We start from the raw sequence: 72,089 nt of genomic DNA on the forward strand, positions 1-72,089 counted from the left end.
TAACTTATACCTTGTTCCCTAAAAACACAAATTCATGAGTTAGATATAACCTCCCACCGTTATCCACGAATTACACTAGCAAACAGACTAGAGCTCTAACTGAATATATCGTAACCTGTCACCTCAGCTGAGGTTCAACCTTACGATATACTGCCAAAAGTCAACTTGTGAATTAAATCCTCAGGCCGCGCAGACCCTCGGAATAAAACATTAAAGGAGTCGCACTAGACCCAAAATGTTACACAAATCTCAATACTTTTCAAAACAATAGAAATCATCATTTCACACCCATTTGTTTTCCGAAAAGCCACAACCCAAAATAATAAAAAGCATCATTCATGCATATTGTTTCCATGTACTTTGTATTGATGGCTGAACGATCACGCATGTATAATCCTGACGACCATCGTAGTCATTTTCGCGAGACCATTTGGGTGTGTACATGGAAATATGATGTCCAACATCAGTCCTAATGCAATAACCATTAAAAGTCTTCAATGTGAACTCTCTAGCATTGGCAAGTCCAATTGACGGAATAGGATGATCCGGGAAGTGAGATCATTGTCATATAATATTTGCTAGGAGTGTAATATAAGCAGCATTTACAAGTGGACAACGGCATAACACGTGACCAACGTGTTTGCGTGTCAACCAACATTATAAAATATTTAAGCGTCCGCACGTTGGTTGAATCAGTCCATAGAATCCCCATGAATTCTATGTAAAAACAGAATGAGTATTTTCATATCTTTTGCATAGGACGGTCTTAGTCCTAATTTCCCTAAGGAACAGGCTTTGTAAAACGAGCGAGAGGCTTTAGAAGTAATTAATGAGGATTTTGATAAGGCCTGAGCGACTGGAACACTATTTGAAGCAAAGTTGGGGATTATAGCATCACGCAAAGCGCCATCACTATGATGGACGCCATCCATGGTGTCATGGATAGGGACTGTACCATCCCTAGGCTGGTGGTGGACTGCGGCAGCGGTCACACTTAGTGTAGGAATCAACTTTAGATTCATGCTTCGTTTCGCTCGAAAGAATGAATGTCCGTGTGAAGTCTTTAGTAGACGGATCATCATATCATGACTAAGATGACCTATCCTGTCATGACAAAGCAAATATGTGTCTAAACCCAAGAGATCATCTCTCATAACTTTATTGGATTTAATAACTCGAATAGCGACATAAGGTCTATTAGAGAGACACATAAACTTCTCTAAGATGTGCCTTTGTTTGTAATCATTAGAGATATTGCAAAGGAACTCATTTCAGTTTTCTACATGCTTTTTTGCATGGAATCTATTGGCTATTCATAGGTGTGATTGGCCCTAGGAGCGTAGAGAGTTTCTGTGACAGTAATTAAGGTGTCATTTGATAAGTGGAACTTGGGCTATTCCATGTCTTTGAATTAATTTTGATGGCCCAGCCATCGTAGTCACAAAGTAATATGCTCAGAATTAAAATGGAGTCATAATGAAAAGAACTCGAAATTTTATTCATAAGCTAACGGAGTTACATCACTGTCTCTTTGACGACAGAAAATCTAATCCAAAATGCTAGCTAATGCAAAACAATGGTAGTCGTCTAACTTCATTCGGTAACTTCAAAATAAATGTGACCAGGAGAGTAGAGGGATGTCGGTGGAGCAAGGCTCGCTTAAGTACCACTAATCTCAGAACCTTCCCAGACATCACACTTACTTTGGGTGAGCCTACTTTGAAGAAAGACTAAACCTTGGCATCCACTACAAAAATATATGGCAATTGCCTATTACATCTCTTGGAAAATAAAAAGACTTAATCAAAATCGCTAGTCTCTGATCTTGGCCTTTGAAGTCTTTAATCTATAGAGCGAGATCCTCATCTTGATCTTCTTGCTCCATGTAATTTGCTTCCCTTGCTTCACGATACGTCTTGTACGCTTTAGCAACAATCTAGGGTGCATTACATGTTTTAGCCCAATGTTCGGACGCTCCACACCGAAGACAAGCATCATCATGGTTAGGCTCCCTTGATTGAGGCTCGCCTAGAGCGCGTTGGGGACGGCTATGATCCTTGGTAGCGCCACCACCATAGCCGGAGGCTCTGCCTCTCTCTTTCTCTTCACACGTTAACCTCTACGATTCCTAGCACGCTTATCTTGGCGGTTTCCTTCCTCTTTAAGGAGAGAATATGGACCAGAACGTCCAAAACAATCCCTTTCTTTAGGGTTTCTCTCCTAGCGCTCTCCCTTAGGGGCACGACTATAATTAGACTCCAGAATTGGCTTTTCTCTCACGGGTCTAGAATTATAGTTCTTCACAAGTATGTTGTTGTGCTTTTCAGCTACTTTCATGGCTCCAATAAGCTTATGAAATCTTGTGATGCGTCTAGCATTGACATCAATCCGATAGTTCTTGGCTATCATCAATGCAAAGACGGGGAAGGTAGAGAGAGTCTTCTCAATCAACATCGTATCAGTGATTTTCTGCCCACAGAACTCCATCAAAGACTTGATACGAAGTGCTTTCGAATTATAGTCAAGTACAGACTTGAAATCACATAAGCAAACGCTATGCTATCTCACTTCTAAATCGAGAAGCAGGGAGTCACGAACGTTGCCAAAACACTGCTCGAGTTCTACCCATAGTTTTCTTGGGTCTTCCTCATTGAGGTACTCATTTTGGAGTGCATCATTCATGTGCCTTATCATGAGAATTATGGCTTTAGCTTCATTGGCCTCTCTCGTAGCTCTATTCACTTCAAAAGCAGCAACTTGTTGAGAAGTAAGTACGTTCTGACTTGGCTCTTGGATCGTACTTAGGATCCTATCAGCCTTAAGATGCTGGCGCACATCACGAACCCACTTGTGGTATCATGCGCCTGTTGTCTCTAGTGGAGCGAAGCTCAACTTGTTCAGGTTACTCATCCTGAAAAACAACAAAAGATTAAGGTTAGTTTTGGAGCGAAAAAGGCTACCACGAAAACAATAAAAATTTCTAAGCATAGTCGCTTCCAAGAAATTAGGAATTTCTGAGCGTAGTCGCTTCCAAAAAATTCAATTCCAAGAGAGGTTGGATTAGATCGAAACAATGATGTTTGTGGTCGATCGTTTTTTTTTCAACAAACTTTAAGTTTGGAGGACTCTACAAGCTCCAAGCTTGGAGTGAGCACGAACCCCCACAGTTCGGCTTAATTAGGTCTCCCCCATGATGAAGAAAGGGAGGTAGAAGAAGGGAGTTTGCAAGTCCCCGAAAAAAAGAAGAGAAAATAAATAAAAACTTCAAAAACGGGAACTTTTAGTAAAAATTATTTCGAAATAGGTCTCCGGAAAATTTGGTAGGAAAAAGTCGCCAGAAAAGTGGCTGGAAAAGTCACCGCAAAATTGCTTGAGGTGACCTGTCAACGGCGGTGCTGACTTGGCAATCGGTCGCTGACTTGGCGGAGCTATTGCTGACGCGGCGACACTGACTGGACGCTGAGCTTCTGGGCTTGGTGGGCTTCTCTTCTGCTTCTGGGCCTAGGCTTCTTTTCTGCTTCTGGGCCGTCTTCTGGGCCTTGGGTTGCCTTCTCCTTCCCATTTTTTTTTTCGCTTTTCTTTTCTGCCGGTTTTCCTTCAGGAAGTTGTGGCGGCCGGTTCTGCAAGTTTTAGGCTGGTTTTTGGAATTTTTCTTCAGGTTCCTTGATTTTGGTATCAAAGGGCTTCTATTGGAAAAATTTCGTAGAAGTCGGAGGTCCGAAACATGGTGAACCAGTGGAGAAATTGATGAGGGTGGTTTGGAGCTTCCGATGGCTGGTTATGTGTGTTTCCGGCCGGTTCTGGTGGTTCTACCGCCGGTTATGGATTCCTGGGGTCGAGGGCTTTAAGGTGTGAGGTGGTGGAAGAAAAGGCTTCAAGGTTTTGTATTCGAATTTGGGGTTTTAGCTTCTTGAATCAAGGTTTGGCTATTTGTTTCAGGGTTAGGGCTTCGTGCTGATACCGTGTTTAAGGAAAACTGAATTGGGAGAGAATTGAATCGTGCTTTCATTGATAATAGGGACCTCTTTATATAGAGGATTACAAGACATAGAATCAGAGTTGTACAAGAAAAGTTAATCGGATATCTATGAATATCTCCGAGAATATCTCTAATTCCTAACCCTATTACAAGTAGGTCAAGTAACTTAGAGTTTGGGCCAAACACATATTCTGGATTTACTTGAACAAGATTCATATTTTCTTATTACTTACAGAATTTCAAATTCAATAAAAATTTTCTAAAAATATTATAATACAAATCTGTGACATATGGTTCAGACCAAAAAAGATGTGACACATATCCACCGATGTACTTATTTTTTACGTTAGCATTGATTGTACCAGTTGCGACTGCAAGTGTAGAAATAGTATTTTTTGCTATAAACATTGTAAAGACTCGTTTACACAGTCAAATGGGTGACATGTTTATGAATGATTGCTTGATTTCATAAATTGAGAAAGACATTTTTACTAGTATAGATAATGAGACTATCATGCAACGATTTCAAAATATGAAATCTCGTCGAGAACAACCATTGTAATAGATAGAAATTGCATTTAAGGATTTTTTATGTTTCTATATTTTTATTTTCTTGTGTGCCGCAGTAAACTTAAATTTCTGGCTCCACCACTGACCGTAGGCCTTTAGCATCTCCCAGATTCTGTTATGCATAGCGTCGTATGCATGTAAATTAGTTAATTTCACAACTAATCTATTCTGTATAACGAACTTTGATAATACACATTTGAGAAATAATGGTTTTATAAGAGCAATTAATAATTTGTTTTGAGAGGGACCGTAACTAACGAGAAAGATGTTTGTGTAATTAACGAACTCTCTGTAGGGAGTCACAAATATAGACATCAAGAGCAAGTAATAAATTGGTTTTGAGAGTAGGTGGACACCGCAAAATAGCACAGTTTTTTCTTGTTGTGCCAAGTTATATAGTTTTTGCCAGTTGTCTAATTTCTCAAATGAGAGAATGGGTTCCTCTTATATATTAGATCAGATCTCTTCAGTTCAAAATAATTTCTATTGTTTCTAATCATGAATAGGATCCAACTATAATTAAACAAGTCTCTTAGATAGCTTAGTCGCTTCATTTATGTTTCGTCTTTTGTTTCCTCTTTGATGCGCTTCATATTCGCCTGGCGTTCGCTTCCAGAAATATAGCCATTCCCTACCCTAACCCTTCAGGTCAATCCCACCAGTTTCTTATCCAATCATCGTACGTACGTACATAACAGCTCGATCGATCGCTAGCACTGGTTTATAGGGGGAGTTCTTAGATTGGTTAATCATTTGTCGAAGTGATCGATTGGTTAAAAAATGAGAGGTAGAGGGCACGACGCAGAACAACAATTAAAAGAACAGGCAGTGGCAGTGGCCATAGACAAGGACAAAGGAAGTGAATATGCAATCAAATGGGCTATTGATAGTCTCTTAACCAAGGGCCAACCTCTCACATTGCTCCATGTTAGACATCCATATCCTGGCCGGAGTACGTAAATGTCTCTCTCCATTTCAACTCTCGAGTTTTAAGCATCAACTTGTCATAATGTTCTTGTCATAATAATGCAGCTGCGTCAACGGAGAATCAAAAAGATCCCCAATCACATGAGTTATTTCTTTCGTTTCGTTCCTTTTGCGCGAAAAAAAATGTGAGTGATTCTGCTTCTGGTAATATTTAAGGTAATAATCGTAGAGGTAATTTTGAGTTTTTTTTTTTGTTTGATCGAAAGATTGAAAAACATTTTGTTTAATAATGAATGAGAAATAGATTTAAGGCTTATAACCTAACCATAACTTGAACCCACAACCACTTACATACAAGTCCACCCAACAAACCATCGCACTAACATTACAATATTATAAATTTTGCTTAGTCTTTATAATTATACAATATTCCTTACAAAATCAAATAAAAATATATATTTATGATATTTGGTTAACCTTAGTTTTTATATTAATACTATATCCCTTTAATAGACTTAAGTACTTCAAAAACTTCATCATTAGGTTTTTTTATTTTGTTTTGTTTCTAAATACTTTTGATGAAGATGAATGAATATTGAGCTGAAAACAAACCCAAGGTAATGAATATTTTATCTATTGCTAAAAAATTAAGTATTTTCCTTTCAAAAAAAATATTTTATTTCTCTATTTGATCTGAAAATATATTATTTCTCATAAAATAAAAAATGGTTAATGAATTTTTGTTTGAAATTTTAAGAGATATAGTTTGACAAAGAGAAAATTCAAGGGATATGGCATAAATATAAAACCGAGGATACTTTATAACAATTCAAGGTTAGCATGGTGCTTTGTTGTGTGAGTTGTACTCTAGAGGTCATGGGTTCAAGCAATGGTTGGGTCATTTTTTAAAAAACTTTATTTTTAATAGATTTCTAATAGTGAGACTCAATGATTCAATCATAAGGTGATATATCATCAAGGAGGAGCCCACCAAGTCTTTGTAAACTCCGATCCTAAGTTGACTAGGCATATCACCTCATTGTCATGTCATAAAATATAGGCCCTACATGAGCCACATCAGCAAGTTAACGGACTCATTTAACGGAAGACTAACATATTAGACCTATTATATCAAAATTGAAAGTATAGGGGTGTTTTTGATGAAATTAGAATTTCAGGTAGTCCATTGATTTTAGATCCAAACCACAAAATAATAACCAATATTTAGCCTAAAAATAAATACCTAGGCCCAAGACCCACAGACAATATAAGAGTTCTCTTTTGGCAATTTATATATTTTTTTGGCAAAGAATAAATATTTATCAAATTAAAAATAAAAAGAGAACAATTAGGGGGGATAATTGTCTGTGGGTCTTGGGCCTAGGTATTTGCTTTTAGGCTTGCATTATGTTAATAGCTTAATTTACTTTCAATAATTCCCTAAGTTTTTTAGGGAGCTACGCATTTTTTGTGCTTCTAGCGAATTTTTTGGAGTAGTATCGAATATTGAGGATTCAAGCAATTTTAGGATTCGATCAAATACAAAAATAAAAATAAAAAACCCTCTTACATGTTGAACTTTTTCCAAATGCTGGTTAGTGTTAGTTATCTGTCTCTTTATGACTTGACCTACTCCACAGATAAAATGCACTGAAGTCATACTCGAGGACAATGACATACCAAACGCACTGATCAAGTATGTTAATGCAAATTCAATTGAGATTTTGGTACTTGGTGTTCCAACAAGAGGTGGCATTTTCAGGTACTACATTAATCTCTAATTTTCTTGTCTCACATTTGTGTTAAAGCATCTTGCTTTTCCAACAAAAGTATGATCAATTTCATTACGTTTATCCTTCATTTAAGGGTGATTATGCATTAGTCTGAGCTTTTCTTATCTCAACTTTGTATTAATCTATGTGAAGTGATTAATTACACCAAATTCGATCCGCAAAAGATTCAAATTTACAGATGTACCGAGCAGTGTGATAAAAATGACGCCAGAATTTTGCTCTGTTTATGTCATCGCTAAAGGAAAAATCTCATCTATGCGATGCTCCACCGTAGCACCGCCACAGCCTCCTCCACGTAGTAATCATCAAATGCAACACCATCCCAGCAATGTTTCTGAAGCAAGTGATTCGCATTTCATCTGCACCCAGAAGCCTAACAGCAGAGGTGTGGTAGCTAGCTAGTTATCTTTGTAAATCGATCTATTAGCTGCTCACTCAAGTTTTTTTATTAATGTTACAGCATCAGAGAGGTTGCATTATCAATCGGGTAGCCAGCAGTTTGATGAAATCAAGTAAGTTTTTAGATAATGTTTAATTTACTCTAGAGGGAGACTAGATGTAAAGAACATGAGTATTACTACACTCGCCAAATATTTTTTATTGAACTTCATTCACTAATGTTTACATGCGCTTTCGTCTATTGGAATCTAATGATAAACGACATCTTTTGTAAGCAAGTTAATTTGGTGAACAAATTTAGTGGAACTCTAGCAACACTAGGGCTAAATTATAGACTAGCATGGAAAGCGTGGGTGGTAAGGCGGCGATACTCTTTTCATACTGTGGGCTACAACAGTGTGTTTTTGTACCCCTTAAAAGTCATTTAGGGCTCATTTCACATGGCCTAAATGACCTGTTTCCTATAGTATAAATATAAGTATGAGTGAATACAATTACTTGGCGGACTTACCTAATAAAAATGATCTTATAGGTCACCATTCACTAGAGGAAGACCTTCGATGGACAGATCATTTGAGCTCCCACCAGATAGTGACATATCATTTGTGAGTACTGGAAGACCAAGTGTGGATCGCATGTATCCTTCTTTCTATGATAGTATGGATTCAGGGAGGAACTCTCGACGTTTGATTGGCTCAGAAACGGAAAACAGAAGCTCTGTGTCATCCAACCCGAGAAGCAAGCATTTTATGGAAATCAACTCTCCACAACTTGAATTTTCACCATCCTCAGTTGATAGTGGAAACTCTTGGTTGTCACAAAATAATAATAATAATTTGGTAAGAGGTTCAGTGTCATATATAGAAAGCCTAGAAACATCAGTTTAAATATAAACTTGTCATCAAAAGTAGTGATTAATACTTAATTTGCCATGTCAATAATAGGAAGAGGTGGAGCTTGAGATGAGGAGGCTCAGGCTAGAGCTCAAGCAAACAATGGAGATGTACAATACAGCGTGCAAAGAAGCACTGACAGCAAAACATAAGGTATATCTAATGTGAAACCTTATATGAGCATAAACTTTTTCTTAAATTTGGTATCATCTTTTGGAAAGTGGGTCAATTGACTTATGAGCAATAATTGTCATAGGAAAATGAATTTAACCGGTGTAAAATGGAAGAAGGACAAAGATTAGAACAGGCGCGACTAGCTGAGGAAGCTGAATTGGCACTTGTAGAGAGGGAGAAAGCAAAATGCAAGGCAGCGATTGAAGCAGCTGCAGCAGCTCAAAGGCTTGCTGAACTGGAAGCGCAAAAGAGGAGGAACGCAGAAATGAAAGCCCTTAAAGAATCTGAAGAGAGGAAGAAGACACTTGAAGCAAAGTCATATGATGTTAGGTACAGGAAGTACACAATTGAGGAGATTGAAGTGGCAACAGATAAATTTTCACTAGCTCGCAAGGTTGGGGAAGGAGGCTATGGGCCAGTATACAGAGGTGAACTGCATCATACACCAGTTGCTATAAAAGTTCTACGTCCGGATGCAGCTCAAGGGCGATCGCAGTTCCAGCTAGAGGTTTGTGACTTTTCGATCACATGAACAAAACTTTAACTACTATTTTCATCTTTAAAACACTTCATATATGTAGCACATAAACATAGAGAAAATCCTAATAGATCAGTTGCTATCTCGAACGTGATCATGAATATGCCACATTGCACTAGGAAGATTGGCAATGTCAACCTTAATAATTCACATTGATCCTGACCACCAAATGTCAATTTTTAAGTTTTAATTGTTCAAGTAAAAGTAATTTCATGGATCATGTATTATTATATGTGACAAGTACTCTTGGTTATGTAGGTTGAAGTATTGAGCTGCATACGACATCCAAACATGGTTCTCCTTCTTGGAGCTTGTCCAGAGTACGGTTGTTTAGTCTATGAGTACATGGCTAATGGGAGCTTGGAAAATCGTCTATTTCACCGAGGTAACACCCCGGCTATTCCTTGGCAACTAAGGTTTCGAATTGCTGCAGAAATTGCAACGGGGCTGTTATTCCTTCATCAGGCTAAGCCAGAACCCCTTGTGCACCGTGACTTAAAACCTGGCAACATATTGCTAGATAATAACTATGTGAGCAAGATTAGTGATGTAGGTTTGGCTAGACTTGTGCCTCCATCAATAGCTGATGCGGTCACACAGTATCATATGACATCAACAGCTGGAACATTTTGCTACATTGATCCAGAGTATCAGCAAACAGGCATGCTTGGAACAAAATCTGATATCTACTCACTAGGTGTGATGCTTCTACAAATCATTACAGCCAAACCACCAATGGGTTTGACTCATCATGTAGAGCGGGCTATTGAGACGGGAAGCTTTAGTGAGATGCTTGATCCTGCAGTTCCTGATTGGCCAGTTGAGGAAGCCTTGAAGTTTGCCAAACTTTCTTTACAGTGTGCTGAAATGAGAAAAAAAGACCGACCCGATCTTGGGAAGGTTATACTGCCTGAGCTTAACAGATTGAGAGCCCTCGCCGACGATAGCTTCCAATGTGTTATGTTTGGCGGAAGTGGAGTACTCTCACCAAATCAAGACTCAAATTCTACATCACAAGTGAGTTACATATCATAAACCTCGCCCTGCACTTGAAGTAACCAGATATAGTATTTCTCTTCAGAAGAGACTAAAGATCAAAGCATGCCAAAAATGAATGGAGCTAGACTCGTAATTTGTTTGTCTAACAATGCACCTTATAAACATCTAAATATTTTTTTTCTCTCTTTGTTTTGTCCTTAGGATGTCATAAGTCGACCACAATCTGGATATGATAGCTTGAGGAGTCGTACTTCGAGCACATCATCTCATTCTTAAAGAAGTAGATGATTCTCAAATTCAGACTTTTTTCCTTTGTTGATGGAAACTCAGCTTCTCAACTTTGTTCTTGAGGAGTCGTACTTCGAGCACATCATCTCATTCTGAAAGAAGTAGATGATTCTCAAATTCAGAATTTTTTCCTTTGTTGATGGAAACTCAGCTTCTCAAATCTGAACTTTGTTAATGTATTTCATCTTTTTGTCATTACCCTGGAACAATGTAACAAAAGTCTTATATATCCAAGCCAATTCGACAAGTCAACTGCATAACTAGAGCTACCTTCAGAATTTGTTTGTACAAATTCGACTGTAGCTAGTCAAGTTCTTATCGCATCCTGTAGGAGGCCCACCAGATGTGTCAAATGAAGAGAATTGTACAGTTGGAATTTATTGGCTAATATGATAGGCTCCATTTGGAAATTCTGTTTCTAATTCCATTGTAAGCTTTCAGTTTTAGTTTGCAATTAGAGGGGTTCAAACTTAATTGAGATTTTTTTTATATATATTATTTGGTCAAAAGAAATTTCATTAATCAAATAACGAATTACATGAAGAAGTACATAGTGACCTTGTTTTTTTTTTGAATCAAACCCAAATCGGGTGCAAATATATTCATCACAAGCCAGAATAGGCCGTTACATACCATTCCGCTGTCATCTATAGACAGACAAGAGGCTATTGGTAGTACCCACAAGTGGTACATACATATAGTCCTACTCATTGTACATTTAAATACGTAGAAATAGCGGATATCCTCCTTCGGTACTACTCCAGAGACGCTAAAGAGACATAGGGTGCACAAAAGTAGGTTCCTAAAACAAAGAAAATTATTGTAATTAGACAAACTAATTAACATAGGGATGGGCCTAGGGAAAAACCATAGCCCAACTTATTTAGTTCAAGGCAGATCCAAAAAGGAGCCCTTGCAAAAAGCCCAGCAGGCCTGATCGGGTCCAGGCCCAAACCTTCATCTCCACACGCGCCTAACCATCGAACAGATCCCAGCACCGCGCCTGCTCCTCCGACCATGCCGAAACCTGCTCCGCCATGATCCCGCCGCTACGAACCAATCGCCACAGCCCAAATCACCCGGAACCACGTCGCCACACCCAGCATCACCACGACACACCTCGATCCAACACCTGCAATCCACGCCGCCGCAGAAAGGTAACCCATCCCGAAAGGTCGTCGATCCAGCAACAAATCGAGCCCCGAGTCCGCCCATGAAGCCACCGCATATAGAGATTTCACCACAAGCTGGTTTAATTGAGATCTTTTGATTTAAACTTTTTTTTTCTTTTTTAGTTAAAAATGTCATCTATTATACAATTCAGTAATCAGTACAATAATGACACACTCATACGGCAGTCAAAGAGAGCCGTTACATAGAATATACTACCAAACACACCTCTAAACAAAGTACACTACACAACTTACTCCTTGCACACCCACCTTATAGGATTAAGCTCAAAACAAGGAAAACTAGACCTCCGAAGAGAAATAAAATGAAGCAATGAAACGTCTATTTTTCTTGCTGTTCTCCTCACTCAAAAAGAAAAAGAAAAAGAAAAATGTAATAGGGCCATCATCCTTTCGTAAAAAAGAATGGAGACCCATAGCTAAAATAAAAAATAAAAATGTATTAAAAGTGAGGAGAGCCACCATATATACGATATATGTTAAGCAGCTATGACACGACCACATCATTTATTAAGAGTGTATAATTCATCAGTGACAATTATATCACATATTCAATATTCTTCATGGTGGCATCAAAAAATAATTCACACAACATTTGCATTCCGTAAGGTTAGACACCTCAATCATCGAAAATGATCACCTGGTCAGTTATTGACCAAGAAAATAATGCTCAACCACCCTTGGATGTAAATCCAATGGTAGAGAGAATTATTATTAAGTTGAGATGTTTTGTTTTCCACCCTTAGATATAAATCTAAGGGTTATTGAGCATAAATTATTTGGTCAGCAACTGACCAGGTGAACACTACTGCCTCAATCATAGTGCCAAAGAAATAAATAAATAAAACCATATATAAAAGGGGAAAACTTTGTTTATAATTTTGAATTTTGTTGGGACTGAAGTGACAAAATAGAATTGTCAAATACCCGGCGCTGGTTTAACTTTACCAATGCCTATATATTATTCTTACTCCCCGACACTTGCCACTTCCTCACACATCAAAATCAAACTCACAATCATTCTTCCAATCAGATCTCTCACTCTCGCGCTTCCTACGATCAACCCAATCAGTGAGTGCACCACGAACCCTAGCGCCTTTTCAATTATTATTGTCTCTCGGATCATCATTTCTGCTTTTTCGATCCGTTTGGTAGCGCCAAGAAAACGCAGTAGAATTGTTTGCCTTCCGATTCTAAAAAGGTTTCGTGGCAACCAAACGGAGACTAATGTGAATGATTTGGATTATTAGGCACGGCGGTTTGGATATGGTAGGGTTTAGATCATTTGTGTTTTAAGATTGGTTCTGTGGAGGTGAAATTGATTAATTAATTAATTTTGTCTTTTATGCATTTATTAGTTTTGGGACTGTAGCCTTAATGTCTTTCTAGAATTGAATATGGCAATCTGTTGTGGTTGAGTGGTTGATCAGAGCCATTTCCGTATGGAATTTACTCTTTTGTTTTCAATGATTTTTTTTTTTTTTTTTAGAAATCATGTGTTTGATTCTGTGTACCAGCTGGAGATGGGAATATATCTGAGCGCTCCGAAAACCGATAAGGTGTCAGAAGATGGTGAGAATGAGAGAGTGCGATTTGGGGCTTCCTCCATGCAGGGGTGGCGTTCAACCATGGAAGATGCTGTAAGTCTTTTTATGATCATTCACTTAGATATCACTTTAAGAGTGCGGCTGAGTTGTTTTGTTTTGTTGGGGTGGTCTGTATGTATGTGTAATGGTCTCTAAATGGCAGGTGTTATCTTAGCGTTCCTTCGATACTATCTGTTTAAGTCATGGGTGAAGTAATTAGCAAGTTGGTAAAGCATTTGATTTGTTAGAGAGAGAGAGAGAGAGCCAATTAATTGTATACCACTCCAGGAGAGTGACGAGTAAGAAGAGCGAGAAAAGAAATGAGAGAATCCTTAATATTGACATGGTACAAAATTCTGTCACTGATGCTCCATGGGGATGTAGGACACAGCCTGAACCACACTAATTTGTCGTTTTCTTTCATCTTCTTGGTTTTCGAGTTTGTTTGATTTTCCATTTTAATCGATGTCATATGGATAAGGAAAGACTTGACTCCTTCGGTTATTAGCGTTCATGTGCATGGTGGATAAGGGTTTCCTAAGCCTATTGGGATTATTAAACCCGAAACAGAAAAAAGAGCACAACATACCATTCACATTTCCATATCAAAACATGTATGGTTGAAGAAAGTTTCGTTTGGCCTACTTATAAGAAGGAATTTCATGAAAGGTTATCTTGAGTTTAGTTGTGTTTTCCAGTTCCAATTAGGACTCCATACCCAATTGGGATTCCTGATTGAAGAAGGCTATACAACCATGCTGGGGAGAGAGAGAATTTCACTCCAAATGGAGAGTGAGATTCCAGTACTGCTCCAGAGTGAGTGAGCAAAGTTGTATACCACTCCAGACAGATTGTCAAGTAACCAGAGATTGATATGGGAAAAAGAAAATAAATAAGACAGAGTCTTCTTGTTCTTGTTGTTTTAGTTGTTTCTAAAGTCTTCGCTTTAGATGCTCCTTAAGATCATTCTATTGTTGTGCCACTTATATTTGACACAGTGCAGAATTGTTGCTGCCGCCCAGTGGATGACATCCCTGAACCATGCTAATATTTGTCTTTCTTTATCTCGTTGTTCTTTTTTCTTGGTTTTCTGAGTTTGTTTGATTTATCAGTCTAATGGACTGGGTCATGGATGTTGTTGTATTTGGGTTTGAAATGATATTGACTATTACATACTAAAGGTGCTTATTTTGTTGCAGCATGCTGCTTTTCCAGATCTCGACAATTCAACATCTTTCTTTGGTGTTTATGATGGTCATGGAGGTTAGCTATTTAAGTTCTGTAGTTGAGTAATGATATTATACTATATGATTATTGTTATTAACTTAGATAATCTTCATCACTATTTTGAGAACATGTTCCCATTTATAGTTGGTTTTAACATTCAAGTCGGATGCCCGAGTTCTTCAACCAGGATTAATTCTGAATAAGGGCTTAGTGAAGTTCTGTGAAGTTGAAGTGGCAGTGGCTACAATATTAATATTTTCTTTTACACGTGCTTCTGTTTACTTCAAAAAACCCAGATTAAGAGATTTGGTTTGAAGTTAAGTTAGTTTTAATTCTTGGTAAACAGTTGGCTTTTGTTTTGCTCTTCATGATTTCTAACCTGGCATCAGCATTTATTGTGTTTGAGATAAATCTCCAAAATCTGGTCCTTTTGATATTGGAAATCTTTCTGCATTTAAATCAATTTTGAGAGCTGTGTTACCAGTTAATAGGTTTGCTTATCTTATTTTTTGCTATCTTCATTTGCCTTGTGCAATTGGGTTTGTGAAAATATAAAATTTTGGGGGCGATCAAAATAACACAGTTGAATAATGTTAGGCTGCTGTTGCATCTAGGTAAAGCGGTGGCAAATTTCTGTGCCAAGTATCTCCACTTACAAGTGCTCAACCAGGAAGCATATCTAGCTGGTGATTTAGGCACTTCCCTGCAGAAAGCTTTTCTCAGGTTACTTCATCCCCTGTATTAACTTCAATTTAGCATTTTTCAATGCATGCATCTATCATAATATTGCACAAGCACAAGGCTATTGAGAGGTGTCGTTCTCCTGTGAGTAATATATTTGAGAAAAATAAACTTTGGACCTTGAAACCAGGCCATGGTTCTACTACCATTGCAGCCATTATCATTTCTGCATTGTATTCATTCGCTCAAAGTGGTCTCTTGCATCAAATCCTGTTTGTTGAATAAGTTTTGCTCATGTAATCAATATAATCATGTTCATTCTCAAACTTTTGCTTTTATTACCATTCAGAATTTATAAGATGTTCCTGGTTGTAACAGTCCAGAAAAGAAGAGATCACAGAGATTAGATCGGAGGGTACAAAAATGTATAATGAAACTTGGACAGCATGGTGGTACATCTTGTAGACATTTATTTTGAAGTTGCTTTCAAAATTTTAATATCTATGGTGAAACAAAATAAGCTGCAGATAGTGGAGGGCGAATTTAGACAGGTGTGATTATCTATGGAAGAGTTGCTCGCCATCTTATGTTGATTCTATTTGATGCAGGATGGATGAGATGATGCGTGGACAGAGAGGATGGAGAGAACTAGCTGTATTGGGAGATAAGATAGACAAAGTTTCAGGCCTTATTGAAGGGTTCATCTTTTCTCCTAAGAGTGTTGAAGCTAAGAGAAGTGCATTCAATGATCAAATTGATCAGTGGTCTTCTGAGGAGGTAACCTTTTCTGCACATTGGCTGCATTTGTCAGTAGCATTATATTTTTCTTGTGATTTATTAATTACTTCAACATAAGCATCTTACAAATATGTTTCTTGTGTCTTTCTAACCTAGAATCTTTTACTGAATAGTAGTTTGAGATTTCTTGTCCTGATAATGTTGCATGCAAATTGTATTTATCATTATTGGACATAATTATATCAGGGGGTATTATATATAGTAACATATAAGCTATCAGATATATAAAGAATGATTTCATAATAACATTCAATTTTTACCATATATCCAATAAGTGGGAAGTGCAAGCATCGACTCTTTTACCTGTTTTATAGGTGTTACCCTATTACTTTGTTTTGGAAAATAAAAATCTTATTACCTGTTTACCTTTTGAGCTGTAGGGAGCATCAGTGTGGTTGCTTGATTTGAATCAGGATATGATATGGTGATAATTTATAATTTTAAACCACAGGATAGGATCAGTGGGTGTGTAATGGCAGTGTTATGGTATTTAGAAATAGACTCATAGCACTTCTAAAAAAATAAAATTTCCTAAATGCTACCGTTTCATATCAGTGGGTGTAATTGCTTGTAATTGCATATATGATTAGGCGCTAATTGATCACTTACTAATTTTGCTTTCATGTATACCTAATAAGTATTGAATTGGAGTGATCAATATACTCATATGGGTGGTATATATAAGGTTTATATAGTGTACATTTGGCGGTACACAATTACTGTCATAATGCCTATATTACAAGATAATTTCCATTCCATCAACACTTAATTTGTATTCTGATGTATGCTGTCTAAGAAGTTTATGAAGTTCATTACTAGGTTGCATCACAGCCAAGCTATTCCCAGTAGAATTTGTAGAGCCTTTATTGAGGCATGAGTGTGAGAGGGTTCTGTGTGAAAGTTTACTCCTTTTATTTTTTGGTCCCTTCCATATGAAGGAAGCATGATATTGTTTAATGAGTGCTGCCTTTCCATTTAAAATTTTGAAGGAGCCAATTGAAATCTCTTATAGATCTTAGTAATCATCATGGAAAAGTTTTGGCATGCTTTGCGCATCTGTTTTGGAAATGTTCATCTTCTGCAGTCAGATTAGCATAGATGGCAGTAGTGTTCTATTGAAATACTGTTCTGCGAATTCATCTTTGAGTACCTTGTATTGATATTTTGGGGGGACAGTCAATCCTAATATTCTATTATGAGAATTTGGTTGCTGTACTTTATGTATGACATATCTTTTTATGTAATTCCATTTTTTGTAAAAGAAAGCTTTTCTCTTGAAACCAGGGGCCTCACTCTGATTTTGATGGACCAAACTCTGGAAGCACAGCTTGTGTTGCTATCATCCGAAACAATCAACTTGTTGTTGCCAATGCTGGTGATTCGCGTTGTGTAATATCGAGGAAGGGTCAGGTATTTATCCCTCTTTATGTAGCTCCTCTAAAATTTTTATTCTAACTTAGTGCAAGGGTTCTATTTTGATCTTGTTCACTTTTACATATCGTTATTAATCCAGCTGTACGAACTTTGTATTTTAATTTTTCTGTTGGGTTAATGTCAAAGCTGTAGTGCAATAATGGTGTAGGATATATCCATGTAAATCTGTTTCTCAAACTTATGTATTTGTTTTTACAACGGTAAGATCTTTATTTAGTGGAATATTCAAAATGCATCAGTACTGGTATTACATATATGTTTGACACAGCACACACAGACACACATATGGAGCATAGTTGTAGATAGAAGAAGGTGATACGACAATGGAGAATTAGCTGCTAAGTCTGCTAATGTGCCTGCCAAATTCTTTTGGCTATTAGATTAATTGCATCTGAGCAGGTGTTATAATCTGCAGGAATGGTTCTGGAATTTCACAAATTCCTGTATACGAATTTAGATATTCTTAATTATGTGGAATGAAAGGAATCTAGGTTCTAAAATTTTTGAGCCTGTCATCATTAATTCACCTTGCCTTGAAGTTGTGTTAGATGTACTAATTTTTTTAGATAGTTAATGTTTGTGTTTGTTGTAATGAATTTAATTACTCACCAACACTTTGCCAGGGACATAGCCAGGTTTGTCATCTGTCCATGATTTTGTGTTGATTGTTTCTTGTTTTGTACGTATTTGTCAGAGGTGTTAACAGAGAGGAAGATAACAAAACCGAACAGACAAAATGAACAAATGAACAGTTGAATGGTTATAGTCCCAAATCTGTCAAGATATAGCATCCACGTTCTCTCAGCCCCAAGCTTTATGCTAGTTTCTAGGCATAGATCAATTTATCTTCTTGCCATTGTTGTGTTGTACTGATGAGTGCTAACCTGAATCAGGATGATGTGGTACCTTACTAGAGTTATAAATGCAGGCATATCCTTTGTCTAAAGATCATAAGCCTGACATTGAGAATGAGAAGGATAGAATTCTGAAGGCCGGTGGATTTATCCAAGTTGGACGGGTCAATGGAAGTTTGAACTTGGCAAGAGCGATTGGTACATATATTTCCTAACCTGGTGAATAGAAAAGTGAAAATAACATCCTTTTGTTTATTGTCGTTTAATATTATGTTACCTACAGGAGATGTGGAATTCAAGCAAAACAAACAATTGCCTGTTGAAAAGCAGATTGTAACTGCCAATCCAGATGTAACAAGTGTATGTGATATTTCATTTTGGCTTTCAATACTACAAATTGGCATGAATAATTCAACCATTTGAAAATTACCAAACTTGTGAAGTCTTTATTATGTTTGAGGTAAAACTATTCAGTTGCTACTTTAACTGGATAAATTGATCTTATTTATTTGTTTATATTTCTTCTTGTTTTGACTTAGATACTGAGATAGTATTCCTTTTCAAAATTCTGCTAAAATTAATTAACAATTGGGTTACTATTGTGAATTCTCGTCATCGCTTTTCTTTTTCATTCAACTAATTTTCAAAAACCCTGCTTGATGTAGGTTGAGATTTGTGATGATGATGAGTTTCTTGTCATCGCTTGTGATGGGATATGGTAAGTTAGTTTCTCCTTTTGTTATACTTTCCTGTTAGAAAACAAATAAGGGTTGGTTGTTAATGTGTTTATATCTGTCTGCTTTATCCTCTAAAGGCTGTACAGGTAGTTTTAGATTCGGTAAACGTAATTCAAAGTGTAGAACCTGGAAATATCGTGCGAATCTAGTGAAACCTAGTTCAGCTGCAAGGTGTTACATGTCATTATATGAGCTGCAAGACATGTCATGAGATTTTTGTTACTGTTTTAGATTGCTTTGCTTCTTTTCCTCTTGTTGAATGTGAGCCCTTAAGGCCCCATCTGAAATGATTTGGATTACTTTCAAGGGTCATTTGGAGGAAATCTGTCATACTTTTCTTCTTTTCTTTTTACAAGAAGTTGAAGTCTGAATTGCATCTCTATATGTATCAGTTAACGAAACTTTGGTTTCTAGTTTGTTACATTCTTCAGAAATCTGAAGTGAACAGTTTATGTAAGTTCTATTTTTCATGTGTTCTCAAATTTGAAAGATTTATCTGGTGGGAAGTATGGTAGCAAGATGAAGTCACTGAAACACTAGGCTATATTGCTTGCCGAATAAATAATCACTATTTAAAAGCCTGTAATTGCATCATTCTGAGAATGTAATTAATGCATGGTTGAATGCAGTCTCATATATTGTGTCCTGTGTTACTGCATGTCAATTATTTGGTGCCTCCTTGCTTTTGTTTTTGGAAGTACATTGCTGCGGTGGCATGTATTTTTAACGCTGCACTAAGCTATGTCATGTGTTCCTTTGAACTCTTCTTGTCAACTTCAACAATTTCACATTATTCTACTTTGTTGAAACTCCGATCCATTCTTTATAGGGACTGCATGTCAAACCAACAACTTGTGGATTATGTTGGGGAACAATTGAAACATGTAAGTTGACATGCTTTCCTTGTGTTTCAACTTTCAAGTTATTTGGGCAACATAAATACATGTCTAATGATGCAGGAACGTAAACTCTCGGTGGTTTGTGAGAGAGTGTTTGAAAGGTGCTTGGCACCCTCGACAGGTGGTGAAGGCTGTGACAACATGACAATGATCTTGGTTCAGTTTAAGAAGCCTATTATTTCAACTGCTTCTACTGGGAACAAGCCTCTTTCGTCTAATCCATCACTTGAGAAGGACAAGAGCTCGGGAAAAGCTACATAGGGGTTGACATAGTGATCTAATGGCTATGTAGGCATTATCTGAAAGTTATGGCTTTGGTGATTCAGAAACCATAAATTCATTCGAATTTGGATTGAATCCTCATAACTGTACATGTTCATGGTATTTTGTTTAGTAGCTTAGCTCGAGTTCTGTACATGTGTCCTGAGAGTTTTGTCTCATTGAGTTTTCTCCAGATCTCGTGGAGCTTGCAGCTTGCCTGCGAAGTTATGTGGATGGAACACAAAACACTACTGTCATATGGTCACTTAACGAACAAGGTCAAGATTAAAAGAGTTTTTGTATACAGAAAGGTCGAAAGCGCTCATGTTGGTCCTTTCATTTCGAAATTGTAGTAGTTTTAGGAATAATGTAATAATCAAACGTACCTCTCAAGTCTCAAAGGAGGGAACAACAAGAGCCCAATAAAAAAAAAAAACAGAAGATTCAATAAGAAGCTAGAACACAAAATAAGGATAGAACCCTGTGCTCTAACGTTTCTACAGGTGCTTCAGAAGCACCTCTATGCCTGAGTTTAAAGGTCTCTGTTCCGCGCCAACCGCCAAGTCTAGTGGAATGGCCATCATCGTGGAGTCTCTTCCCATCATCATTTGTGGGCCTTGTGGTTATCATCCTAATAAGCGGCGGCGGTTACTTTCCGTATCAGTGGTGTTTCTCGCATCTAGTTTCGGTTCTACGGTTCTACCCTCCTCAGTGCGTAACGTACTCAAGCCAACGTGATACCAATGGTTACAAATATTACACGCTTGTTGTCCGTGATTATTGTGAGAGTACCTAGAATTTATGAGTCTCTAATAAGAGTGGAGCTAGAAATTCCGACTCATCACATAGATTTTTCTGTTATCATATTAATAATAATAATTACAACACATGCAGTTAAAATTTTTTTTTTTTACAGGATGAAAATTCTATTAATAACCAAACAGATTACAACGCTTTGAATCTATAGTTACGGGACCGTCAACATGAGTGACTTCTATGAGTCAAAAATGCCCAACCCCTAACCAAATCTTACGCCCATACCCGCGAACTACAATGAGTAACAACCAAACATGTACCGATACAACCCAGCCACCAACATTAAGATGAACTGTTTTCACCCATAAGGACACCGCGTCCCAAAACAGTCAGACCACGTGTAAGGGTGATTCACCATCACGTTGATAACCAGAAAGCACCAACAAAAGACCAGACTATGACACAGCAGAACGACCATGACACCATAACCATGTCATCAACACTACACAGAAACACCCAACCCCAAACCCTCGCTCACAAGAGAACGGACTTATTTTCAACAAGACAACAACTAAAAACAAACAAAGAAAAACTAAGCAACCGGAAACAAAAGACCACCAGAGAGACATAAAAACAACAGCCCGGCCCAAACACCACCTCCCCCAGCAAAAAGCAAGCGCAGGAGGCAACCAATCCCGCCTCCAGTGAGCCCCTTCGCCACCATGCTGTCGCCCCGCAACAATACGCCGCCGCATCAAATCCCTCCACAGCTGCACCGCCTTGTCACTCCATAGCCAACCCTTACACTAGGCAGATGACCACAAAACGATCCCAGCCCAAAGCGGAGACAGATCCCTTTCGAGATCTCCACTGCCTTGATCCGATATGAATCGCCACAACCACAACCCACGCAGGATTGATGACGCTAGAAACCACCACCGGAGAGCCGAAATTTGTCGCTGCTGCACCTCTGCCTCCATCCCGGATCTAAGAAGGACAGATTGAGATCTATCCGAACCGCCTGAAACTAGAGAAACATCCACCCTCCCTAGACCATACCGTTGCCCTGAAAGTCCCCTACATCTCTGAATCATCAATCCTCTTCTAGGCCTGAACACAGCTGCGGGAACACACACCGTCAGTTTTTTCTTTTTTCCTAGGCACGTTCTCCTTTAGGGTTTTGTTTTAGAAAAGAATGATTTTTTTTTTAACACGTGGAGTTAAATTTATGACCTCTCGCTTAGATCAAGTTCACCTGTTGGGTCAATATGTTAGGATTACTGGGTCAGTACACCTTTCATTGCCACTGGACATCTATTTCCACATGTTGTGTCTAGTAATTGGGTCAGTTACTGTTCTTCATTTTTTATTTTTTATTTTGAATAAGCCCACGGAGCTAGATAATATATTCATCACAAGTCAGAAAAAATCGTTACATACCCTTCCGCTGTCATTTAAGGGCATAGACATACAAAAAGATAGTGTTAGTACCCACAGTGGTACATAGAAATAGACCTATTCATTACACAGTAAATATGTAGATAGCGGGAATCCTCCTTCGGTACTAATCCAGAGGCGCTAGAGGTACATATGTACGCACAATATTCTATTAACTTATTTAGTGTAAATGTAATTTATGATGTAAATAAATAGTAGTGATAAACATTTTAGAATATGTATTATAAATTATTTTGTGTTTTTTCAATAATTTTTTTCCTTTTTTTTTTCTAATGTTATGCATGATAAGCTATAAAATTTGAAGAAAAAAACAAAACTAATTTGGCTTTATAGATAGTGTTTTGAGAGAACTTTATATTAAGGGTTAATGCTCATACACCCTGATTCTATCAAAATACCTCCCAAAAATCCCAACAAATTATTTTTATTCCTCTTCACCCAGACTCCTGTCCCTTTCTTTCTTACCTACCCAACTTATCCATTTTTCCTACCATCAGTACCCTTCTGTTGATTCTTAGCTTAAGGTTTATAATATGTTTAATATTTTTGTTACATTTGATGAAACGTGGTGGGCTCATTCTTAAAATTATTTGTTTAAACAGAAGTGTGGTAGAATTCATCCTCTATTTCAAAGGTAAACAGTACGTTTTACTATTCATAATTTCGATCGTTGACAGACTTGAATTAGTTGCTATCTGTAAAAGTACTAGCAAAGAATTGCAAAAAGAAAGAGAAAAATTGAGAAAATTGAAAAAATATAGAGAAAGTCTTAACAGAGAAACTCCCAACTATTGGGATATCATCTATAGACTGCAAACTAGAATTTATAGAATAGAACAAGATATTGATAATTTTTTATATGTTCTGGAAGAGGAACAAAAACCTCTTGATTATTTGAGCATTGGTTAGATCCGCAAATCACTGGTATCAGAGCTTGTAAAGAGCTCAGCAGGGAAATCCCCAATGGGGACAATGTCATATTTAATAATAGAAAGCCTGAATTCTCTATTAAAATCTTCTGATGAAAAATATCAGAGCCTGCAGCAAGAATTGACTAGATGTCAAAATCATCTAGCAAAAATACCTACTATAATCCACCAATTAGAAAAATTGGAAAACAAACTGGATTATATCAAGGAACTTCCAAAAACAAAAGAAGAAAAACTAACAAGTGTTAGTAGAAAAATCAATGAACAGCAAAAAACGTTGGATTCTATGAAAAATATACTGAAGGACAAGACAGTGCCTATAGTAAAAAAGAAAGCTAATGGGTTCAAACCATTAGAAAAAACAAACAAGAATCATGTTCCAAATATGATTTTTCTGGATCCATCAACTGATTCTACTAGTATTCGGTATGAAAATCTGAAAGAAACTCGAGATGTTAAAATGATAAGCATCTTCGGGAAAAAGAAAGGAGTACAACTCCTAAATGCTGAAGAATTTGAATATAATGAAATCGAGCATGAGGTAAAAAACGCCTCAATTCCAAAGCTAGATTTCAAACAAATCTACAAGCGGGGAACGTTTGACCTGATGGATAGCCATCACTTCAAACTCCTTGAATTCACAATCCCCTCTACAACAGGAGAAACAGATCTTCTGCTAGTCACTCCTGAAGAAGTTGCCAGAGCAAGAGCCAAAAAATATCAATTTATGCACATTGCAGCAGTCCAAGTTGGCATAAAACTTCTTGCCCGAGAAGGCATAAACTGTTCAGTTCTATGTGTCCTACAAGATAATAGACTAACAGATTTTCAAGCTAGTCTGCTGGGAACACTTGAAGCATCTCTGTGCAATCAAGTAGCTTATTTCAACTGCTTCCCAAATTTCTCAACCAGCTTGAAGGATGCAGCCCACTGTCTCCGACTGAGAATCAAGATAGATGGCATATCAATGAAAAAGGATATGCAAGAATTGACAATAGTATACGGAATATACTACAAACTGATGAGCACCACAGTAGAGCCAAAGACTCGAATATCAAATATTCCCGGTCTAACTACTGGATTCCTCACCAGTCAGAAGAACCATTCACAACAGATTCACAAGGTTGCTTGGAATGAAGTAACTTTCCCAATTGAATGGAAATTATCTGGTCCGAAGCTACCAGCAGAGAGTGCAAAAGCTAAAATTTATGAAAGAAGAAAGACTGGAGAAATCAATCTAAATTTTGACAATCACAGGAAAAGTGATGTCTGTCCTGAAAATATCAGGATAAATAAAAATCTCCTCAGAAGAAGTTACAGCACTAGAGAAGAAGCTAGTGTTAGTGGTACAAAAAACTCTGTAGAACCTTCAGAGTCTATCACTGAAGAAGAACTAGAAGCTGATCTAAATAGACCAGTAAACATGCTTAGAGCACAAAAGCTCTACGATCTTTATGAAGAAGCTGAGAATTGTGAAAGTCCTGAACGATTAGAAAAACTAATCAAAGAAATGAAAAAATTCAATCCAGGAAAGGAAAGAAAACTCCTTCCCTACCAGGATATTGAAATGGAAGAAGGAGAGAGATCCAAAACTTCCATCATTAGAGAAAAAGGAAAAATTAAACTCCCTGTACAGAAGGCCCCTACTGGCAGAAATGGAGAAAGAAATTCTCAAAGATTTGTCTCAGAGGACAAGATACCCAGAGTACCAATTCCCAACTATGGAATTTGGCTAGATCTGGATAAAGCTCTAGATAAGAGAAAAACTCTTGACCAATGGGTAGATAGCCTGATGATGGCCTATGCTCTTACCCTTGGAAAATTGGAAGCTCCTGATCTTCAGATGTACTTTGAAACTACTCTCACCGGAGTAGCAAAAAAGTATTACTTCTCTTGCAAAGAAACAGCCATAGGAAAAGAATGGCTAGAGGAAATCAAAACTTCGAAATCTCTGTATGATTTTGCAGTACCCATGTACGATCAGTTCTGTGGAGATCTCGCAAATTTGAGTGAAAAGGCTAAAGAAACGGCCAAATCAAATATCTATACTCTCAAAATCTGTGACATGAGATATTTTGAAGAATATTTGAATGAATTTCAAGAATATTACTGTACGATTGGTGAACTAGAGAATACTGATCTAGTTAATCTGTTGCACAGAAAACTCCCTAAACCATGGAGAACAGCTGTGAGAGAAAGCATAGCTGAAAAACCAATTAAAAGATTTTCAGTTGGAGGGATTGCTGACAGAATTCGGCAATTACTAAAAGAGCAATGCAAAGCCAATCTTAGAGCTAAGATGGCCAAGAAACAACTCAAAGGAGTTGAAAATTTCTGTTATGGAATACTGGATATGCCAACCAACTGGGGATGTCATGAATCCAAATTCCACAGGAAAAAGAAAGAAAAATATCACTCTAAAAAATTCAAAAAGAGTAATCAGAAAAAGGATTGGAAATTCAAAAGAAGTTCCAATTACAAAAAACAACAGGATGAAGATCCTAAAAAGAAATTCTTCAAGAAAAAGAAGAATACTCATCAGCATAAACAGCCTAGCAAGAAAGCTTGCAAATGTTGGCTATGCAAAGCTGAATGGCACTATGCCAATGAATGCCCGGAAAAGGGTAAAAGATCTACTAAAGCTCTCTTTGAAGAATATGAGCAGATAGTAGAAACAGCAAACATGAAGGGCTACGAAATAGCCTATTCTGATGATGAAGAAGATGACAGGTCAGTTTATTCTGCCTGGTCTGAAGAAGAAGATTCATCAGAATCTGAGTCAGATTCTGAAGAGGAGTACTTCGAATCAAGACAGATGAATATTCTAAGAATAAAAAACTAGGAAGAAAGCAAGACAAAATCTTTAATGTCTTCTTATCAGGTGAACCCTGGTACATTCATTTGTGACTACTGCTTATGTCACGAAAAGAATGGTCTCCCTATGTTTTGTGAAGAGTCGAAAAAGACTTATCACAAAGAATGCTTCATAGCTGAAGCAAGAAGAAAAACCAAGAATGGCCTTGTCAGCCAATTGGTTGAACAAGAATATGAAGAATATTTCTCTGAACAAAAAGAAGTAGAAACTCAGTTCCAAAGGATTGTGAAACCCTCTCCTCCATCTTCCTCAAAAATAATGGAAGAAACCATCGATGAAGAAAAAATCGATGAAAATATTGAATTGGTTTAACCACCAGAAATTTTTCAAGAAGAATGTAAACCTTTCATTCCAAAGGAACAAGCTCAAGAAAATGAGCTTCAACAATCAAAAGTCGTCTCTACTAGTAGATACAGCAACTACATAGAGATTGGGCTAAAATTCCCTGATCACAAAAAATATTATCTGCATGCTTTTGTAGATAATGGATCAGGATTTACAGTTGCAAAGAGATTTGCAATTCCAGAAAAACTCTGGAAAGAAGATAAGAAAAAGACAGCTACTGGTGTTACTTTTGATGGAAGCCATCTCACCATGAATAAAGTAGCAAAAAATGTTCATATCACCATTGGTGGAGGAACATTTATCATCCATAATATTTGGCAATCTGAAGGCCAAGGATCCGATTTCCTGTTGGGAAATGATTTTATTCTCCAACAGATATTCATTCAGGATGAAGAAGCGATAGGCTTCAGAAAAGGATAACGGGTGTTCTGGGCAGACCGACTTACACAAGCAAAAAGTGTAGTAGGTCCTGGTTTTACTACTTAGTATCAGAGATCGCAACAGAATAGTGGTGATCCCTACAAACCCAAATTCGAGCCCATACTCCAAATCAAGCAACAAGAAGAATTACTTGTTGAAGAATCTTCTGAAGAAGAAGAAGAAGAAAGTTTCATCCATGAGGATAACCTCAAGCACTTTCAGAATAAGCTTGAGTCTCAGAAAATTCCCACTCTTGATAAAATCAAGAAACTACTCGAACAGAATATCGATGTAGATCCTCTGAAGTTTTGAGAAAAAGATCCAGTGGTCTGTGAATTAAGACTACATGATATGAAAGCAATCTGTCATGTCAAAGCGATTCCTCAGTACAAAGAAGAAGATCAAAATGAATTCAGAAAAGATATTGAAGATCTCCTGAACAAGAGATTAATCCAACCGTCCACTAGCCCTCATCATGCTCCAGCATTCTACGTGAGAAATCATGCAGAAAATCTAAGAGGAAAAGCTAGAATGGTGATTGACTACAAAGATATCAACAAGAAGACTGTCAAAGACGGTTATCAAATTGCTCAAGTAAGAGTTTTGATCAACCAGCTCAGAGGAACTAAAGTCTTTTCGAAATTCGATGCAAAGTCGGGTTTCTGGCAGGTCAAGATGCATCCTAAGAGTGTACCTCTCACTGCATTCGGAACGCCACAAGGCCATTACGAATGGTTAGTAATGCCTTTTGGTCTAAAGCAAGCGCCTTCAATCTTCCAGAGAAAAATGGACAACATCTTTAAACATGTTGCGGAGTTCTGCGTCGTCTATATAGATGACATTCTGGTCTTCTCCAAAACCAGAAAAGAACACATGAAACACCTCTATGAGGTTGTAAAGCTGATAGTTCAGCATGGAATTATCCTAGGAGAAAAGAAAATCTTCTTTATCCTCGATGAAGTTGATTTCCTAAGAATAAACATCAAGAATGGAGTAATAAAACTCCAACCTCATATTCTTGAGAAGATCTGAAAATTCCCATATAGAATTCCTGATGCTAAGAGTCTAGAGAGATTTCTTGGTGTCATAAACTATGGGAGAGATTTCATTCCCAAAATCTCAGGGTTAACAGCAATGCTATCTCCTAAGACAAGTTCCAACAGAAAATGGAACTTCACAGAAGATGATGAAAAAATTGTGAAGCAGATTAAAAATCTTTGCATAAACCTCCCTCCTCTTCAACAACCAGAAGAGAATGATGAAATTATCCTCCAGACAGATGCGAGTGATAATTATTGGTCCGGTGTAGTCCTGGCAAAAACGCCTGGAACTAACACTGAAAAGATTTGCAAATTTTGTAGTGGCAAGTTCAGCCCTGCAGAACTGAATTATCCCACAGGGGAAAAAGAAATTTTGCCTGTCAAGAAAATAATTTTAAATTCTCCAGCTTTTCTTGGAAAACCCTTTACTGTACGCACCGATTATGCTAGAGTAAAGAATTTCAAAAATTGTAAACTTGATAAAGCTGTTGATAGAGGAAGATTAGCCAACTGGCAATTATTTCTTAACCAATATGATTATAATGTTGAATTAATTGCAGGAAACAAGAATTATCTTCCAGACGCATTGACCAGCGAAATGGCACTGTTCAGCCAAAGAGATGACGATGAAGGTCGTAATCCTAGAAGCAGAAGAACTGGGAAAGAACATGAACCTGAAGAGGATCCCATGGAAACCAAAGAAAAAATCCTCAAAAGGTTTCTGCTAAGTCCTAAAGGACTAGCCACAACTGATTAATCCCAGAGCAAAGGATTGGCTAGCCCTTCTCAAATGGCAGACGGTAAAGGCTCATCAAGACCGTTGAAGGCTGTTGCTTTGCCAAAAAGCAAACAACTTCAACTGGAGTTATAAATGTTTTTAATTATGAATTAAGAACCTTTGATACTCCTGTGTTCAGAACTGGCAGGAGACTAGCTTATCACCAGAAATCAATCTTGGATAATCTCCTTTTTGCTTTTCAAGAAAGAAGCAGTGGTCTGATGTTTCCAACACTCTTTGCACTTGCTGAGGAACTTTATGAAAATGGTAAACCACAGTTTGAAGAACTTCATACACAGCAGAGTGCTGTAAGAAAAGAAAAAATTCACTTCCTTGAAAGCCCAGAAAGTGCCAGGGTCCCGATCATGACACTCAATGAATCAGACTTGCATGAATTCCATAGTATGATAGGAAGTCATAATTCAGAAGACCGAGTTCCTCCAACTCTCTTTATTATTGCAGGACCATATGTTGGAAGATACTTAGTTAATGTTCAGAGTGAACATTCTCAAGAACACAAGCTTTGGCTTGTTGAAAATGGTTTTGTTCATAATCTATGGACTAAAACCAATGATGATCTTAAATGTTTGCCTCCTATCATTGTCAACACAGTTAAAAACATTAGAAAAAATGACTGTATGTTTCGTCTGAAGTTCAGATCACTCCTCCAGAATGGAGCCAGAAGCCAAACGGTGAGGTTGAGTATATTTCTCCATATCACTATGTGAGAATTATTCAAAGGAAATATCTGCAACCCGCCTGTGTAGGGTATAATGGCCAACCAAACTCAAGCATCCCATGGATGAAGGCCATTACTCTAGAATATATCAAGAAGATAATCTCTGAAGATGTCAACAATACCTTCCTGGCAGTGACCTATTCTTATCTCTTACCAGAAAAGAGATAGATTCGACGCTGGCATGCTTACAGTGGGTGGAAAGACTTGAAACTGACAACCACTATAAGATATATGTTGATACAGACGTCGAAGATAATGCTACCACTGTTAGAATGGCCCAGGCAGATAACAACTCCTTTGTCTTTGGCCACAATTCAGAAACAGATGAGAACATGTAGCATCACGGGTGAAGCCACAGGTGAAAGAAGAAAAAAGCACCAAAACAAAAGGCAACTGTTATCTTTTTCAAAAGATACTTTGCTTTTCAGAAAAGAAGAAAGTGGAAAACATTTCACCTAAATACTTTTGCTTTTCGCTGTCCGACCTCCATCATCAGGAGCACTCAGAAAAACAGAAGATCACGGAGTTGTCCTATATATTTTTATGTTTTGAATTCTAGTTTGAGTTCCGCTCCCTATATAAGGAGCTTTAGCTTCCCTTAGAAGGGGGATATCTCCGATATCGAATAATTTCTATATCAGTTCAAAATTAGAAAATTGAGCAGAAGAGTCTTCTCTCAAATAGTATAGCAGTGTGCTTCCCTTCCTGTCTAAGTGTGAAGTAGCGTGCTTTCATTACAAGTAAGTATCTGTTCTCATTCTTATGGATAGCTAAACAGCCTTTTGCTGTTTACCTGAGAATGAGGCTCTGGATTTCTAGCATGTATTTCTATTGAATAAATAAAATAAGAATTACCCACCCATTTTGTCAAAAGTAGCAAAATTAAATATCTTTAGCTATCGTTATTTGTTTCATAGTTTTGCATTCTATCTGTAGCTATCACTATCCGTTTCCTATATGCAGTCTGAAGTTTAAAAGTTTTGCTTACCAGAAAAACCGGTTTTAAAACTAAGATTAAGACAAGCAGCAGTGATTCCTCCTGTTAAAGTAACCGCTAGGCAGGGAGCCGTTAGGTGAAAAACTTAGGCACGTTGAAGGCTAGTCTTGTTTTCATTTTTGTTTTTAAACGAAGTTTCTAAGGTAGACAAAAGCTCTAAAGCTCAGGACAGCATATGATACTACTCCTTTTAAGTCTTTTCCTAAGCAAATTAGTAAGATACGAAAAAGTTGGTGTATTTGGGCACAATACATAGAATTTTTGGGCATACGGGAAATATCCCTTATATTAAGTACCAAAAAAAGTGAAAAATCATAGCATATTAGCATATATATATAAATCATATTGGTGCAGTAGGGAAGGGAGTGTACATTGTTCAAGATGATTGGGGTTCAGTCCCTCACGATAGCATTTTTTTTTAAATATCACTAGATCAAATAATACCAAACTCAAATTGATTCATTTTCAGGGAAAGTTCCAAGATGCCGAACTCTAATTATATAGCCATAAATCGTAAGCACATGATCCAAGCAACTTCAAACTTGACGGAAACATGTTTCTTGAATTTATATGGAATAAACTAATTCTATAATAATGTTGACATATTAAAGGAAACGTACACTGAATGACTAATCATTAATATGGACCCGTCTTATAATGCAGACAATGTGGACCTCTCCCCCCAGGCCATGGGCACCCCTAATTTGAAGGGCATCAATTCTATTCCCACCTACGCGTGCCACGTGTGAGTCACATAGCGCACTCATATCCATTTCCGAGTCGACAATATTATCCAACTACTGCTCTTTTTCGGAAATTTCAAAACCAATATCTTTATCTTAATTTACGAGCCACGAGATAAACGCCACAACGCCTTTAATATCGCCACACACAAATCTCCACGTTTCCTCGTGCAACGTAATAATTTATTTAGAAAATTACATAGTAGCAATTTGCTATAATTTATTTTGGCGTTTTAACTTCTGTACAAAAATAAAAAGAAATTTACGTGGACACGTGGGGATTTTTATGTGGCGATATCGAAGGTGCACTAACGTAAATTTAGACTGTGCTCCTATATCTCTTGGTCAATTCCTTTTGTTCCACATAGGTTTTGCTTTTACCCAACAAGGACCCCCTTGAGGGTAGTTTCGTCTTTCGACGTTTTGTCATGATAATTACAATTTTCCTGATTAAGACGGGAGGATCGGTTTTTCTTCTACGTACCATGGTGTGAGCGAGACGTGTGTGTCAAGTCATGTGAAATTGTTAAAATAATTGTGATGGTGAGTTAAGAGATAGTATTCAGAGCACCGCCGTACACTTGCACCAACATAAATAAATGGTTAGATTGCATCAAATATACTTTTTGTTTATTAAAAATAAAGTTGATAATAAATATCAAGGGTTGAGATTATTTTATAAGGGTTGGGTTACTTACACCGTCGGTGCATAGAATAATTTCCAGGTGAGTTAATTGGGTGGATTAATGTAATAACTAACAGGGCACACCCATTATGTGTGTGGAGAGAAGTTAAAGATTGTGAAAAAACTTTACGTACAAACCACATTTTCTGCTTTTTAAAAAAAATTTCTTTCTAGTTTACAATTTACCATATTATCCTTATTGATTAATTATATTTCATAGTTTGTTAATATATAAATGTTAAATTGGTAAAAAAAAAAAATTTTTGGAGAGTAAGCTCTCTTCTCTTAATAATAGTATAGATAATAGTATAGATAAAATGAGATAAAAAATTGTACTTGAGTGAGTGACAGTGAGTTTTTTGAGAGAATATGGAAAGATAAACATAAGTAGATGAATAATCTAAGACGCAAAACATTAAAATTGAAGGAATGTAATAACCTTATTTAAACAACGCTATCATACGATTTATATATGTATAGGCGATATTTTGTTTCTCAAAAAACTTAAACTTGTTAGAACGAAATTTTAGCAGCAGTTGAATTTGTTATGCCAATGCCAAATCCAAATTGGATAAAATTATTGGATCTAGGTGTATCTTTGATTAGATTAGATTCAGTGCGTGTAATTAGGTATATCTTTCCTAAATGGCACCAATGAAAATAGAAATTGATTAGTATTTGCTTTTGATGAACATCAAATCCATAATGTTGGCCATGATGCCCTTTATGTCAATAACCATCAATACCGATCAACAAGGAAACAAAATAGGAGCTATCATGAAATCAGATAAGGCACTTTTCTCTTCTCTATCCACGTACGTGTGTCCGAATTTACAAAATGAGAAAAAATGAATTTATTGGATCACATAAATAAATAGTTAGACCAAAACACACACTGTGTGTGGGTTTAATTTTCAAAAGAAAAAAAAACAAAAACAAAATATTCATTGGAGAAACATGGGGAGTTTTGGAATTTTTTTTCTTCCTCTTTTGCTGTGGTACTGTGGAAGTGTGAAGTTATAAAGAAAGATTTTAAGGGGAAATAAATTAAATTTTTATTATGTTATTTTATTTATTACGATTATGACCTTTATTTAGTAAAAGATATTTTTAGATAATCTATTATTTAAGGATTAAGTTGTCTTTTCACGTCTATTTTGGCTAACAAAGCCTATTCTCTTAATAATAGTATAAATTACTAAAATCGAAATACAATTCGGAGAAGCCCAATGACAAAAAAAGGGAGTGATTAAAATAGGGTCCTTGACCCAAAGCCCCAAAATGAGCAAAAGTTATCCCACTTACCCCAGCAACAAATTTTAATTCTCACTAACCCAATTTAAAATAAAATGTCTATTTTGCCCTAAGACTAATTACATTATATGCCACTCTTCTCTCTCCCAGATCTGCAGCGCGCGCGCGCGCACACACACACACACTCTCTCTCTCTCTCTCTCTCTCTCTCTTCATTTTCCCGTTTTCCAGCGAGTTCTCAATCAAATCTCGAAATCACAGTCCAGCTCGCTCCACGACGGAGGCTCCGGCTTCGAAGGCTTCGACCTCTTCTTGATGAGCTCGGTATTCACCCAGATCAAATATGGCGAAAGCCAAGGCCATTCTCCACCCTTTCCGGGTCAACTCGGACCTCCACAAGGAGTCAGACATGTCCGGCCCCTTCCTCCTCTACGTTTCCCTCTGCCTTTTCAATTACTCACCGGCAAAATCCAATTCGGCGTAATACTCGACGGGATCATCGTCTCCTTCTTCTTCTTGTACGTCGTCGTCAACATGTTGGCGGGCCGTAACAGCAAGCTAGAGCTACACAGGTGGGGCAGCGTCGTTGGCAACCGAAAAAAGGGAGAAGAGGATGTGGGTGCCCAGATCATTTTCTGGGTGCCCAATTTTTTTTTTTTTTTGTGGGTAAAATGGGGCTTAAGGCCCAAAAAGAAAGAAAAGTGAATTTTTTTTTTGTTCTATTGGGGCAATAGAAGATTTTTAAATGTCTATTGCAGGGCAATAGATGACTTATTGGGGAGCAATAGACATTTTGAATTGATGTAATCTCCTTGTTTTTTTTTTTTTTTCTGTAATCAAAGTTTTATTTATCTAAATTTAGGGAGATTAGTTCATGTTCTAGAGACTGAAAGTCCTATTGGGAGGCAATAGACGTCTATTGGGGGCAATACATGGCTGATAGTCGTCTATTGGGGGCAATACATGACTGATAGTCGTCTATTGGGGGGCAATAGAAGTCTACTAGGGAGCAATAGACTATTGGGGCAATAGACGTCTATTACCCTTCTATTAGGGGGCAATAGACGTCTATTACCCCTCTATTAGGGGGCAATAGATGTCTATTGGGGGCAAAAAAGCTCTTTCCGGTGATATTTTCAGCAAATTCCAGTGGGCGGTAGCCGGTGACCGGATTCCGATGGCCAGTGACCGGAATTTGGCAAAAGTTTGCAGGAATCTGGTGACCGAAATCAGGTGACCGGTGACCGGTTCCGGCGAAGTGTTCTATGGTTTCTCTCTCTTCCATTTTCTCTTCGTCTCTCTCTAAGTAATAAAGGGGTGAGGGGTAAAATGGTATTAAAAAAAATTAAAAACAAAAAAAATATATTAATGGTTAATGGGGTATTAGGGAAGACTCCCTTAGAGTGTATTGGGTAAGAGGGAATTAAAAAAACTTAATGAGGTTAGTGAGAAAAAAATCCCTACAAATGAGGTAAATGAACAAAAACCCATTAAAATATAAGATCCATAAAGTACAAACGGATAACGAAAAAATTCATTTAATACTGTGATCATTTCTTCAAAACAAAAGAAAAGTTCAGTGAAATAACATATTCAGCAACCCGTATTAAATTATTCAATTCATGGAACTACTTAATATATGAAAAATGAATAAATAAATCAAAGTTGAATACAACCTTGATGTTGAGATGTTGAGAACAAGCCATTACTATAACCAAAAATAATATCAAGAGGATGTAGGAATGAGACTTGGCTTCGTCACCCCATTATTAAAAATTCCAAAAACTTGGTCAATGACCTCAGCCAAACGAATTGAGAAAATTGAAGGGGGGCATCAATAATTAGAGCACGGTTTTTATTTTATTTTATTTATTAGTATAATTAGAACAAGGTTGAATCAGTCAATTTCAAGGTTGGACCACAATGCAAAAATATCAGATATTGTAGCCAAAAACGCAAATTTCCAAAAATAAATAAATAACAATAGAATATTCCCAAGATAAACCCAAAGCAAAAGTCACCAAAACTGACTCACACACCAATTGAGCAAACCAGATAAGCACTATTCTGGTTCTCTCTTTCTCTAATTTTCTAATCCAAGGAGGAAGAAGCAATACACGTCACCCCTGAAACGGACCCAATTGGATAAGGACCTCATAAACCCCTCCCCTCCTATAAATACAACCCACTTTCTCTTTGAAAAGGGGTCATGTTTTGTGTGCAATACTATTATTCAAAGAATCATTGAATTTGAACTTTTGAAGGAAAAGAAAAGGCGAGACAACCCATCAGTGCCAGTGTTTTGCATTGCCCATTGTTCTATTGGGAAACTAGGGTCCTGATATATATAGCCATTTGTCTATTTATAACACCTTTGGTTGTGTGGTTTTTATATATAGACCGAGGTGAAACGGGGTTTTGGTGATTTGGGTTGTAAAGGTTTTGATTGATTTGTGAGATTTGAGATGGCTGCTGCTGCTGCTGGTGTCATTGGAGGAAATGGGTCTTCCTGGATTAACCAGTTTAAGGATAAGTCATCGAGGAAGAAGAAGACGGTGAACAAGGCTATGGTTTCCTGTGTTTCTTCTTCTGTGATGGATCCGTATCAGACTTTGAGGATCCGACCCGGTGCCTCTGAATCTGAGGTCAGGAAGGCTTTTAGACAGCTTGCCTTGCAGGTTTGTTCCCATCCTTTTTTTTTTTTTTTAATTTCTGCATTTTTTTGGTTTTTTATTTGATTCTGTAATGTATACTACTGGAGATTTAGAATTTTTTTTCGGGTATCAATTTACAACTAAGCTTAATTTGTTATTTTGAAGGGCTTGTTTTGAGACTTTGTTTGATGATTGTGTTTTTTTGATGAATTGCAGTATCATCCAGACGTATGTAGAGGAAACAATTGTGGAGTTCAGTTTCACGAAATCAATGAAGCTTATGATGTAAGTGATCGTGCCTTCCTCTGTTTTCATATTCTTTTGTATTCTGTTGTTTCTGTTTTGGCCAGCCTTATGATTATGTGGTATGCCTGCAATTTTGTACACATGCATGTGATTCTTGGGTATAATCTCATTACAGAACAAATAGAGATTTTGGGCGGTTGAAGAATTAGCTTAGTAGGTTGTGTTGATTTGTTTTTTTTTCCCTACTAGTGGCTAACGAAAATCAATTGCGGGGTCGCTCATTTGGAGATTCTAAACAATTACCGAGTTTCATTGAAATTAACATCTTTTTTACCTTACTTGATCGAGTAGTGTTCGAAAGTTAAAAATATGTCGAAACAATTGGAATATGTTTGAGAAGGCAACTCTGACCAACTCTCTTGCATGAAGTAGTATTCACCTACTCTATAGTTATGAAGAATATTGAGAGATTGATCTATCCTCTCTGAGAGTAGGTAGAGTTGGAGTAATACTCTGGGACTCATGATGATAAGAGAGTTGGGATGAAAGTGTTTAATCCTATGGACTGTTTGAAGGAAATTGTACACCCATGGAATATGGTACTGTGTTGTACATCAAAATTTTTGTTATCTTAGTAATAAAATTAACAGCATCATCTTTGTGAATTTTGGGGATGAAGATAATGTTGATGTGACGGCACGACATCATTCACAATCATTTAGCATCAACTTTTTAGATGTTGGAAGTAAGTTTTTTTGTGTGGATTAGGTAATTAGGTTCCTGGATAAGTATGTGATTAGGATGTTTAAACAAATGGTAGGGTCTGAAAGGAATATAGTGCTCCCTGATTATGATGTTTATCAATTATCTGATTGATTCCCCTATGATTTGTTTATGCAGATTGTCATGACCAATTTGAGAGAAGAAACGACTCCATTACAGATGTATGAGACATATGATGAAGGAGAGGATGATTCAATGAGAGGAATGAACGATCCAGATTATGATATGTGGGAGGAATGGATGGGATGGGAAGGAGCTGGTATTAGGGACTACACATCTCATATCAATCCTTACATTTAAAGAAGAATAAATTGTAATTAATCAATAGATGGGTGAAGCTTTACCCAAATCCTTTACAACCTGAATGGTTGCTCCTGTATATAATCGAAGCAAGGATATGTATATATATATATCCTTTTTGTACATATATCATGCTAGAGGTGATCCCCGGGCATTTTACAAATGAAAAGCTCTCAAGAGTTGCCTTCTTACAGTTGAGTATTGATATGATGATCATTTTTCTTGCAGTGGACGTTATTGTATTGAATCATTCGGGGCATTGTCTATTTCTTAAAACGTCTTGTGCTTTGGTCCTCTGTCTATTCATTCTGTTCGAAAAGAGAATCTTTACCTGCACATAGAAACAAAAGTAATAAGCAAGCACTAGTCATTTACAAAACGAAAATTACGTTGGGTACTTTTGTTTAAATTTTTTCAAGTTGTTTCCTGTGGGCTGTGGCTGCATGCCTCACGGTGAAACCGGAAAGAGTTCAAACCGTGTCAAACACATTGTTGGGTTTCGGAAAATGTGGGTAAGAATTTTTATTTAGTTGTTGCAAAGTGTAGACTTGTGAACAAAGCAAAGGGAGCATCATAGCAGTCTCTGACTAAACTACCAAGTGTTTTTAATAGTGTGTATGTTAAAGGAGGAACAAGGGCGGCGTTCGAATTATTGTGTTTTGAGAAAAAGTCACAAACAGTTTGTGGTTTGTGGCTTAAAGCCTTAAATTAATAAGAAAATTTTTTAGGTTCACTCTAGGGGTGAATGGACATATTCATCATCTTTTACGATTAAAGCATAATAATTTTCTAATTTTCTAATCCGACCGTTCATGTTATATAACGTAATATAAAGAGTAGCTCTGTAAAAATTTAATCAAATTGAAGACTTTTTAGTTATTCATTTCTATAAAACACATGGACGGTTCATCATAATAGTAGTAAGTGTTGTTAGAACCATCCATTTGTTTGATTCAATTAGATAATTAAACGATTTCTGATTCGATAAATTTTTTACAGAGATGATCTTTAAATGCTTATTTAAGATATGGACCGTTGTATTATAAATTTATTAAGTAAAAGTATGTTAATCGACAATGGGGGTGAATATGCTCGTCCTAAGAATTGTTCAATTAATAACCCCATCAATTAGCTTTTAGACTAGGTTCATACAACCTATTAGGTTTTGCAATTTGCCTCATGCATGGTGTGAGAGGAAAAAAAAAATGCATCTTAGGGGTATTGAGAAGTAGCCGCAATTTTGGGTTCTATATAAAAATACCTTTTGGTTATTTGATTTTGTTCTTGTGAGCGACAATATAGATTTGAGTGTATTCATGTGTAATTGGGATTTGGGTTTAATTTATCTTTTTTCATATTTCGATATTTCATACTTGTTTGATGCTTCTGCACAACAAGTGGTATCGCTTGAGGCTATTTGATTTGTAGTTGATCACTTATTTGCTAATAGTTTTTTTCAGTTGGTAATTTGAGTTGTGATTCTGGATTTAATGATGAAGTCTGGTTCTTCAATGAAATATGAGACTGGTAAATTTAACAAGAGGAATGATTTTAACCTTTGGCATTTGAAGATGCGAGCCCTATTAGTTCAACAAAGGTTATTAAAGGCGCTAAAATGTGCGAATGGTTTGCCAACTACTTTGTCAGAAGAAGAAAAAGGAGACAAGTTAGAATGAGCACATAGTGCAATTTTGTTATGTCTATCTAATGAGGTTCTACATGAAATTGCCGATGAGACTACTACACCTAGATTATGACAAAGCTTGGAGAAATAATATATGACCAAATCCCTCACCAGTCAACTATATTTGAAGTAACGACTATACACTCTTCATATGTCTGAAGGCACATTTGTTCAAAGCCATCTTGTTGAGTTTAATAAGTTTATATTTAATCTGAGAAGTATGGATGTGAAAATTGATGATGAAAATCAGGCTTTGATTTTTCTATGCTCTTTGCCCCTTTCTTTTGACCAATTTGTTCACACCATGTTGTACGGAAGAGAGTCTATATCTTTAGATAATGTCCAAGCAGTTTTGAGTTCTAAAGATCTAAAGAAGAAAGTGTCAGAGAACCTGAATGATTATCAAGAACATGGTTTGGTAGTTTGAGGTAGAGAAGAAAGCATTAATAGAGGATCTAAGTCTCAAATTAGAAGAGGTACATGCAACTATTGTCACAAAAAAGGTCATTGTAAACCTGAATGCCCTAAACTCAAATATAAAGGTAAGCCATCTGAAAAATCTTCTGATAATAATGCGAATTATGTCGATGATGAGTCTACTTTTGATTTTGCCATATTTTCTAGTGATTCTTCTGTTAATGCTTGGTTGCTTGATCCGCCTTGCTCGCACCATATGTGCTTCAATCAAGACTAGTTTGACACTTATTAGTCTATTGATGGAATGTATGTCTTTATAGGGGATAGTACTCCTAATAAAGTAATGCAGATTGTAACATTTTGAATTAAGATGCATGATAGACTTATCAGGACTTTGAAAAAGGTTAGGCATGTCCCAGATTTGAAGAACAATTTGAGATCTTTGACTCTTTGAGTACTCTTGACTCACATGGCTATAAGTATTCGTCTCAAGGTAGAGTTTTAAGAGCTAGTAAGAGTGCTCTTATTGTGATTCAAGGAAAGTTGAATTGCCATAACCACTACGTACTTCAAGGTAGCACAATTATTGGTGCTCCATCAGTTCCTATTCATCTAGTCCATATTCAGATTTTGATACATGTGTATTTGCTGAGGGTCAGTTTGATCAATTCTATCAAGAACAGATAATGAGACACCGCACTATTTTGAAGACACCACGTATAAAAATCGCAGAACTTATTTGTGGATCCCTTATAGAGAAAGCGCTTTGCATGCTTTCTAACTTGAATAAGTCTAAAGACTTTGGTGTTGAATTTGTTAGTTTTTGCTACTTGGTTAATTGGTCTCCATCAGCCGCATTCTGTATGAAGATTGCAATTAAGATATGGTTTGACACTTGTGCTAATTATTCTGATATTAGTTATCCCGACGGCTCATGTTAGTGATAGTAAACTTGAGTGGAGGGCAAAATTTGTATCCTATGGATTTGCATATGGGGTGAATAATTATGACTTATAGTGTGTTCAGCATAAGTCACACAAATTTGTAATCAGTCAAGTTTTGAACTTTGAAGAGTATGCCATGCTATCTAAAGGAGAGTATATTGATGCAGGTTCGGGCCACAGTGTGAGTAAGCAGGTGGAGCTTGTTCAAGCTCAAGAGAAAGTGCGCCAGACTGCACTTTTATTCAGCCTAGTTAGGAGGTGCTTGTTTTGTTGGTAATTTTGAAGAGAAGAAAATTCGGTTCTACAACGTTTCGTTGTATGAAGAAATTCAGTCTCTTTGTCAAAGTCATCTAATTTTGATCAAGCCAGTTCCGGTTTGCAAGTTCAATATTTGCTTGGGCTTGATTGCTATTCGATTGCAATTAGTACCCCTTTGGGGTTTGATGGATGAGACATTTGGAGGAGACTCTTATTTTGGAGATTTTGGTTAATTTAAGCGAAGGTGGAGATTGTTGGTTTGTAGCTTAAATTAATAAGCTCATCAATTATCTTTTGGACTAAACCCACATAATTAACCTAATCCTATTAGGTTTAGGAGTTTATCTCATGCACATATAAATATATGCTTTTTGTCAACAGCTAAGGTGTGAGAAAAAAGAAAAAACAGCAACTTAGGGTTATTGAGAAGTAGCTGTAGTTTTGGTATCTATAGAAAAATACATTTTGGTTTGTTGCTTTTGTTCTTGTGAGTGACAATATAGATTCAAGGTAGTTGTTTTTCTATTTGGTCTTTCTCTTTCTGTGAGTGTATTTGGGTGTAATTGGGATTTGAGATTGAGTGTTAAACACCTTATAATCTCCTTTTGATATTAGTGGAATCTCTTCACCGTTTCCGCCGATGGATGTAACCCTTTGATTTTGAGGTGAACCACGTAAATCTTTGGTCTTATGGATTTTTCTATTAATTTATCTTTTTTCATATTTTGGTACTTCATACACAGTTCTTAATTACAAACCATTCAAAATTTTGGTTCTCAATCTTGTAAACTATCACATTAGTACCTCAACTTTCATACATGTCGTCTATAACAACGTTAACTGAAATACCTAAGCTTCTACATGCATTTTCTATAAGACATTTCGATCTTGAGATCCAATTTGTCTTTTTTTAACAATCCATATTCATATGGAATGCCTATTCTTTTCCCCAGACTATCTTTGATATATGAATTATGTTCTTACATTCCATCAAAATAAATTAAGTTAACTGAAATACCTAAGCTTCTGCATGCATTTTCTATTACATTCGATCTTGAGATCCAATTTGTCTTCTTTTAACAATCCATATTCATATGCAACCAATAATAAATTGTGAGCATGAATCTTCAGTCACACACATTGAAGGTAACATCCAGGCACAAACCTGAGGCGAGGCCCAAGAGATGGTTGTCTCAAGCCCAAAAATTTAAGGGGCCTAAAATTTTTTTTACTCACGCATTATATATTTATTTGTTTGATATTGGAAAGTATATATAATATTAGGGGTCATCATTTGACCCTTCGGCCATAAGCCAACCCCAAACCCGACCTGGCCCTTGCATTAGGGGGGGCCGACCCGACCCTTTCTCAAATAGGGTAGAGTATGGGTCATTCAAATGAAGCCCGACTTAGCCGTTCGGCCAGACCTTTTTGAGCCCGTTAGGGCCAAGCCCTACCCGGCCCTTTATGACAAGATCCGCCTCGGATTTCACCTTGAAATCCGAAGTGGCCCTGTGGGGCCCACCTTAGAAGAAATTCTACCAAAAATTTGGCGGAAGTCCCTCTAAAAGTGGACTACCCATAACCTGTAGAAAGTCATTTACACTACTAAAATAATCCACCCTTAATCTTCTGGAGCCACCATACTCCCTAAATCACAACATCTCCCATATCACAAAACAATTCTGAAATTAAGAATATTAATCTCATAGGTTATCAGAGCAATCTAATGTACAGACGTACAATAGAATATAATACAAGATAAAAGACCAATACTTCATAATGCGGAAGCTATGACAGTTATGCCTCAACCCCAAGTACGCTAGATCTCAAGCTTAACTGGTCTGCAAACTGGGCATTTAAAACCGAAGGGCTCAGGGGAAAACATTTAAAAATCGTTAGAGTGAGTGGACGAAAAATAAGTAATTTCGAAAGAATAAGTAAAACTTAATGCTTTCCCAAGTTATTCTCTAAAACCTCGCATGCAGTAACAATCGTGAAAAATACTTTTAATCATCATCTTTACTGCAATCTCTTAAAATCTTATCCTCAATCCTTTTTAAAACATCATTTTCAAGAGGCTTGCTTGATGACTAGAAAGGACTGCTGTCTAGTCATCTCATGCCATCTGGGCGGGACTGCCATCCAGATGACGCATCGGAAGGGACTGCCAACCGGAACAGGAGGCGATGGATAGAAAGGACAGCCAACTAACCACAGGTAGTAGACGGGACTGCCGACTAACTACCTTATGTCATCTGGAAAGGACTGCCAACCAGGTGACGCATCGGAAGGGACTGCCAATCGGGCTGTAGTCTGGAAGGGACTGCCAACCAGGCTATTACCTAGAAGGGACTGCCAACTAGGTAATGCATGCATGCGCTGACTGATAGCCTCCTCAATAAACTGGAAACAACCTCTTTCAATTACTTGCTTTCGGAAAGAAACTCGATATTACTTCAATAAATCATTAACAATTCACCGAAAGCATAACTTAGGATTATCTCGCTATCTCGCTAACTCAAATCTCAATAAATCCTCGAAAGCATAAAAACAAATACTATGTAAATCAATAAATGGTTTTGGAAAGAAACCTCAATCTAATCAAGGCTGATAAGTGCGGAGCTCAAAACTCAATAAATCTTGATAATTTAATTATGCTCAAATATTTGCTTAATCCTTCGTACTCGTATATCTTCATAAAAACTGATATTCGAAAACAATAATTCTCATAATATTTTCTGAATCAGTCACTTCCCGAAAATCATTTCCCAACTCAATAACTCATAAATAATTAGCTTGAAAATCTATTGAAAGCCCTCGGGAAGGAAATCCACCAAAAATTCTGTAACTTATAGAGCATAATAAATCTCAAGAAATCAAGCTCATAAAATCATAATACTCAATAATTCAAATAATAAATTAAACCTCAATCGGAAAATAATAATATACTGCATGCACATTTAGTTTAAAATAAATGTCCACTCACAGTACTATTTCGGCGATCACGTATACGAATTCCTTCATCGAGCAATAGCTCGGTATATCACCCTGTACACAATTATAATTCGTGAATAACGATTCGGAAATTAAATACGATTCCCAAAATCAAATCCTTATAAATCATCTCTCCTCTTCTTCATAGATTCAACCCAAATTTTTCCTCTAATACCAATTCGTTATCTTAAAGGTTCTAGGGCAGAACCAAGAGAAATCCGGCTGTCGGATTCTCGTAAATCGTTAACCGAAATTCTAACATTCGGAAAAATTCACAATCGATACAAAACTTCTCCAATGTCCACCAAAAATCACATAAACAAGCTCTACAATGTTTATAGGATTTAATTGGCTAAAAACAAAAATTAAAAACCTGCCCTACGCGCCTCCACGAGCCATCTACAGTGGCAGCGCGTGGGCCCCACGCGCCGTCGGCCACCACCTCCGATGGCCACCAAATTTCATCAACAACAGCATCTCAACATTCTAAGCATCTTTCACAACTACAACAAATCCAGAAAACAACTAAAAGTACCTCAACAATTAAGGAGAAGTTTGAACCCGAATTGTGAATAGTGACCCATAGCTTCCAGCCGTCAATTCTTCCTCCACCGATCGATTCAAGCTGCAAGAAAGTTATCATGGTGCTTAACATCTCCCCAGCAACCAAAGCCCCCAAGATTTCCGGCCAGAAACCGTCGGAAATCAAAGATCGAACCAGAAATTCCAATGAGACAAACCAGGGAATTTCTCTTCGATTCACTCGATTCAGAGTTACCCAACGTGAAAAACTTACATAGATTGCAAGAGGAAGGCGAGGCGGTCCGAGAAAGTCCAGTTCCACGGCCAGAGGTGGCAGGAATCGCCGCCGGCGAGGTCGGGAAGCACAGCGCCGACCTGCCCCTTTCTCTCCCTTCAGGTTCTCCCTCTCTCTCTTCGACTTCCCAAAATGGAAGCCCCGAAAATAGTGACTTCCCCTTTTGGGAAACACCCCAATATACCACATAATCTCCCAAATTTACAACATTACCACTGTGTTTCAACCATCATAATTCGTTCGTTACAACTTTCATGAAGAACATTTTCTCAAATTTTGACCCGAACAAAGAGCTAACTTTTAGGGCCCCCCCCCTAAAATGTCGAAACGGAGCCACAAAGTAAATGTAAATGTCGTTTACCCATCGAAAGACTTGTAAACTGGTAAATTTAGGTTCGAGACGTTACACTTTAAGCTAGCCCGATTAAACCATAATAATTTTTTATTTTTCTATTTTTTAAATATGTTTCTCTATTTTATATACATACAACTTATCATTTTCTTTGTAATTGATTTTGTAAGCTTTATTTTCTTCAATTTCTATTTTATTTGTTAAACAACAATTAATATTGAGAGATTTATAGAGATAGTTAATTATATATAACCACATTAACTAATATTAATAATTTAATAAATATTATTAAATTAATTCTAATATATGTGTGTGTATTAAATATGATAAAAAAAAAATCTTGGATTACCTATATAACCATTGAGCTACATTTTGAGGAAAAAAAAAATGAAAAAAATGTATTTCTTCTTGTTATACAAAATAAGGTCATTTTCGGTCCATTTCAGCCCTACTCGAAAGGCTGGCCGGACCCAACCCTAATGGGTAGGTAAGGGTAACATATTTAAGCCCCAGCCTAGCCCTAAATTTTGTTGACTTTGACTAGGCCTAGCCCGGCCCGACCCTGAGCCCTAAAATTTAGGGTAGGGTTGGACTTAGCCTGGCCTATGATGACTCCCATATATAATATCTATATGGGCTTCAGACAAAAAAAAATCTATATGGGCTCAATTATCAACATTTAATATCTAGACTACTCTAGAGGCATTATAGAAGAAGATAAAACTCATTTCAAGAGTTGGGCCACTACTTGCTACTATTCGTTTGTACTGTCTGCGATAGAACTCATTGAAGCTTCTCCTCTAAATCTAGATCAATCTTCTCTATGATATTCAGCATGTAATTTTGATTGAACACCATATATAGAGAATCATTACATGTCTAGTGACCTAGTCATTCAAACCGGTAGTGCATTATATAAGTAAATAATTTGGCAAACTAGTAACGTACTTTGTCTTTATACACAAGTTTAGTTCAACTCGATTTGTACAACAAGACCGAACTTTATTAAATGGTGTGTACTTTTTAACAGAAAATTATTAAATGTCATTTTTTTATTAAGGTTACAATAATAACTTGATTACATTCCTTAAAAAGTTTAAAAATGAATTTGTCATGGATTTTTTGACAATAAAAGTTGTCATGGATTTGGATAGTGATTTCATTGGACACCATATATATGGATCTTGAATGGAAAATATTTCATAAAATTTGTAGGCCCATAGATTCTAGACAATACCAATCCATGGGTATTCACAAACTAGTGGACTTGGTAGAGATACTGTCTACGTGCAACCACCCTAAACAAGGATTCCATATTATTACCACCACCCTATCAAATTATTCAAAACTATTAACCACCTATACTACGTAGGTACTTAATTTGGTAATGCACTGTATATTATGGTCATATATTGGTCTAATAATAATAATTCATAATTCAATCTAACGGTTTTTTACACAAATTTACAGAACATGTGAAATGATAATAATCCATAACTTTCTCACGACCAATGATTTTTGAACGAATTTGTAGTATGCGTAGAATGAGAACATTATAATAATGCATAATTGTTTATTGACCAGTGCCGTTTTATAACAATGTATTTTTAGCAATTAATTTTTTATCCCGGTGGAACCTCCTCAAGATTGTAGAAGTATATTTTCTTTATAAATCAAGCTCAACCAAGTACTAATTGTATTGCTTATTCTTATTTTTTTTCAAGATGATTAACAAATGCCTTATATAACGGTCTAATGACCGTTGTTTGTTTTTACATAAATAATTTTAGAAGCAAAGAGAATATTTCATTTTACCTCCCTGATCTTTACACAAGAAATCATTTGAACCCTGTGATAGGCGCATTTTAATGTGATATTTTAAATGTTAATTCCTCACATTTTGCTTAGTTATTCCTTAACGAATCGATTTTTAACTTAATTTCTATTTTTAGGTACATTGGAGTAGATGAAGAAGAAATGAGTGTTACGTCCATAATTACCTAGAAATGATGGAGAAGAATGAAAATGCACTAAAAAGTCAACCTTGAATATTTTCTTACTCCGGCTAGGAGAATCAGAGCCAAGCAAGGAAGAAGGAGCGGCCACCTGACCAAATGAACTCGAAATGAGCTGAAACTCTCCAGATCCATTATAGACACCCAAATGATCATTTCTTATGAAGAGTGCCAGAGAAAAATATGAGTGGAAGGCCTTCAAACAATCAGCCCAATTTTCTACAGAAGCAAAACCGGAAAACTGGACCTGTAAGAGGTCCAGCAGCATTTCCGGCCCAATCACATGGAATAAAGCTCTGAAAATTTGTCAGGATGATCTACACTCATATTGGAACATTTTTTATGAAGAAGTCGAAGGCTCATTCTGAAGTTTTGATGGAGAAATAATTGAAGGAATAAAGGGGAAGAAACTGACCTAAAAACAGCTCAACACCACATATTCATGTTTCCCACCCATATGAAGAAAGCATTTCTTTTTCCTTGGATACATTTTTCTACTCTAAAACATCATCATCACTTCCACATTTCTTCACCTTCATGCTTTGCTTTCATCATTACCTCATCTTTTACATATTTTACAAACCACTTTCATACTCCACTTTCATTATTTTTCTTCATCTCATCATTTCACTCTTCTTTTTCTTCCCTATTTAAACACATTCTCCTCTCACTCTCAATCACCAATTTCTGAATCCATAACGTTTCATCCTTCATCCCCATCTCCATCTCACGGTGTAATTCAACCTCTTTCTTTGTAATCTTGCTTAGTTTCATGAGAATTGTTTTTAGTTAACATTTATGTTTGAACAAGGTTTATATTCTGAAATTTTATGATTGAATAAAGAATTTCGATTCTTATGTTGTGATTCCAAAGTTGCTTATGTGTGATTGTTCGATTGAATTTGCTTTATAGATATCTTTTGTATTTTAATCTTATGTGGTTCGAAACACTTAGGGTTTTGATATGAATGGTGCTAGGTTTAAGAACATGAAATCGACTTTTCGTTTTGTGTAAACTTGAATCAAAGTAGTAAAGGTTTTGGACAAAAATCGAATTCAATTGAAGAGGATTGCAATTAGGTGAACTTATTCATACTAAGTTGTACACTTGAGTTGATAGCCTTTCTATGTGTTTCATGCGTTGAACATGACATGATTGACTAGCTTTCTAGGGTTTGATTGCATGTTTAATAGGATTAATCTAGGTGCTTTCGCTTAGGTTAATTAGCATTGAAAAGTAAAAAATGGGAATTCATTTGCTTTCGAATGTTTCACATGATCAACTCCTTTCACATGACTTGGAAGAACAATGTAGGGTTAATTCGAATTCAATGATAAACTTGGGTTTAATCTTTGTTCCTTATGTTTCATTCTTGTACATGTGTTTTTATATTTTCTTTATCTTAATTTTCAATTCTATAATTCTTAAACCCCCCCCCCCCTTTTATTTTGTTACTTGTATATATTTCTATTCTTTATTTTATTTTTGTAAATAATACTTTTTATTTTAATTCTTTATTTGTTTATACAATTGTATATATTTATATTCTTTATTTTATTTTTGTAAATAATACTTTATTATTTTAATTCTTTATTTATTTATACAATTGTCTATATTTATATTCTTTATTTTATTTTTGTAAATAATACTTTTCTTTATTTGTTTCACAATTACAAGTGTACCCTCAATCCCCGGAATAGAACGATCCCTACTTACTTATACTACTAACGATATTTTCAGGGTTAAATTGTGCGCTTCCCAAAAGCGACATCAATTTTTGGCGCCGTTGCCGGGGATTGAAAAATCACTTGTTAAATTGTGTCATTTATTGTATATATTTGTTGTATATAAATTGTTTTATTTTTAGTTTAAATATTATTTATATTATTGAACACGAATTTTAATTGTAGGTTGTAAATTGAGAGGAATAGGTGAAGTCTCTTTTGTTAATATTGGCCTAAACCCCTTATTGGTACCTAGCTCAGGTCCCTTAAGGTTGAGGGCGGCCTTTATTAACACTTGTTGAACTGTCTTCACACTTATGAACTTTTTCATCTTAGTAAGAAAGCCTATGTGAAATGGTGTCTAGGAAGGGGACAACGTTCATGACGGGTTTTTGAATCCAGAAGTGCTTGCAAATGGGCCTAAACCACTATATGGGAGTAGCTCATGCCAAAATGGATTTTTCCTCTCGTGTTCGCCCTCCCCCACCTGGCCATTTCAGTAAGGTTGCCCAAACGATTTGAAAGGGAGTTTGTGTCTAGGCGACTATACTTGGGCCGCACGTTCACTTGATTTACCGCGTGGAATTTGATTCGATATCAATAATGTTTATAATAAAAGAAATACTTGTGAATACTCTATACGTGTAAATTATTTTGTTGTTTCACACTTTAAACTTGTAAAAATACTTTTCACGTTTTATACTCACTTGAGTACTTAACTTGTGTCTTATGTACAATATACTTGTTAATTATACTTGTAGTTTGTAATTAATAGTTATACTTGTTTTTATTTTGTATTTCTTTGTTAATTATAGTTACTAACTTTATTTAATGTAGGTACTGTCTGGCTGCAAGACGTAAAATACAAGCGCTACTTGGGAGGCAACCCAATTCAGAATATAATCAGATTTGCTTTCTCTTTCCCTATTTCTTTTTATTTTTCAATTTTTCTCTTTAGTTTTTATTTTAGGATTTGTTTTCGTAAATGTCTTCTATCTATGCTTACTTATTTCATTGCATGCTTTTAATTGATTACATTGAAGATAATGCAATATTTAAGTGTGGGGGAAGAGATTTATATAATTGTCTTTCATTTTGAGTCCTATAAATATTTTTGTCTTTCATTTTGAGTCCTATATATATTTATATTTGTCTTTTATTTTTTGAGTCCTTTATATAAAAAAAAATAAAAAAAAAAAAAAAAAAAATTGCATTCATTCAGTCTTATTAAATTCAGCTATTTACAAAAAAAAAAAAAATTAAAAAAAAAAAATATATATATAATAATAATAATAATAATAATAATAATAATAATAATACTAAGCCATGTCTGCATCTCTGTAGGAGTTGAGACTGAGCTCAAGGGAAATATGAGAGCCACCGCCATAACCGCCACCTCTCTCGGAAGTAGTCTTCATGTTGCCCAAGATGTCCTCACCATGCATGGGGAATAGTGGAAGGGTTTCAATCTCCTGGTGATATTCTCCTCGTTGTTCCATGATCGATCCATCAACACCATAGCCGACACGTGAGCCAAAGTTTAGATCAATGGATCTACCATCATCAGTAGAACTAGTGGATCCAAAATTGAGATCGAGAGATCCACCAACCGGAACGTTCCGAAATTCCTTCAACTTCTGCCTCTCACGAGCCTTGAGGTTCTGGAACCAAAAGAAGACGTTCTTGTCCTCGATCTGCCCATACTGTTTCAGATGAAGGCAGATCTCTTGAATCTGCTCTGGAGTTGGGTACTTAAAACCCTTATCATAGTAAAGGCCCTTGAGGATTCTTAGTTGAGGCGGTGTGGGAGCCCACCGGTTACTACTCCCGGCTGCTTGGATGCTTCCTCCCTCCTCGGTTGGTTGCTGGGCTTGTAATTCCATTTGTTGCTGGGTTTGTAACTCCATTAGTTGCAGAGTTCGTGGTTCCATGTTGATGAAGAAAGGATTGGAGTTTCGAAAGAAAGGCTGAAGGGTTGAGAGAGAAAGGATGGAACTCGGAAGAATTTTCTTTTGGAGTGAATAGTCGCTCCCTCAGAATGCACCTAATTATAGAACGAGTGAGCAGATCTCCACCGTTGGATGGACGACCTCTGAGATTAAATCTACGCGTTGGATTAAAGTCACCCGCAAACACGGAAAAGCTGTTGCCGCGTGGAAGACACGTGGGGGAACCAAACGAATCTCGAGGAGCTGTGACAGACAAGCTACAGCTGAAAGCAGGTTTAATTGCCGTGAATCAAGGAAAAGAAGGACGCGTGGGGGAATCAAACGAATCTCGAGGAGCTATAGCCAAAAGCATGCCATAAATCCAGGAAAAGAAAGGAATATTTACACGTGGGGGAGTTTCTTGAGCCGTGAACTGTCATAACTCTTCTCCTTCCCGGAGAAGCTTTGTTAAAACCGTGTGCCTGTTGAGATTTCTACCCTATTTTGTGCTTTACATATACATCCTTTTTTGTCTCCTCCAGATTTTACTAAGGTTTGTCTAAGCGTGCAGTTTCAAATTCCTTCTACTTCCTCATGGCTCGAACCAAGGTTACCCCTCGCAGGGGCGTCAATCAACGCCGTGTTCTCTCTTTGGAAGAAGAAGGTCGTCAAGCGGCCACTAGAGCTGGGCTTACTCGTCCATGGGACCATCGTCCTATCCGTGAGCGTACCCGCAGTCCCCCTCCTCTGCCTCGTCGCTCTCCCAGACTGCATCCCGGAGAGTCTTCTTCCTCACCAGCTGCTCGTGCTCCTCGGCCTATGGCCACCCTGGAAAGCTTGTCGGATTTGATTGATGATTTGCGTTCCTCTCTCCGCGATGGTATTATGGTGACAGATTGGAGAGTCAATTGCATGATCGATTACATCTCTGAGATGAACTGCTCTTTGATCCGCTGTCACACTGCAATAAACAAGCTTGCTCAGGAAGTCAATAACTTGCAGAGTTATCCTCCTGGGTTTCCTCGCAAGGACACTACTGCATCATAACATGAGGACCCACCTCCGAAGGCTGAAACCAGCAAGAGGACTGCCACTCGCCCGCATACCGCTCCTCCAAAGGAGTAAATGGAGGTACAAGTCTAGGCTGAAAGACTTTAAACATTAAGCGCTGCATGGGAGGCAACCCATTTCAACCGTAGCTGTGGAGGAGACATCAAACGCAGATTTGCTTTCTTGAACTCTTCCTTCTATTTTATTTTCATGAATTTTAAGTTGTTTTAGGTTTCGTTGTGTTAACTTTCTCTTCTATGCTTGATTTATGCTTTGCATGATTTATATTTGTTTGTACATTGAGGACAATGCATGAATTAAGTATGGGGGAAGGGTTATTGCTTTATTGTGTTTTTAGTAGTTAGTATATAAAAAAAAAAAAATGAAAAATAGTTGATGTTGGATTGTGTTTTTATTGTGTTTTTAGTTGATGTTGTGATACACTAAGGTATATTGGATTAAACATAGTCTTGAAAAAGGGTAGTTGTTTCAGTCCCATTGCACATCGAGACTCCCTGTTCCCGTACCTAAGTGTTGAAATTAAATTAAATTGTAAAAAAAAAAAAAAAAAAATTGTTGGTTTTAGAGTGTTTTTGTTTGTGTGTTTGAGTCTTAGGATGCTCCTAACGTCTAGGATGAACATGTCTCCGAATTCATGGCTGAAGGTTTTCACAATCAAAATAGGACTTAATTGAATTCTGTGGTTAATCGACATTGTGATGCTTGTATGAAGATTTGAGATAGGATTATAACTTGGTTCATTAAGCATGCTAGGATTAAGTCTGATTCATTTGACCCAAGTGAGTTTTTGTGCTAAAATACTTTCTTTTCGAGTGCTTATTGATAATTCTAGAATAAATGGCTGTATTTGCAAAACCTCATCATTCTTTGGAAATCCAATGATCATGTGCCATAGATTTTAATGGACTAGAGAATACTAGAACTCGACTGTTGTGACTGTCAAAACTTGTATGCCATAATATGCACTGATCCTGGATAGGATAGAAGGCATTAGGGTAACCACCAAAGCCAAACAAAGCATGTGTCCCCAATTGTGCCCGTCGTGGGACTCCTTAGAATGAACCCCCTTGAGCCTACGTTGAAAACCTTTATTTCATCACCCTCACTACCCTACCATGAGCTTAGTACAGGATATCTCTACCCTTGTCTTAAGGACTTAGTAGAGCATGACATAGTATGTAGGGGTGACGATGAAAGACAAGTATGGGGTGGGAAAAATCCAAAAAAAAAAAAAATTTTGCCTTGAAAAAAAAAAAAGAAAGAAAGAAAGAAAAGCGGCAAAAGAGAAGAAAAATTGAAAAGAAAACTCTTGGGAAAATGTTGAAATGTGGTTTTGGACTTGCAAATTTGTAGAAGGCTCAAAGTTGAAAATTATGCCTTTGTCCATTCCCATGTTGGTTAGAGTGAAGGTTTGGCCCAAAACAATGATATTTGGTCTACAAAAATGATGACATAAGGTGGTCCTTATATGCTCTGCTAGGTCCTTAGGATTTTTTTGTATCCTTAATCTTCATTTCGAAAACCCTAGCTTAGCCCCATTACAACCTGTTTTAAGTGCTGACTTGATCCTTGAGATGGGCAGTCTTTGGTTAGTGGAGTCAGTTACGCAATCGAGCTTATGGTTTAGGTCCATTTGTGCACTTAGTCATTTCATGAGGTCTTTAAAAAATTCTTCACAAAATGTGTTTATTGATGAAATATGCAAGCTGTTTGTTGCCTTACAATTTGTTCTCTTGCATATACTTGAGTGTGAAGCTTTTAAGCATAGCCATTTCTGAGAGAAAAATCGAGAGTATGCCCTGTAAGTTTGGATTGGACTTGTTCGAAACATGCTATCATTCACTGTATAACTTAAGTTCTCCATATCTTGCTTAGTCATATGAATGTCACAGGTTTATTAACCATGGAATTATCTTTGTGATTTTGATTAAGTGTTTAACGTGAAAGTCATGAGTTTGGAGTCTCTGAGACAACAGTTAGGAGCAATAGAGTCATTTACTTGCTTTTTGTCAAGTCTTTGTTCTGTTTTGGATTTTTTTTTGTTTTGTTTTGCTAAGGGACTAGCAAAAGCTAAGTGTGGGGGAATTTGATAGGCGCATTTTAATGTGATATTTTAAATGTTAATTCCTCACATTTTGCTTAGTTATTCCTTAACGAATCGATTTTTAACTTAATTTCTATTTTTAGGTACATTGGAGTAGATGAAGAAGAAATGAGTGTTACGTCCATAATTACCTAGAAATGATGGAGAAGAATGAAAATGCACTAAAAAGTCAACCTTGAATATTTTCTTACTCCGGCTAGGAGAATCAGAGCCAAGCAAGGAAGAAGGAGCGGCCACCTGACCAAATGAACTCGAAATGAGCTGAAACTCTCCAGATCCATTATAGACACCCAAATGATCATTTCTTATGAAGAGTGCCAGAGAAAAATATGAGTGGAAGGCCTTCAAACAATCAGCCCAATTTTCTACAGAAGCAAAACCGGAAAACTGGACCTGTAAGAGGTCCAGCAGCATTTCCGGCCCAATCACATGGAATAAAGCTCTGAAAATTTGTCAGGATGATCTACACTCATATTGGAACATTTTTTATGAAGAAGTCGAAGGCTCATTCTGAAGTTTTGATGGAGAAATAATTGAAGGAATAAAGGGGAAGAAACTGACCTAAAAACAGCTCAACACCACATATTCATGTTTCCCACCCATATGAAGAAAGCATTTCTTTTTCCTTGGATACATTTTTCTACTCTAAAACATCATCATCACTTCCACATTTCTTCACCTTCATGCTTTGCTTTCATCATTACCTCATCTTTTACATATTTTACAAACCACTTTCATACTCCACTTTCATTATTTTTCTTCATCTCATCATTTCACTCTTCTTTTTCTTCCCTATTTAAACACATTCTCCTCTCACTCTCAATCACCAATTTCTGAATCCATAACGTTTCATCCTTCATCCCCATCTCCATCTCACGGTGTAATTCAACCTCTTTCTTTGTAATCTTGCTTAGTTTCATGAGAATTGTTTTTAGTTAACATTTATGTTTGAACAAGGTTTATATTCTGAAATTTTATGATTGAATAAAGAATTTCGATTCTTATGTTGTGATTCCAAAGTTGCTTATGTGTGATTGTTCGATTGAATTTGCTTTATAGATATCTTTTGTATTTTAATCTTATGTGGTTCGAAACACTTAGGGTTTTGATATGAATGGTGCTAGGTTTAAGAACATGAAATCGACTTTTCGTTTTGTGTAAACTTGAATCAAAGTAGTAAAGGTTTTGGACAAAAATCGAATTCAATTGAAGAGGATTGCAATTAGGTGAACTTATTCATACTAAGTTGTACACTTGAGTTGATAGCCTTTCTATGTGTTTCATGCGTTGAACATGACATGATTGACTAGCTTTCTAGGGTTTGATTGCATGTTTAATAGGATTAATCTAGGTGCTTTCGCTTAGGTTAATTAGCATTGAAAAGTAAAAAATGGGAATTCATTTGCTTTCGAATGTTTCACATGATCAACTCCTTTCACATGACTTGGAAGAACAATGTAGGGTTAATTCGAATTCAATGATAAACTTGGGTTTAATCTTTGTTCCTTATGTTTCATTCTTGTACATGTGTTTTTATATTTTCTTTATCTTAATTTTCAATTCTATAATTCTTAAACCCCCCCCCCTTTTATTTTGTTACTCGTATATATTTCTATTCTTTATTTTATTTTTGTAAATAATACTTTTTTATTTTAATTCTTTATTTGTTTATACAATTGTATATATTTATATTTTTTATTTTATTTTTGTAAATAATACTTTATTATTTTAATTCTTTATTTATTTATACAATTGTCTATATTTATATTCTTTATTTTATTTTTGTAAATAATACTTTTCTTTATTTGTTTCACAATTACAAGTGTACCCTCAATCCCCGGAATAGAACGATCCCTACTTACTTATACTACTAACGATATTTTCAGGGTTAAATTGTGCGCTTCCCAAAAGCGACATCACCCTGCACTTTTAATTTCATCACGTATGCCCCTGTACTTACCGATTTCAATCAATCTTGTCTAACCCTTGGCTTTTTTTCCCAACTATTGTTTGATGTAGCTTTTTTTCCCAACTATTGTGTGGTGTATTTTGAAATTGTAGTCACATACGATAAAATTTTGCATGCCACATTAGTGAATCGTTATCATAAAAGGGAGCCCATTAGAGCCACATTTTCAATTTGCAAAATACTTGACCAAAAAATGAATTATTGGACATGATTGATTAAACTGGAGAGCTCAGGAGCACATGTGATGCAATTAAAAGTTCAGGGCCACAACTGATTTAATATGTAAATGTTAGGGAGGTTAAATGAAATTACCTCTTCTTTATATTAAACTCAAGTTTAACCCAGAACAACGTGATTAGATAGTCTAGTTAACGTTACTATATTACTCAACTACATTAAAAGACGAAAAGAAAAAGTTTGTATACGCAGGCATATGAATTGTTATATTAACTGTAGATGTAGTAATGAGTTTACTATTTTTTCAAAAGAGGTTCAAAATGAAATTGTTTTGAATTTGGATTCTGCTTCACCAAGTACCATTTATTTTTTGTCTTGTATGGAAAGTATTGCATAAAATTTGTTGACTTATAAACTCTAGACAATACTAATATAATATGTCATTACATACCTTCTCAACATAATGTTATAAATAGGGATCTAGAGCAAACCTGTAAGTCATCCTTCATAGAAATCATTCCCCTAGCTAGTAGGCTAGTATAGATCTTAAGTTTTCTCTCCTCTCTTCTCTTCTATTCTCTTCACTTATTTTTTTTTCTTCTTGTCACTTTTTGTTTTACCTCCTATCTCTACCACTATAAAGAGAAGCCTGACTTTAGTGTCATAGGCTTCACCAAAATTTTGAAACATCTAAAATACCCTTTATTTAATAAATTATCATATCAGTATTTTTTATATTTTTAAAGGTTAAAAATGTAAAACATATTTTAATTTTTAATTTTTAGATAAACATAAAATGAAAACAAACAAAATTAAATGAACAATCACAGTATCACACGTTACGCTCTTCAATTATCCGTGTAAACACGCGGGATAAAGGCTAGTATTGTATAACTTATAGTGCAATGTCTTATTTTCAAGTTGGGTTTTCTTTCACATTTTAGGATAAGTTAGGTTGTCCTTTAGATCATATTTTTCTAAATTCTTGAGCGGGGATTAGAAAGTTCATGAGAAAGTAATGGAGGGAAGAAACACCGATGTTCTTATATATATACTCCAATAAGAAAGAGACTGAAATAAAGCAATGGTATCAAAAGCTTTTGAGATTATATATCAGATCAAGGATTTACCATGCATGTTTAATTTAAATCTCTTTTGGCAGTTCTTATAGAAGGAAAGAAGACTGTTCCCTCAAAATATAGGAAAGATAAACTTTAGGTTTCAAACCGTGTTCCAGTTTGAATGCCTAAATTGTTTCTAAATTTCAAAGATGAAGATACAAGTACTACTATTTAACATACTTCAACTTCTCTCTTTGAGCGAGAATATTTTATTTCCGGAATGAAATAGATGCATATTTTGAATGCTGATCAATGTTCATGGCTGTTATGATCCTTGGGTGAAGTCCTCAGAGCAATCTGTAATAGTTGCATCTTTTTCATTTTGAAAAATAAAACGTTTTGAATGTAATTATGTTGTAATTTGCAAAAGGGCAAGAAGCAGAAATGAAGGAGAGACACTACTTTTCTAATTGTTGGGACTCTTAATCTATCATTTCTGTTGCTATCTTTCAATATGTATTACTTACAAATCCTAATAAGCTGTACTAACAATCATTTAGTTATTATTAATTTTTTTTAACAGATAAACAACTCATATGCAACAACTAGTCATTTTTAAGTCAAACTTATGACTTCTCCTTTTTTTTTGGAAGACATGACCTCTCCTTTATGAAGGGTAGATTATGCTACTAGACCGAATGCTATTGGCCAGTTATTATTTATTTGCTTAATTAATTCACGAATATTGAGAATTTAAAGTATAATTACCGTAGATGTAAACTTGTACCAATTATTTTGGTTTCATCCCCATCTTATAAAAGAAGAAAACCATAGACATTCAATCGAAGAAGAAAATTGTAAGAGAAAAAGTAGTTATAGGGATATTTGGAAACATTGTGGTAATAGAACACTATACTGAATAATATCATGTCTTTCGATCAATAAGTTTGCAAATAAATATATAATCTCCGAAAATGAGAATTTATAATATGAATGTTTCTATTGGGACTTTCAAATCTGCTCACTTGACCTTACTCTATTATGAATTATTAAATGACATATATAATCTACTATAAAATGACTGTTTAAGGAAAACTGAAATTGGGAGAGAACTGAGTCGTGCTTTCATTGATAATAGGGGCCTCTTTATATAGAGGATTATAAGACATAGAATCAGAGTTGTACAAGAAAAGTTAATCGTACAATTAATCGGATATCTATGAATATATCCGAGAATATCTCTAATTCCTAACTCTATTACAACTAGGTTAAGTAACCTAGAGTTTGGGCCAGACACAGATTCTGGATTTACTTGAACACTTCCCCTTGTGTTGCCCAAACGTGGTGCTCCTCTCGTTGCCTCATTAAAAACCTTGCCGAGTAACAAAAACCCTGTGGGACAAAAATAACCTCGGTCGAAAGGGAAAAAGAGCACAACATACCCTTCACGTTTCGAGACCCTACATGTAGACATCTCCTCCTGATGTCTGCATCTCCCCCTGATGACTACGGTCATGGGAGTTCTGATAACTTCAGTAAATGATGCTACCAACATGTTTCTCGAAAGTGGAATTTAGGCAATGACTTAGTGAGCAAGCCCGCCACACTATCCTCATATCGAACCAAGTTCACTTTGATTTTGAGGAGAGTCTGTTGTTGTTGATTATCCTTGGTGTTGTAGCTTTTGATGTAGCCTTGCTTCATTTTTTCAAAACAAGCAGCATTATCCTAAATGCTCGTAGACTCATCTGTGGTAGATTTCAAACCACAATTGTTCGAACATGCGTAATTATGGATCCAACCCACATACATTCACGCACCACTTCATAAAGAGCAATGATCTCTACATGGTTCGAAGATATAGCGACTAGGGTCTGTTATGTAGACCTCCAAGATATCATGGTCTTTACCTATAGTGAACTGATACGCTCAAAGCAAGCGCATAATTTAACCCTGAAAATGTCATCGTTAGTATATGGTAAATAGGGATCGTTCTATTCCGAGGATTGAAGGTACACTTGTAATTGCAAAAACAAATAAAGAATTAAAATTAGTACAAAGTATTATTTACAAAAATAAAACAAACAAAAGGGAGGATTATTAAATTAAAAATTAAATAAATAAAATAAAGAAAATGTAAAAACATATATACACGAGTGGAACGCAAGGACTAAAGATCAAAACCACAATCATATGCAAGAAATCCAATCACAATTCCTATAGTTGATTTTCTATATCATGATAAAGAAGTTGACAATGTGAAACGTTAGAAAGCAAACTATATCCCATATTTTACTTTCCTTCAATAATTAATCTAAGTGAAAGCACCTAAATCAATCCTATTGAACATGCAATCATAGTCTAGAAAGCTAGCTAATCAAGAACACATTCAACTCATTAAGAACAAAGAAAGGATGTCAACCAAAGTGCACAACCTAGTTATGAATAAGTTCACCTATTTGCAATCCTCCTTAATTGATTCCGACTTTTGTCCAAAGCCTTCACTACTTAAATCTAGCTCCAATTACATGCATATATCCTAAGTTAGCCACTAAAGAACATAAACATGCAAAAGTTTTCTGTAATCCAAAATCAATCAAGCAATCTCACATAAGCAACATATCAATCAATATAAAGAAATCGTAACTTTATTTCAAAACTTTAAATTTTTCCCTTAACTTCATGTTAACTAGAATTCATAACTCTACGAAATCAAACAAATGAAACAAAAGAAAGTATGAAATACACCGTGAAAGATGGATGACATGGCCTTGAGACGAAGAACTCGAAGATCCTTGAAAGCAAGCAATCTTCTAGGGACGACACAAGGGTGGATGGCGGAAAGGATCTTGATGTATTGCATGACTTCTTCTCCTTCTTGGTTGAGACGCAGAGCTTCTGAAGACTAGAGAATGGAGATAATTTTTCTAATGTTTATTTTCTAATGGAGAGAGGTGTGTTGTGGTGTTGTGGTGATGGTGTGATGTAAAATGTCTAGAGAGGAGTGATAGGAGCATTTTAATGCGGTATTTTAATAGTTAATTCCTCACATTTTGCTTAGTTAATTCCTTAACGAATCGATTTTTAACTCAATTTCTATTTTTTAGGTACATTGGAGTAGATGATGATGAAATGAGCTGTTTGGCCCTAAAATGAGCATTTTGGCCTGAGAAAGCGTGTCTTTGATAAATTGAGCCAATGAGAAAGCGAGCTAGACAAGAAATGAGGAGTGGCAGACTAACCATCCGAACTTCAAATGAGTTGAAACTTTCCAGATTCATTCTAGAAAGCCCAAGGATCATTTCTTATGAAGAGTGCCAGAGCAAACTATGAGTGAAAGGCCTTCAAACAATCAGCCCAATTTTCTACAGAAGCAAAACTGGAAAACTAGACCTGTAAGAGGTCCAGCAGCATTTCCGGCCCAACCACATGGCAATACATTCTGAAATTTTACCACAGTAATCTACATTCATGGGGGAATATTTGTTATGAAGAAGTCTTGGGTAGAATCTAAACTTTCGGTGGAGATAAAATTGAAGTAAATGAGTAGGAAATCCATCATCATCATCACCCAAAAACATTCCATGTTTTAGGGTGTAATCATCATGTTTTCTCCATCATTTCTCACACTAATCCACCATCATCATCACCCAAAACATTCCATGTTTTAGGGTGTAATCATCATGTTTTCTCCATCATTTCTCACACTAATCCACCATCATCATCACCCAAAAACATTCCATGTTTTAGGGTGTAATCATCATGTTTTCTCCATCATTACTCACACTAATTTACTCCATCTTTTCCAATTTCACTCTTCTTTCTCTTCCCTATATAAACACCTTCTCCTCTCACTCTAAAACACATTCCTTCATCCATTTCATCTCCTTGTCTCACCATTTCCTCTCCATTTTCCTTAGTTACATTCCTTCATCCATTCCATCTTCTTTGTCTCTCCATTTCCTTTCCATTTTCCTTCTCCATTCTCTAGTTTTAAGTTTCTGCATTTTCAAGCAAGGAGAGGAAGAAGAAGAAGGAGCCGTGAAGATCATATCCTCCATCATCCACCTTGAAGGCTTGCTTCCAAGATTCAAGATCCAACCATCTAGCTCTCCATCTCCATCTCCACTCACGGTGTAATTCGTTCCTTTTCCTTGTAACCTTTTTGGTTTCCTTGTTTGATTTCGTATGAACTTGTTTCTAGTTAACAATAATGTTAAGGGCAAAGTTTAAAGCCCGTTTATATGTTTTGAGATAAAGTTGTGATTTCTATATGTTGATTTTTATGTTGCTTATGTGGGTTTGTTTAATTAAATTTGCATGATAGAAAACTTTTGTATTTTAATCTTATGTGGTTGCAAACACTTAGGGTTTTGATATAATTGGTGCTAGGTTTAAGAACATGAAATCGACTTTTCGTTTTGTGTAAACTTGAATCAAAGTAGTAAAGGTTTTGTGCAAAGACCGAATTTAATTAACGAGGATTGCAATTAGGTGGACTTTTCCATACTAAGTTGTACACTTGAGTTGATAGCCTTTCACTATGTCTAATGCGTTGAACATGACATGATTGACTAGCTTTCTAGGGCTTGATTGCATGTTTGATAGGATTAATCTAGGTGCTTTCGCTTAGGTTAATTAGCATTGAAAAGTAAAATATGGGAAATCATTTGCTTTCGAATGTTTCACATGATCAACTCCTCTCTCATGACATTTAAAATCAACTATAGGAATTGTAATTGGATTTCTTACATATGGATGTGGTTTTGATCTTTGTTCCTTGCGATCCACCCTTGTATATATGTTTTTACATTTTCTTTATTTTATTTATCTTAATTTTCAATTCTATAATTCTTAAACCCCCCTTATTTGTGTTTACTTGTATATATTTATTCTTTATTTTATTTTTGTAAATAATACTTTATTATTTTAATTCTTTATTTGTTTATACAATTGTATATATTTATATTCTTTATTTTATTTTTGTAAATAATACTTTTCTTTATTTGTTTCACAATTACAAGTGTACCCTCAATCCCCGGATAGAACGATCCCTACTTACTTATACTACTAACGATATTTTCAGGGTTAAATTATGCGCTTCCCAAAGGCGCATCAATTTTTGGCGCCGTTGCCGGGGATTGAAAAATCACTTGCTAAATTGTGTCATTTGTTGTATATATTTGTTGTATATAAATTGTTTAAAACTTAGTTTAAATATTATTTATATTATTGAACATGAATTTTAATTGTAGGTTGTAAATTGAGAGGAATAGGTGAAGTCTCTTTTGTTAATATTGGCCTAAACCCCTTATTGGTACCTAGCTCAGGTCCCTTAAGGTTGAGGGCGGCCTTTATTAACACTTGTTGAACTGTCTTCACACTTATGAACTTTCTCATCTTAGTAAGAAAGCCTATGTGAAATGGTGTCTAGGAATGGGACAACGTTCATGACGGGTTTTTGAATCCAGAAGTGCTTGCAAATGGGCCTAAACCACTATGTGGGAGTAGCTCATGCCAAAATGGATTTTTCCTCTCGTGTTCGTCCTCCCCCACCTGGCCATTTCAGTAAGGTTGCCCAAACGATTTGAAAGGGAGTTTGTGTCTAGGCGACTATACTTGGGCCGCACGTTCACTTGATTTACCGCTTGGAATTTGATTCGATATCAATAATGTTTATAATAAAAGAAATACTTGTGAATACTCTATACGTGTAAATTATTTTGTCGTTTCACACTTTAAACTTGTAAAAATACTTTTCACATTTTATACTCACTTGAGTACTTAACTTGTGTCTTATGTACAATATACTTGTTAATACTTGTAGTTTGTAATTAATAGTTATACTTGTTTTTATTTTGTATTTCTTTGTTAATTATAGTTACTAACTTTATTTAATGTAGGTACCGTCTGGCTGCAAGACGTAAAATACAAGCGCTACTTGGGAGGCAACCCAATTCAGAATATAATCAGATTTGCTTTCTCTTTCCCTATTTCTTTTTATTTTTCATTTTTTCTCTATTGTTTTTATTTTAGGATTTGTTTTCGTAAATGTCTTCTATCTATGCTTACTTATTTCATTGCATGCTTTTAATTGATTACATTGAGGATAATGCAATATTTAAGTGTGGGGGAAGGGATTTATATTTTTGTCTTTCATTTTGAGTCCTATATATTTTATATATATATATATATATTTTTTGTCTTTTATTTTTGAGTCCTATATTTAAAAAAAAAAAAAACTGCATTCATTCAGTCTTATTAAATTCAACTATTTACAAAAAAAAAAAAAAAAAAACAAAAAAAACAAAAATAATAATAATAATAATACTCTAAACTAAGCCATGTCTGCATCTTTGTAGGAGTTGAGGCTGAGCTCAAGGGAAATGCGAGAGTCACCGCCATAGCCGCTACCTCCCTCGGAAGTAGTCTTCATGTTGCCAAAGATGTCATCACCATGCATGGGGAATAGTGGAAGGGTTTCAATCTCCTGGTGATCTCCTCCTCGTTGTTCCATGAAAGATTGTCCTCCTGTTGTGCCAAAGGAGGTAGTACTGGTATTAGTGTTGAAGGGTGAGGAGGAATATGGGTCAACACCATAGCCGACACGTGACCCAAAGTTTAGATCAATGGATCTACCATCATCAGTAGAACTAGTGGATCCAAAATTGAGATCGAGAGATCCACCAACCGGAACGTTCCGAAATTCCTTCAACTTCTGCCTCTCACGAGCCTTGAGGTTCTGGAACCAAAAGAAGACGTTTTTGTCCTCGATCTGCCCATACTGTTTCAGATGAAGGCAGATCTCTTGAATCTGCTCTGGAGTTGGGTACTTAAAACCCTTATCATAGTAAAGGCCCTTGAGGATTCTTAGTTGAGGCGGTGTGGGAGCCCACCGGTTATTAGTCCCGGCTGCTTGGTTGTTTCCTCCATCCTCGATTTGTTGCTGGGTCTGTTGCTCCATTAGTTGCAGAGTTCGTGGTTCCATGTTGATGAAGAAAGGATTTGAGTTTCGAAAGAAAGGCTGAAGGGTTGAGAGAGAAAGGCTGGAACTCGGAAGAATTTTCTTTTGGAGTGAATAGTCGCTCCCTCAGAATGCACCTATTTATAGAACGAGTGAGCGGATCTCCACCGTTGGATGGACGATCTCTGAGATTAAATCTACGCGTTGGATTAAAGTCACCCGAAAACACGGAAAAGCTGTTGGTTCGTGGAAGACACGTGGGGGAACCAAACGAATCTCGAGGAGCTGTGACAGACAAGCTACAGCAGAAAGCAGGTTTAATTGCCGTGAATCAAGGAAAAGAAAGGACGCGTGGGGGAATCAAACGAATCTCGAGGATCCGTGACAGACAAGCTATAGCCGAAAGCATGCCATAAATCCAGGAAAAGAAAGGAATATTTACACGTGGGGGAGTTTCTTGGGCCGTGAACTGTCATAACTCTTCTCCCTCCCGGAGAAGCTTTGTTAAAACCCTGTGCTTGTTGAGATTTCTACCCTATTTTGTGCTTCATATATACATTTTTTTTTTTTGTCACCTCCAGATTTTACTAAGGTTTGTCTAAACGTGCAGTTTCAAATTCCTTCTACTTCCTCATGGCTCGAACCAAGGTTACCCCTCGCAGGGGCGTCAATCAACGCCGTGTTCTCTCTTTGGAAGAAGAAGGTCATCAAGCGGCCACTAGAGCTGGGCTTACTCGTCCATGGGACCATCGTCCTATCCGTGAGCGTACCCGCAGTCCCCCTCCTCTGCCTCGTCGCTCTCCCAGACTGCATCCCGGAGAGTCTTCTTCCTCACCAGCTGCTCGTGCTCCTCGGCCTATGGCCACCCTGGAAAGCTTGTCGGATTCGATTGATGATTTGCGTTCCTCTCTCCGCGATGGTATTATGGTGACAGATTGGAGAGTCAATTGCATGATCGATTACATCTCTGAGATGAACTGCTCTTTGATCCGCTGTCACACTGCAATAAACAAGCTTGCTCAGGAAGTCAATAACTTGTAGAGTTATCCTCCTGGGTTTCCTCGCAAGGACGCTACTGCATCACAACATGAGGACCCGCCTCCGAAGGCTGAAACCAGCAAGAGGGCTGCCACTCGCCCGCATACCGCTCCTCCAAAGGAGTAAATGGAGGTACAAGTCTAGGCTGAAAGACTTTAAACATTAAGCGCTGCATGGGAGGCAACCCATTTCAACTGTAGCTGTGGAGGAGACATCAAACGCAGATTTGCTTTCTTGAACTCTTCCTTCTATTTTATTTTCTTAAATTTTAAGTTGTTTTAGGTTTCGTTGTGTTCATTTTCTCTTCTATGCTTGATTTATGCTTTGCATGATTTATATTTGTTTATACATTGAGGACAATGCATGAATTAAGTATGGGGGAAGGGTTATTGCTTTATTGTGTTTTTAGTAGTTAGTATATAAAGAAAAAAAAAATAGTTGATGTTTTATTGTGTTTTTAATTGATGTTGTGATACACTAAGGTATATTGGATTAAACATAGTCTTGAAAAAGGGTAGCTGTTTCAGTCCCATTGCACATCGAGACTCCCTGTTCCCGTACCTAAGTGTTGAAATTAAATTAATTTAAAAAAAAAAAATGTTGGTTTTAGAGTGTTTTTGTTTGTTTGAGTCTTAGGATGCTCCTAACGTCTAGGATGAACATGTCTCCGAATTCATGGCTGAAGGTTTTCACAATCAAAATAGGACTTAATTGAATTATGTGGTTAATCGACATTGTGATGTTTGTATGAAGATTTGAGATAGGATTGTAACTTGGTTCATTAAGCATGCTAGGATTAAGTCTGATTCATTTGACCCAAAGTGAGTTTTTGTGCTAAAATACTTTCTTTTCGAGTGCTTATTGATAATTCTAGAATTTCGTGGCTGTATTTGCAAAACCTCATCATTCTTTGGAAATCCAATGATCATGTGCCATAGATTTTAATGGACTAGAGAGTACTAGAACTCGGCTGTTGTGACTGTCAAAACTTGTATGCCATAATATGCACTGATCCTGGATAGGATAGAAGGCATTAGGATAACCACCATAGCCAAACAAGCATGTGTCCCCAATTGTGCCCGTCGTGGGACTCCTTAGAATGAACCCCTTTGAGCCTACGTTGAAAACCTTTGTTTCATCACCCTCACTACCCTACCATGAGCTTAGTACAGGATATCTCTACCCTTGTGCTAGGGACTTAGTAGAGCATGACATAGTATGTAGGGGTGACGATGAAAGACAAGTGTGGGGTGGGGAAAATCCAAGAAGAAAAAAAAAAAAAAATTTTGCCTTGAAAAAAAAAAAAAAAAAAAAGAAAGAAAGAAAAGCGGCAAAAGAGAAGAAAAATTGAAAAGAAAACTCTTGGGAAAATGTTGAAGTGTGGTTTTGGACTTGCAAATTTGTAGAAGGCTCAAAGTTGAAAATTATGCCTTTGTCCATTCCCATGTTGGTTAGAATGAAGGTTTGGCCCAAAACAATGATATTTGGTCTACAAAAATGATGACATAAGGTGGTCCTTTTATGCTCTGCTAGGTCCTTAGGATTTTTTGTATCCTTAATCTTCATTTCGAAAACCCTAGCTTAGCCCCATTACAACCTGTTTTAAATGCTGACTTGATCCTTGAGATGGGCAGTCTTTGGTTAGTGGAGTCAGTTACGCAGTCGAGCTTATGGTTTAGGTCCATTTGTGCACTTAGTCATTTCATGAGGTCTTTAAAAATTCTTCACAAAATGTGTTTATTGATGAAATATGCAAGCTGTTTGTTGCCTTACAATTTGTTCTCTTGCATATACTTGAGTGTGAAGCTTTTAAGCATAGCCATTTCTGAGAGAAAAATCGAGAGTATGCCCTGTGAGTTTGGATTGGACTTGTTCGAAACATGCTATCATTCACTGTATAACTTAAGTTCTCCATATCTTACTTAGTCATATGAATGTCACAGGTTTATTAACCATGGAATTATCTTTGTGATTTTGATTAAGTGTTTAACGTGAAAGCCATGAGTTTGGAGTCTCTGAGACAACAGTTAGGAGCAATAGAGTCATTTACTTGCTTTTTGTCAAGTCTTTGTTCTGTTTTGGATTTTTTTTGTTTTGTTTTGCTAAGGGACTAGCAAAAGCTAAGTGTGGGGGAATTTGATAGGAGCATTTTAATGCGGTATTTTAATAGTTAATTCCTCACATTTTGCTTAGTTAATTCCTTAACGAATCGATTTTTAACTCAATTTCTATTTTTTAGGTACATTGGAGTAGATGATGATGAAATGAGCTGTTTGGCCCTAAAATGAGCATTTTGGCCTGAGAAAGCGTGTCTTTGATAAATTGAGCCAATGAGAAAGCGAGCTAGACAAGAAATGAGGAGTGGCAGACTAACCATCCGAACTTCAAATGAGTTGAAACTTTCCAGATTCATTCTAGAAAGCCCAAGGATCATTTCTTATGAAGAGTGCCAGAGCAAACTATGAGTGAAAGGCCTTCAAACAATCAGCCCAATTTTCTACAGAAGCAAAACTGGAAAACTAGACCTGTAAGAGGTCCAGCAGCATTTCCGGCCCAACCACATGGCAATACATTCTGAAATTTTACCACAGTAATCTACATTCATGGGGGAATATTTGTTATGAAGAAGTCTTGGGTAGAATCTAAACTTTCGGTGGAGATAAAATTGAAGTAAATGAGTAGGAAATCCATCATCATCATCACCCAAAAACATTCCATGTTTTAGGGTGTAATCATCATGTTTTCTCCATCATTTCTCACACTAATCCACCATCATCATCACCCAAAACATTCCATGTTTTAGGGTGTAATCATCATGTTTTCTCCATCATTTCTCACACTAATCCACCATCATCATCACCCAAAAACATTCCATGTTTTAGGGTGTAATCATCATGTTTTCTCCATCATTACTCACACTAATTTACTCCATCTTTTCCAATTTCACTCTTCTTTCTCTTCCCTATATAAACACCTTCTCCTCTCACTCTAAAACACATTCCTTCATCCATTTCATCTCCTTGTCTCACCATTTCCTCTCCATTTTCCTTAGTTACATTCCTTCATCCATTCCATCTTCTTTGTCTCTCCATTTCCTTTCCATTTTCCTTCTCCATTCTCTAGTTTTAAGTTTCTGCATTTTCAAGCAAGGAGAGGAAGAAGAAGAAGGAGCCGTGAAGATCATATCCTCCATCATCCACCTTGAAGGCTTGCTTCCAAGATTCAAGATCCAACCATCTAGCTCTCCATCTCCATCTCCACTCACGGTGTAATTCGTTCCTTTTCCTTGTAACCTTTTTGGTTTCCTTGTTTGATTTCGTATGAACTTGTTTCTAGTTAACAATAATGTTAAGGGCAAAGTTTAAAGCCCGTTTATATGTTTTGAGATAAAGTTGTGATTTCTATATGTTGATTTTTATGTTGCTTATGTGGGTTTGTTTAATTAAATTTGCATGATAGAAAACTTTTGTATTTTAATCTTATGTGGTTGCAAACACTTAGGGTTTTGATATAATTGGTGCTAGGTTTAAGAACATGAAATCGACTTTTCGTTTTGTGTAAACTTGAATCAAAGTAGTAAAGGTTTTGTGCAAAGACCGAATTTAATTAACGAGGATTGCAATTAGGTGGACTTTTCCATACTAAGTTGTACACTTGAGTTGATAGCCTTTCTCTATGTCTAATGCGTTGAACATGACATGATTGACTAGCTTTCTAGGGCTTGATTGCATGTTTGATAGGATTAATCTAGGTGCTTTCGCTTAGGTTAATTAGCATTGAAAAGTAAAATATGGGAAATCATTTGCTTTCGAATGTTTCACATGATCAACTCCTCTCTCATGACATTTAAAATCAACTATAGGAATTGTAATTGGATTTCTTACATATGGATGTGGTTTTGATCTTTGTTCCTTGCGATCCACCCTTGTATATATGTTTTTACATTTTCTTTATTTTATTTATCTTAATTTTCAATTCTATAATTCTTAAACCCCCCCTTATTTGTGTTTACTTGTATATATTTATTCTTTATTTTATTTTTGTAAATAATACTTTATTATTTTAATTCTTTATTTGTTTATACAATTGTATATATTTATATTCTTTATTTTATTTTTGTAAATAATACTTTTCTTTATTTGTTTCACAATTACAAGTGTACCCTCAATCCCCGGATAGAACGATCCCTACTTACTTATACTACTAACGATATTTTCAGGGTTAAATTATGCGCTTCCCAAAGGCGCATCAAGGAGGCTATATATAGGGGAAGGCAAGGCTTCATAAATTTAATTTCTAAAGTATTTTCTGGTTGCACCACACAGCTTCGACCAATCACGTAGTGCCACGTCAGCTCTGCCATGTCACTCAACCAATCAAAAAGCTCCAAAATAATTCCATAATCTTTCCAAATATATTATTGCTGATTTCCCAAGATTTTATCTGATTTTTCTCTTAATTTTCGGCCAAAATAATCTTGAGTGAAAATAGGAATGAATCTGGACTTGTTTTGGACTTTTTCTTGTTGCACAATCCCATGAAACTCTCCCAAGATTTTCTCAACGTAATCTCCTTGATTTTCACATTATCTCCATCATTTCTCAATGCAAAAATCAGATTTAATCTCCCATAATATCTTCAAGCCATGTGGTCTCCTAATGCCTTCAGGTTTCCTCTCTTTTCGCCATGTGTTTTCATTTTAGCTCATTTCTTCTCCATTTATTCCAATGTACCTAGAAAATAAAAATTAAATTAAAATTTATTTATGTAAGGAAATAACTAAGTAAAATATGAGGAAATAACTATTAAAACATGGTATTAAAGTGCTCCTATCATGAACACTTAACCAGTTTGGGAATGACCTTTGTGTGGGTCAGAGAGATACCAAACATCAGCAAAACCTTCCAAAACACTTATGTAGTTTTGGGATGGGGATAGAGGACACAGGCCAGTGTTGGCGGCGTTCCTAATGTGTGATGGGTCTAAATCCATTGTCTCTCTATAGGGATAGAACAAACTCATATCAATCGTACATCTCAAGTACCGAAAGATATCTTTTACACCAATCCAATGGAGTCGCGTTGGTGCAGAGCTATATCTAACTAACAAGTTCACTGCAAATGAGATATCTGGTCTCGTGCATTGATCTAAGTACAATAATGTGCCTATTGTACTCAAGTAAGGCACTCCTGCCTTTAGCACATCTTCGTCATCATCTTTTGGACGAAGAGGATCCTTTTAAGGATTAAGACTACGGACGATCATGGGGGTGCTTGAAGGTTTGACCTTGTCAAAATGCCTAAGCATCTATCAACATGATACTCAAGTTCCAAATCGAGATATAATCGTGTTCTCCCAAAATCATTCATCTTAAAATCGAATTTCAAGTGTTTAGTGGTTTCTCTTAGCTCTTTAAGGGCTTCCAATGAAGATCATATCCAACGTGAACCGCTATAGAATCCGAAACTTGTTCTGAAAACGGGTGGGCATATCCCTTCCCAATCAAGTAATCACTTTAGTGAGCATTTCAATCTCTTTGTAAAACGTGCTTCGTGGTCTAGAGCAGCTTGACTTGGGTAAATGAAGTTCACTATGAACCTTCATGTACATTCAGTATCTAGATCCCCATAAAGATATGTAGTGACCACATTTGTAAGTTGCATGTTCAGTTATTCGAAAACTACCAAATTGATAGGGTAGTGGAGTGCAATGACATCCATTACGAGAGAATATGTCTTATCGTAGTCGATTCCAGGGCGTTTTGTGAGAAGCCTTGGCCCATAAGGCGAGATTACCATTTATTTTTCTCATCACGCTTTCTAACGAAGACCCATTAGTCAATAGGTTATACGTTAGGAGGTGTTGTCATCACTGGCTCAAAAACCTTCCTCTTCGTTAGAGGATCCATCTTAACCTGGATCGCATCTTTCCATTTAGGCCAAATCTCTCTACGTTGGCATTCATTCATCAACGGTGCGTGTTTCGATATCATAGGACTCAACAAACTCATGCACAACTACATCATCAATTATGTTGGAGTTTCTATCCCATGTCTCATGTACACTAGTGTAATTTTCAAAGAGCTCTATATTCTCAGGAATAGGTTATGACGTTGAGGCATCCCCCAACGATAACCATAATCCGAAAGATTCTCGTGAGACGGATTTTGAGTATCGATGATCCAAGGATTGGGTTGTGACAAAGTATCCTTCAAATGCACGGGCCTCCCACACATCCTATCTAGGGCCATGGCCTGTAGCGCAAAAGTGCCACTATCTTTGGAGTTTGCGCCATGCCTACCTCCGTGTAGGGTGGCTCTACGTCCTCTCGTAGGGACGTCCTTCCTTGCAGGCATATTTGCAGCAGAAGTGTGATCTCGTCACTTTATTAGGGATCGAGATGAGACATAGTAGGGACAGACCACGAAAATTCATGTCGTTCCTGCTGAACATTTGTGTTCTTATCTCCCCCTAACGATGGGAAGACTGTCTCATCAAAGTGACAACTCGCAAATCTAGTGGTAAGGAGATCGCCTTGCAAGGGTATTAAGTGGTGGACGATTGTTGCAGTCACAAATTTAACGTAGTTGCCCATTCATCTGTAAGGACCCATTATAATGCGTTATGGCGGCGCAATTGGCACATAAATGGTTTACTCAAATGTGCGTAAGTATGAAATACGTGTACTCAGTCACTAGCTATAACGCAGAGATACATTGAGTGGCGATAGGTCATAGACTAATTAGCATAGCTGCATGCGATATTGCGTCACCCCAAGCGGATATATGGAGATTGGTGCGTATCACCAATATTCGGGCTACCTTCTTAGTCATTTTCGGGAGACCATTTGGGTGTGTACATAAGGATATGATGTCCAACATCAGTCCCTAATGCAATAACCATCGAAAGTCTTCGATGTAAACTCTCTAGTATTGTCAAGTCCAATTGATGGAATAAGATGATCCGAGGAGTGAGCCCGTTGTCATATGATATGTGCTAGGAGTGTAGTATACGCAGCATTTCGCGGTGGACAATGGCACATCACGTGACCAACGTGTTTGCGTATCAACCAACATCATGAGATATTTAAACGTCCGCAAGTTGGTTGAATCAGTCCACAAAATCCCCACGAACCCTATGTAAGAACAGAATGAGTTTTTTCATATTTTTTGCATAGAACGGTCTCAGTCCTAATTTCTCTAAGGCATGCTTTGTAAAATGAGCGAGAGGCTTTAGAAGCAACCAATGAGGATTTTGGTTGGGCCTGAGCGTTTGAAACTCTATTTGAAGCAAAGTTGGTGATTACAGCATCACCTAGGGTGCCATCCATGGCGTCATTG

The 72,089-nt window shown here is 36.6% G+C and overlaps 3 protein-coding genes across 4 annotated transcripts; all 3 read left to right on the top strand.

Moving 5' to 3' along the window:
* The first annotated feature begins 7,407 nt into the window (after positions 1-7,407).
* LOC112190237 (U-box domain-containing protein 52) lies at positions 7,408-10,924 on the top strand. Its single transcript, XM_040515328.1, has 7 exons — positions 7,408-7,654; positions 7,730-7,781; positions 8,201-8,507; positions 8,613-8,714; positions 8,818-9,243; positions 9,532-10,290; positions 10,474-10,924. Exons 1-7 carry the CDS (start codon positions 7,471-7,473, stop codon positions 10,546-10,548), a joined length of 1,905 nt encoding a protein of 634 aa, XP_040371262.1. The 5' UTR covers positions 7,408-7,470; the 3' UTR covers positions 10,549-10,924.
* A 1,752-nt stretch (positions 10,925-12,676) lies between these two features.
* LOC112188534 (probable protein phosphatase 2C 60) lies at positions 12,677-20,537 on the top strand. Of its 2 annotated transcripts, none has more exons than XM_024327666.2 (11): positions 12,677-12,821; positions 13,268-13,390; positions 14,536-14,599; positions 15,178-15,286; positions 15,853-16,021; positions 17,327-17,452; positions 18,405-18,528; positions 18,614-18,690; positions 18,996-19,048; positions 19,897-19,951; positions 20,027-20,537. In XM_024327666.2, the coding sequence occupies exons 2-11, from the start codon at positions 13,274-13,276 to the stop codon at positions 20,225-20,227; spliced, it is 1,095 nt and encodes a 364-aa protein (XP_024183434.1). In that variant the 5' UTR covers positions 12,677-12,821; positions 13,268-13,273; the 3' UTR covers positions 20,228-20,537. The 2 variants fall into 2 exon arrangements, with proteins under 2 accessions (XP_024183434.1, XP_024183433.1); XM_024327665.2 differs by lacking the exon at positions 12,677-12,821 and adding an exon at positions 12,854-13,019.
* Positions 20,538-35,440: 14,903 nt separating this feature from the next.
* On the top strand, positions 35,441-37,427 carry LOC112188204 (chaperone protein dnaJ 8, chloroplastic). Its single transcript, XM_024327279.2, has 3 exons — positions 35,441-35,924; positions 36,117-36,185; positions 37,047-37,427. Exons 1-3 carry the CDS (start codon positions 35,712-35,714, stop codon positions 37,227-37,229), a joined length of 465 nt encoding a protein of 154 aa, XP_024183047.1. The 5' UTR covers positions 35,441-35,711; the 3' UTR covers positions 37,230-37,427.
* Positions 37,428-72,089: the final 34,662 nt, after the last annotated feature.

This window comes from Rosa chinensis, chromosome 2, assembly GCF_002994745.2.
Source record: "Rosa chinensis cultivar Old Blush chromosome 2, RchiOBHm-V2, whole genome shotgun sequence".
NCBI lineage: Eukaryota > Viridiplantae > Streptophyta > Magnoliopsida > Rosales > Rosaceae > Rosa > Rosa chinensis.

What these genes read in the sequence shown, in the direction of transcription:
- LOC112188534 (XM_024327665.2), top strand. Translation starts at nt 12,984, where the DNA reads ATGATTTGGATTATTAGGCACGGCGGTTTGGATATG. An exon ending in GTTCAACCATGGAAGATGCT is followed by an intron (nt 13,391 to 14,535) that starts GTAAGTCTTTTT and finishes ATTTTGTTGCAG; the next exon opens with CATGCTGCTTTTCCAGATCT. An exon ending in CTGCAGAAAGCTTTTCTCAG is followed by an intron (nt 15,287 to 15,852) that starts GTTACTTCATCC and finishes TATTTGATGCAG; the next exon opens with GATGGATGAGATGATGCGTG.
- LOC112188204 (XM_024327279.2), top strand. Translation starts at nt 35,712, where the DNA reads ATGGCTGCTGCTGCTGCTGGTGTCATTGGAGGAAATGGGTCTTCCTGG. An exon ending in TTAGACAGCTTGCCTTGCAG is followed by an intron (nt 35,925 to 36,116) that starts GTTTGTTCCCAT and finishes GATGAATTGCAG; the next exon opens with TATCATCCAGACGTATGTAG. An exon ending in AAATCAATGAAGCTTATGAT is followed by an intron (nt 36,186 to 37,046) that starts GTAAGTGATCGT and finishes TTGTTTATGCAG; the next exon opens with ATTGTCATGACCAATTTGAG.
- LOC112190237 (XM_040515328.1), top strand. Translation starts at nt 7,471, where the DNA reads ATGACGCCAGAATTTTGCTCTGTTTATGTCATCGCTAAAGGAAAAATC. An exon ending in CACTGACAGCAAAACATAAG is followed by an intron (nt 8,715 to 8,817) that starts GTATATCTAATG and finishes TAATTGTCATAG; the next exon opens with GAAAATGAATTTAACCGGTG. An exon ending in ACTCAAATTCTACATCACAA is followed by an intron (nt 10,291 to 10,473) that starts GTGAGTTACATA and finishes TTTTGTCCTTAG; the next exon opens with GATGTCATAAGTCGACCACA.